The following is a 72,089-nucleotide window of genomic DNA, read 5'->3' as shown; positions in this document are numbered from 1 at the left end:
CTCCCCCGTGCGAGTCGTCTATGCTTCCAAAAGTATTAAAAACGTGTGTTGAATTGAATAAGTATTCTGAAAACTGTTCTCAGAAGATTTTAGAAAACTGTTAAAAAAAAAAGTTCTTCAAATTGTCCTAAAAGGGGAATACGTGTCCAATGTCCATGTTCAAAAACTTCTGAGATTCCCAGTGAGTTTTATAAATTTCGTTAAAGCTAATCTCTAAGAGTTAATAACATTTGAGCAATGATTAATCATTGCTCAAATGTTTTTTCAAAATTTTAGTTACTAAAATTTCAAAAATGCTCTAAATTGCTTACGTGTGACGAAACTCATTTCCAATTTATACATTTTACTAATTCCTTGCACTGCTGCTCCTAATCAAAAGTACTCTTTTGTTCAATTTATCATTTTCTTAAAGTTAATGTTTATAACGCACGGATTCGCAAAAACGGAAGTGTAGAATACTTATCAGAGAAACGGAAAAGCTAAGAATTTTCCTGCATTTAGCATATTTTGATAAATAACTTAGGTATTGAAACTTCCGCATTTCGTTTTCAAATGCCAATGGGATGCAAATTTACATATTTCGGCAACAGCTTCTGCCTATCGTACGGCAAGTAAACAATGAAGGCACTTCATGCATAAAAGATTTTTTCATTTTATTTTGAAAATGTATTTCCAGGGAATAAATAGCTTGTTGAAGTTGAAGAATATATCCAGCTTTACTTAATATCGTTTCGATTCAGCGAGTAACGGTTTTAAACAAAAGATGTAAAAATAAGTTTCAAATTTGTATCAAAAATGCATTTAAAGAGTGTAGAAGGGTGGAGCAGTAGAAATTGTTATGTCAACGATTCGGGAAAATGAAACAAATGATACGAATTAAATTTCGCCAATAAGTAAACTTATCATGCAAGTGTAAGGAATTAATAAGACGTTTAAAACCACTAAAGTATTACATGCAATATAAAGACACCCCGGTTACCCCACCAAGAGACTTCGCGAACCATTTTTCTTCTATATTAGACATTTTCTTTCTTTAATTTTAAAAACCAAACACCAGTCAAGTTATTATTATTCTCTTTATTACCGTAAGATAGTCCAACTATGGGCCATTTTTCGATGTTTTCAATGAAAATTCCGTGTACATCTTTGATTTAGAATTTTGAGGACTTTAGCAATGGTAGCTACACGTCTCGTCTTTCAAATGAAATGTTTAAAAAAAATCTAAGTTGAAGAGAAGAGGAAGGGGAACCTTCCCCCCCCCCGTGACCTATAGTTGTACTTTTACGGGGTACAACTATGGGATACCTCATTTTAACCTAGAAAACACATTGAAAACTTTATCTGAACTATTATCGGAGGCTACAAGTTGCAGTTTGCTTGAAACTTTATAAAGTTTTCTTTTAGTCCACATTTAACCTTCTAAAAAAATATTTTAAGGTTTAATCATCACTTGTCGTCTGGAGTGATTAATAAAATTCATAATGGTAAATGCGGGTAACGTTCTTTTCTTATCTGCCTAGGTTTACCATAGAAACATTTGAAAACCAAAAAAATCTCCCCAACTAAAGGCTAGGTACATATACTTAGATCTCAGAAAATACGTAGATCTAGCAAGTTTTAAACAAAATCTTAAAAAAATTTTGAAAACTGAAATGTCAAATCACATTTTACATTCCAAATCTCATCAAAATAAATAATTTTAAAAAATAATCGCAATTTATATTTGGTTCGGATTTCAGTCAGCACCTTCTGCAAAATCTCATACGAATAGCGGCGATGGGGCGACCCGCAAGCTATCTTCTATCTTTTCTTGCCATTATTTGCAATAAATAGCACAAAATATGACGATAGCATCCCCACAGAGAATGAAATGAAGCTGCAAGCCACTAAAAACTCTGAAAAATAGGTGGCCCATTGTTGTACCCCAACAGTCCCATTTTCGATAAATGTTGAAAGCTTGTGAAAACTATGAAACATTTTAAGTCAGCAAGCTGCTTAATTCGTGACTGACAAAATAGTTAAGCACATAAGTCATAAAGTCAAGAAGAAAAACTAAAAGTCTAATAAGTTTTGGAACGAAGTTTTTCATGGAAAATATAGTTACAGAAATAAACCATGCAAAAAACCGACTAGAAATTTTCAGGAGCTTAAGTTTAATTTTTACATTCAAAGCAACCCCCCCCCCCCCCCACGTTTGAGGGGGTGGCTACGTTCCACATTATTACTTATAAGTTGAATTTTTTTAATGTTAAGATGAGAAATAAGTCCTTTTAGATGAAAAAAATGGAGATATAAAATTAATAAACATGAATTTTTTAACACTACTGTCATTACTGTAGGAATCCCTCAAGGTAGTGACCGAAGGTACAGGGCTTCGCAACATCATCGGACAGGAGCTTGGGTATGGCCGGCGGGAGGAAATTAGAAAGGTGGTGGACAGCGAAAGCCGTGGCGAGGTACGTTGTGTGTACGTGGTGTGGAATACGTTATAGTTTTCTTGTTTGATGTCAGTGTATTTTAAGTTTACTTGTGATTTTATGTGGTGGTTCGTTTGCAAATGTGAGATTGTGAGATGTTAAAAATTTTTCCCCATTAAAGAGTTTAAGCCATCAAGTTGTCATATCTTCAAGCATCAAATAACTTTACTATAACACTCTTGCAAGAAAACAAACAAACAAAAAAATGTAATATATAAAAATCTCCTGTCACGGTGTTAGTGTTTGAACTCCTCCGAAACGGATGGATCGATTTTCATGAAATTCTTTATGTGTATTTGGTAGGTATGAGAATAGGACATAAAGTATATTTCATATTGCTAGGTAATCTCTAGGTGACTCACTTGCAATACATTCGTTAATTTTTAACTAACAATCGAAATATTCTCTTGAAATAATTTATGTGGCAGAACATTGCCGGGTTAGCTAGTATATATATACATTGGTGTACATTTGCTAAGGACGGACTGCAACGGGCTATGTGGCACGTAAAAAGTAAGTGTAATTCGATGCCAAATGAAATACACTAATGCCAGAACTCTACAACATTGCAATGACAATAATTTGTAGTGCTCTGAAATCCAGAAGGCGTTGAAAAGCGTTCAAAGGACGAAACGGTCATTTTGGGCGGAATACGTAAAAGTGAATAAATGTAATTACCGCCGCCAGGCGTTTCAACGTAAGACGTCAGTATGCGATATGGCTACCAAGGAGAGCGATGCAGGCTTCCACACGTCATGTAATGCTTTACACAACATTATCCAGCAGCTGTTCGGGTAATTTATCCCATTCTTCTGTCAGTCACGGATTCTGACCCATTCTTCTGTCAGTACTTGTTTATTGGCAGGCATTGTCGACCAGCAAGACTGCTCCCTAAAGCATCCAAACATTTTCAATATGATTCAGATCCATAGAACATGTTGGCCATCGAATGGGTTGAATATTTGGAGTGAGCTAGACACTGCTGGTCGGTGAATGACATGTTACGTTGCCATCCATGAAAACGAATTTATCACCCACAGCACCACAGAAGACGTGAACATGACGCCGTAGAACAACATTAATGTACCACTAGCCGTCATAGTCTTGTTTGGAAACACCCAAGCGACATACGGCCATTGATCTTAATTCTACACATACCATGACACAACTTGTAGGATACTAGTCCATTTCTTCTATGTTTGCCAGCTTGTATGCTGTACCACTCTCATGCCAGGTTAGTTGTCGTTCAAAATTAGACGATAGACTGAACCTGCTTTCATCTGAGAATAGTACGCAAGCCCAGTAGACTTCTCTCCAAATGTGATGCTGAAGACATCATTACAAACATGCAAAACACTGACTTGTAGACAATGGGATGCACAAAACAAGCTGACGGACGTATAGTCTAACTGCGTGCAAACGTATGGCTACAGTATTTTTGGGATATTTGCTTGTTAGTAGCAGCAGGAAACTGTTTTGTTACCTCAGTAGCTGTGTCGCGCTGGTTCCTTTTCGTTCCTAGTTCTAAGTACCAATATTCTGCTGACGTCAAATTGTGCACACGACCTCCCTCGTGACAATTGCTACACATTCCATTTGTTTGAAATTATTTCCAAACTCGGAAACAACCTAGTGGCTGACGTCAAACACCTTGGCAACATCTAAATTTTTCTGCCCTTTTTCGATGTTGCCAACCACACAGCCACCCATAAAATCATCAAATGTATGTCAGGAAGATGTACCGAAAAATGCAAGTTCGTCAATTGATTCTTTCCCGTCAAACTTTGCTTTTGAACAACAATGGTCATCACGCGCCCAATCATTTATATCGCTTATCAACGCTCAAGCGACCAGCAACGTCGTGAGTCTAAAATGTGCATACTCAAAACACGTCTTACTGTATCCCGAAGTTATGCTAATTTTCATATTTCCTTGCTTTCCATTTTGTGGTTGCTAACGCTGCTATTACCATCCGTCCTTAGCAATTGTCTACCAGTATATATATATATATATATATATATATATATATATATATATAAATGTGCCTTAAGTAACAACCTTATTCCTCATTTCACGCTTCAATCATTAAACATTATCAAATAATAATGGAATTTCCTAATTTCGTCTTTGAGGTTCAACGAAAGACGGTTATGCTCTCTATGTATGCTTGCTAATCAAATTATTATTACGAAAAGCTTGCAAGATGAAACTTAATTATTTCTTTGTGGATTAAAAGCTAATACAGCACGGATGTAAGCCATTTAATTCCTTTTTACTTAATTAATGCATCTGTTACCGAAAGTATATTTGATAAATAATTTAATTATTCAAAGATTAATTTTTGTCTTGTTTCCTGCTTTTAGAACTTTTCATACCAACGTATTCTTATTGTTATTTAATGAATATATTCTGTATAAGCTTTTACTTGAAGTGAAAATTTCAAAGACTTTATTGACATAGGTTTCCCCGTTTTAATATTAGTATAAACGAAAATGTCTGAAAAGCCATCGGGAATGCTTTAATGTTATTTGATTTGAAAACTTAGTCAATAGCTCGTAATTAATTTAAGGGGAAATGCTATTTAACTTCAAACTTAGTATCTTAATTTGTTAAATTTAGTGGAATATTTATTGTCACTTTGAGTGGAATTTGTTTTGAAATTTCCTCCAATTAATTATCCAATGCAATCAATAATTAGTTCAATACGCCGCGTTTTCACACGGATATAGGAAAATAGAAAATATGCCATTGGGTTAAAAAAAAGACACACACACACACACACACACACACACACACACACACACACACATATATATATATATATATATATATATATATATATATATATATATATATATATATATATATATATCTGCCGGGAAACTACAGGGTGTCCAGGAAAGGACTCTTGATTTCAAAATTAAATATCTCGAAAACAAAGGCCGATATTGGAAAAAAAAAAACGGTATGTTTATTGTGAAACCCATAAAAATCATGTACAGAAAATTGGAAATTAGTAACAAAAACTGCCAACAGGGGATGCTGCACGCTGCAACTGTAATAAAGGTCCCCATAAATAGTGCTGCGAAGGGGTTGGACGATTATTTCTAGCGTAAATGAAAGTATGGTAGACCGGGGCACGTTTACGCGGATTTTTTTTAATGGTTTTTCAAATTTTCATGTTTTAACTTAGGAAATTTTAGACATTGCGGTTTTATGTAGTTGTTAATGGAGTCAAAATTGGTATATTCAGTTATTGCTCAGTTTGTTTTTAACCGTTAGAAAAATTATTTTTGAGTCCAAGTCAATTGCGTAATTTTTCCCCGGACACGGGACACGTTTACGCATATTTATTTTGACATCTAACGTGGTTCTGTTAGTGTTTTGAACGTAATGTCTTACCATCTTTAAAATGAAGAAAATTTATTACAGACTGAATAGTGTATAAAGTTAAAGCTGAACAGGCATGAAGATAGCACTATATGAGTGTAAGCTATATGATACGATTGTGTAACTTAATTAAAAATTAAGTGGTAATTTTCAAAACTAAATAACCGGAAAATACAAAAGAGGTTCGACAAAGTTTTGAATGAAAAAAGCGTCAGGGCAATGTTTAAGTAACACACAGTAAGAACGTGCGCAAGGTGCTCCGACGTCAACGCGTAAACTTCTCCCGTAACTAAGTTTGAATTTCTTTTCAACGTGCAAAAAAGTTTAATAACATTTCAGTTCATACAAGTACAATTTTCGAAAAAAGGATAAAATTCTGCTAATTTTTTTATATTTATTTTTTCTTAACTAAGCATTATTTATTCACAATAAGCTTCAAAACGTTCGACATAAAATTTACTCAACTTGGTAAAAAACAGATTATCCTTTCTGCATGCTAGACCGAAGCTCGACTGATGCTAAAAAAACTTTTGAGAATATTTACTAGGGAACAGCATCAATCTGCTATGGCTGTTGGCTCTCCAGTTATAATTCGTTTCAAAAAAAAAAAGGGGGGGGGACTGCGTAAACGTGCCCCGGTCTACTCCAAATCTGAGAGGCAAAACTACAGCTGAAGTGCCTAACCGCAGCACTATTTATGGGGATTTCTATTACAATTACAGCGTGCACACCCCCTGTTGGCAATTTTCGTTACTAATTTCCGAGTTTCTGAACATGATTTTTATGGGTTTCCCAATAAACATACCGTTTATTTTATTCCAATATCGGCCTTTGTTTTCGAGATATTTAATTTGAAATCGGAAAGTCCTTTCCTGGACACAATGTATTAAGCTTTAAATATTTTAATTATTGTATGAGAGTATGATAGGAGCAACGTTTTCTCTGAAAACAAGGATAACGTTTTTATACGCGCTGCAAATCTTTAAGAGTCATGTTTTTTTTTTTTTTTTTTTTTAAAGTAGGACAAAGTAAATGGGAGCTCGATAGTTGACTCCTTCAATTTTCCTGAAACTTTTAGGATACTTTACTAGTATTGTGATAAGAAAAAGTGAAGCTTCCTCTCGAATTTGATTTGTTGGCCCTCCAGTAGAGGTCAAAGTTTAAGGTCGTGAAAAAAAAACGAGCTAAATATATGATTAATGAAATACACCGCCAGCTCAGACATTCCAGCCGAGGACTGCAGTTTCGTGCTTATTAGCACTCATCGTTCCGGCATAGTAAGTGACTGAGCTGGAAGTGAAAAACTTCTTATGGAAGCTAATGTATTTCTGCCTTAGCCCTGGCTATAGGGCGGTAACTTACTAAAAATAAATATGTGGTTGCTTTGCGTCAAAAGCAGTGAGTGATCCAAGCCAATTCATTTAAATTTGGATACTATTTGATACTAGGTACATTTTAGCATAAATATTTGAACAACACTATCACTATTTTTTTTTAAATTTTAAAGTTTTGAATTTTTTAAAAATGTTTTTACCCAAAATATTTTATTTGCTCATTATCTTAAATGCATTTATAATTTTCTTTAAAATGAGCTTTAATACAACTCTGTAGCTCACATACATTTTGATTTATAACACTGCCCTGCTTGGAGCATTGCCGGCCAAATAAACAATACTTTTTAACTAATATCAAACATTAATTACTTATCAGTTCTGAATGATAGATTTTCATCAATCTATATCTTATATGTATATAAGATGTTAAAGAGTACGATTTCTGACAATTTCATGAAATTCAAAGATGATCAGGAAGAGTGTCTAGCTGATTGACATGAAATGACCCAGAAGTTTTACTTGTAACCTTGTAAATACTACATGAACTACTTTTCACTAAAACCGCTTGAATGGAGATTTAAAAAAAAAATCTATTTTCATTGCCGTTCCACCATGGACATGTAATTCATGCGAACCAAGATATGTAAAAAAAAAAAAAAAATATGTTACTGCGGAGCGAAGGAAAAAATCCTCGATTTTTAAACATTCAAGCGAAGACGTGTCACTGGTATGCAGTTTCAGTCAAACTTGATATCAAAATTATTCTCAATAGATAATTTTACGTATATAAGCTATACATAATTTCTCACCAACGATTTTTTTTTTTTTTTTGACTAAATTTCTGTTTAATATTTTCTACGGAGAAAAACTTTTTGGAGAGGCATCATATTCCATCGACTATAAATGCATTATTTATCCCAAGAGTTTGAGAGAAAAAAATTTAAAAAGAAATACTGAACTTTTTTTTTTTTTTTGGATACTGTCGAAGCGTTTTTAAACAACACTTTCAAATGTATAAAACTAAAAAATAGTTTCTTAAACTAATCCAGAGTAAAAAAAAAATCCCTCGCTTAATCTCCTTAATTTTCGCAAAATAAACAGCAACGAAAAAGCACGAAAGGATTTGGAGTCTCCAATGAAGAAAATAAATGAGCTTCTCCTCATTTTATATAACGCAGTCTTTTTAAAGTAATGAATACAAAATACGTCGACAAGAAAATGATAGATATAAAAAACCACAAAAATAAAACTCTCGCAGTTCATTTTTTACAATGTGTGTATGGGTCATTCCCCAGAAAACGTTACTTTTGAACACAAATTATTTTTCAATTTCGAAACCTTTTGTTTTCTTACTTTTTCATTCTTACATGAAAATGTTACTGCCTACTAGAAGTAACCATAAACAATGGCCCAGCTTAGTTTCAATTATTTTACTCAGAAAAAAAAAACTCTTAATGTTTAAAAACTCTTAATGCTTAAAAATGGAGAGCAATTTAATATCAAAGTAGAAATTTCACTAATTGTGCAAACAATGAGCTATTTTAATGATTAGTGGGAATTTAATATGAAGCTCTCTTAATTAAAGTACGGCTTAATTCTTAGATATCCTTTTAGTTCAAATCTGTGTTAAAAATAGTATTTAGTAAATTTCAGAATATTCTGGCAATAATTGATAGAATGCCTAATATTGATATACTTCCCCGCCATCATTTATTTTCACCTCAGAAATAATGACATTGATAAGGTCTGTCGCGGAGGTGAGGAATTTTCCGTTATTATAGGCCTCCTATGGATACATTTTTCAGGAAAATATTTTTTTCTTCGCCTTACAACCTGCACATGTTAAACTTATGAAAACATGTTCACTTCTTTTTTACATTAATTTACATCCCTGAAATTAAAGTTCGCGGAGGTGAGAGTTCACAATAACCACACTAAGTTTTTCAAACAAAATCTATCTTCTTATTTTTTGACAAATCTCACCATTTCTTTATAGCTGAAAATAAACAAGAAGGCTCACTCGTATCATGGAAAATAAAATTGGATATCATTACTGCTGCGTGTGAATGAGAAGTGGCGTTTTGTGTTTAGGTAACGGAGGTGAGAATTTGTGCGACATGATTCCTTATCTTACTAAAACGAACTAAAACACAATATTAAACAATTAAATATACTTAAATAACTAGTATTTGAGACGCTTATGAAAGAAATAATAAATATATAAGTATATACAGTGGCTCCCAAAAGTGTTCGTACACCTTGAAATTTTGTAGTAAAACCAAAATAACGCAAAACTGAATTCGAATATGAATTCCAATTTTTTTTCACACCATTCCTATGCCATTCTGAATAAAACCCAGTAGTTTTTTTTCAAAATATTGCCAAATTTTATTTTTGAAATTTGTCAAAAAACGACGAGACAGAGAAAAAATATGCCACAAAAGTCATCGTACACTGAAATATTTTCGAATAAATTCATGATTAAAATTATCATATGTGGTTTTTTTATTATTTTTGCATTGTAATGACACTGTAAAGTCATTTGCCTTTAATTTTTTGTTTATTTATTCTTTAATATTCTGCTTATTATTTTTAAATGGCAGGCATGCGTAGAAAATAACAAACACGATTCGAAATTTGATTTTTTTTCCCTCACAGTAGACATAAATTGGTTTGAAATGTCTCCAAATTAGTTAATTTATACCATTCTGTAGTGAAGTGCTTGATAAAATGCTTTAAAGACAAGAATCGGATCGAAAACAAGGTAAGAAAAGGTCAACTGACAAAGTTAACAAAGCGTAATCGGTGGTTTACAGTTAAAAAAAATTATGAAAAATACACATTTGAGGGCTGAAAAAGTTTCTGCAGAATTGAATGAAGCATTTTACGCTTAATTTTCACCTAAAATTGTTCACCAAGTTCTCTGATTAGCTGGATTAAAGGGGACCTTTCCCGCAGAAATTTTCTTGTTCGTACGAAAAACAGTAAACTTACGCTTTCCGTCGTAAAATCAATGATAAATAAGCTCAAAACGTTTTGGAACAACGTCTTACTTATAGATGAAAATAAATTCAACATTTTGAATTAAAGTTTTGTATAATTGTAAATGGAAGAAAAAAATAGGAATTTGCTCTGAAGAACTTAGTTGGATCAGTTAATCAGAACGGTAAAGGTGTTTTAGTGTGAGGGTGCATTACAGCGTCAGGACTTGGAAATTTGGAACTTTTTGATGAAATAATTAATCATGCTGTTTATTTAAATATTTTAAAAAGCAATTTCAAACTGTTAGCCCAAAATTTGGTAATCGGAAAAAACTTTGTTTTTTATCGAGATAACGATAAGAAGCACACGTTTGCGTTTAATGCCTCAAAAATTGTCCTTAAATTTAGAAATATCTCCTCAATCGCCAGATTTAAACTTAATGGAACATATTTGAAGATATCTGGTAGCTACATTACGAAAATACACTATTGAAACGAAAAGCGAACTAGAAACAGTAAGACTCGAAGTGCTGCTGAACACTTACTCAGAAATTGCACAAAAAAAGAAAGAAAAAACAATGAAATCTATTCCCAGACGTATAAAAGCTGTTGTTGATACTGCATGATATTCTACTAAATAATAACTTTGTAAAAAGGTAGATTATTTACTAATTTTTTGACATTTTTTCAAAGTGTACAAAGACTTTTGTGAGATAAAATTTCCGGCAATATTTGGTTTTTGATTTTTTTAAAATTATGTTTTAATGTTCTATTAAAAATTTTCATGTAGTTTTGTTAAAAACAGATCATAGATCTTGTAATAAAATACTTATTCCGAAATATTAACTCTAACCAATAGATAATGCCTATTTCATTGAAAGTCGTAGGTGTACGAACACTTTTGGGATCCACTGTAGTTTTAGTTAAACAAGTCATTAAGCAACATACAGTCACACCAGTTGTGTGACATGCCACGGAGGTGAGAATTCACATATTATGAACCAAAAATGTATTAAAAATTATTACTAAAAAAATGTTAGTATGTTGAAATACATATATTTCTGATGAAATTAAAATGCATTGTTAAATGAATTGTTGCTTAAAGTATTTACAGTAATAGGCGTGTGACAGAAAAGTTACACTTTTTGAAGAAACAATTCGAAGAACCTATATGCAACAAAAAACTTCTGATTCCAGGTTTTCTTTTTTTACGCAAATGCTAACAAATGACGAGCAATCTTGTGATTTATTAAATGAAAATGGGAGAAATGAAGGGAAGAAAAATGTGTTTAAATTTTCACAGTATATCAATTTTCATTTTGGCTTTCCGTAGAGAAATAATAAAGAAAAATCCTTTTGAGAAACTAATTTATATCATAAAATGATAAAATTGGTTTCTATCAACTGTATGCAGACCTTTTAAATTATTAATTTGAAAACAAAATACTTTTTTCCTGTTTAGCATTGAAAGAGGAAAGGAAAAGTATGCCACAATTAATATTTCAATTGGATAAAGTTTTAATTAGCTTTACAGGCTTTCATTGTATGAGTCAGGGAATCCCAAAGAGTGTGCTACGGTTCCATAGGCTGCCAAAGGTAGAGAAAAAGGTTGCCCCGAAGGGTCAACAGTATCTGATCTTTGTTATTAACAAAACACCAAATGGTTTAATGGTTATTCAGTTCAAATACCACCCGGTTTACAATATTTTACTTCTAAAAAAAGTAACAAATAAATTGGCTTTTTTACTCTATAATAAGGAGTTTAAAAAAGGTTTAATGAGATTAACAAATAATTAATGAAAGTCCTGTTTCTTGTTACAAATATGATGATCATTTGTCTATCTATATCTGTCTATCTATCCCTATACAGAGAGATAAATGACTAATGTGCAGTGAAAAAATACTAAACATTCAAAGGGTACCAAGTCTTGGAAAAGTTTGAAAACCCCTGGTATACTAGAATACAATTCGTCGCCAAATAGACGAATGGGCGTACCTCGTTTTTAAGCATTTTGCAGAAAACCGATTTAAAGATTTCCAGTTTACTATATCGCTTGAGAACCGCCACCAGTGTGAGGGACTGTAACTTTTTACTTCCTTTTATAAAAAAGGAAATATTGTATTCTCGAAAAAAAATTCACTCGAAAATCAACCTCAATTTCCATTTTACTCACCCCCCGAAAGAATATTGATTTTTTTTTCGACTCGACCACACGTGGATAAGTGCCTAAGAACGTATAGACACGCGAAATATCCATAATGATGATTCCTGAGTTAATTATAACGAATTTTCTCGCGACGTCTGTATGTGCGGATGTGCGTATATATGTCGCATAACTCAAGAACGGTATGTCCTAGAAAGTTGAAATTTGGTACGTAGACTCCTAGTGAGGTCTAGTTGTGCACCTCCCCTTTTGGTTGCCTTCGGGTGTTTCTAAAGGGGTCTTTTGCCCCTTTTTTTGGGGGAGTGGGGAATCATTGTTAATTTCGATGTAAACTCAAGTGGTGTCATAATTTGGCGGACATTTGGCAATATATCGCCAGTATTTTGGTCGCCAAGTTTTACAAATTTGGCGATTTTTGTTTAAAATCTCTTTTTAATTTAGCCACTGTTGGTGATATTTAGAGAGTAAACTACTGAATCATATTAAAAATGCCAATAATAGGGGTATGACATTAAATTGGAGTAAAAGGAAGTCATGTGATGCACACATCAGCTCGTTTACTATATATTGTAGAGATACGCCCATTGGTCGCATTATAAAATCGACTTCGGACATTTCTGTCTGGATCATAACTCATTTTTCAATTTGTTTGAGATACGCCCATTCTTCTTTTTAGCGACGAATTGAAGACCTCGGTGCAAACCGGGAACAAATCCACTTCTTGCATACGAAGGAGTTCCAATACCGAACAATTAAATGTACACCAGGTAACATTATAGATTTTAAAATTTCACTAACATTGGTTTCATTGAGAAAAATTCTAATCTAATGTTAGATAAGACAGACTTTTTTTAAGTTTTTAAATATTTTATTTATATTTTTTAAGTTATTTATTTTATTTTCATTTAGTTAGTTATTTATTTAGTTTTATTTATTTATTTATTTATTTGTTAATTTTATTTATGTATTTATTTATTCATTTTTCTTTATTCTTTTTTTTTTCTTTTTAAATCCTGAAAGTTTTTGAAGTGGAACTTCCCATCTTGTGCTGAAGTTTCAATTGAACACATCAAACAGTATCAATTATAGTGCATGTATTTTGTAAATATCAGAGTTGATTTTCAAAATACATTCTTATTAAAAAGTTCACTTTTTTTTCTTCTTTAAATTTTAATTACATTCTAACAAATTACTTCATGCTGCACGCAACTTCTTTATTTTTCATTATTTGAATTCCTAGAAGAAGACTTAAATATACATTAATAACGTGCAATGTATTTTTTACTACCTTTCGTAATCATAATAAAAGTAATTGAATAAAAGAAAGAAATGATAACCGAAGCATCAATTTCGGCTGCATGGTTTTTTAGGATAATTAAAATATTTTCATTAGAGCGTGAACATTTATTATTAATGCGAAGGAAACATCAATTTCAATGTGAAATTGAAAAGTTAATTTATATATGTCTCTGAATTTCAAGGAATATGATGAATGTATCTTATTCTTTATTAATTAAGTTTTAAGACATAGCGAAACAATATGCTTGGTGAGAAGAAACAGTTGGATAGTTTTCTTTATTAAACTAAAATTACGATTCATTTTTATTGCTATAGTCTTCAGGGAAAAAAGCTTTTGCGTACTTTAAGAAAACTGTAACAAAAAAAAAAACAGTTTTTTCAAAAAAATAATACTTTAATATTAATTAATCAACCAATTTCATATCTAATGAGAATTGAAAAGAAAATTTTTATTTTAGTTATTAGTAAAATCTTATCATTTCTATTACAAAATCCCAAAAGTGTGTATGACGATAATTTTATGGGCGAAAAAAATAGTTTTCAGTAATATCTATTTAAAAATTTAAATTAATAGAAAAAGCTATGACACTTTTTTCCCTTCAACCAGCACTGTTCACATTTTTTTCCTTCTTACAATTTCTTTTTCAACTCAAGAAATTTCTTAACCACGTTTGTTTAGTATGTAATCATTTGACGCAATTTCTAATGATATCAATGAATTTTGCATATTCATTTCTTCTACTTAATAATTATTATGGGAAGAAAATACCCCAACACTAAATTTGTCAACCTGCTGTATCTCTATCTTTAATAATAATAAATAAGAAAGTTTGTTCATATCTATTTTTGTCTGTCTGTGTTTCACATAGGACCAGGTCTCTTCGATCGTTTTCATGAAATTTAACACAAAGTTAGTTGGGAAAAATGAGGATTGACTAAGTCTTTAATATTTCTCTATGTTTCTTGAAGTAGATTCTAACATGTTTCCCTCGCCACTCTCATCCATTTCTCTCTGCCTCTCTCTTTTTGGAAGTATTCCCGTCGTCCGAAACGATCTTACGGAAAGCACTTAAGTGCTTCTAAGTCCTAGAATAAATAGCTCCAGTTGTTAATTCTCTGGAGAGAAAAAGTGCAGCAAATTACCAGGGCTATAAAGCACTACGGATATCGAATACTCCTGTTAAGGAAAGATTTTGGCAAATAAAAGAGCTAAAAAGGAAAGAATTTTTTTCTTTTAAATACTTGTCTTGAATGTATTTTTCAAGATACAAAATGAAGTTTCTTTATTTAAGTAAAATTATTGTTATAGGTGAAAAGTGTGAGGAATTTCGGACTTCATATATTTACTGTCACACTTTTCGCATTTTCAGAAAAATTTCACTCACATAGAGACTCTAATAGATATTCAGAAATTAATAAATGTAACGCAAAAATATTTTTACATGGAACTTTAAGAGAAAGTGGGATGAGGTATAGATATATAGGTGATACTGAGAAGTAACAACTACAACTATTCAAAGCATTTTAATTCTCAAATATCAAAGGGCTGTTACTTCGTTTAAATATTGCGTCATACTATTTGCGAAAATTTGGAACTGTAAAGCAAATGAGGCAATGAGAAGCAAAGGGATATAAGTGGATAGTTTCAAGTTTTGAGTAAAACGCCTTTAAAGATAAGGTGCTAGGAAAGGCTTCCATTTGAAAGTTTTTCTAAATCATACTATATAATAGAACCTACCAGGGCCACTAGTACAATCTCTTGCCCCAGAAACACAGGAGAGGTTCACCTACACTGTTAAAAATTCAAGAAGATTTTCTGGTAATTGTTACTGTAAAATGACGGACTTACAGCATCGCTGATTTTTACGGTAATTTATACCGGAGAAATAAGCGATCCCTGCTCCAATTGGTTGCTGTGGCCTACCGAGGAAAAATTTTACAGTAAAATTTGATCTTTACGGTAATAGTTACTGGCAGCATGGATGCCAGTAACAATTGCAGTAAATTTTCCGGAAAATTTTTAACAGTGTACCATCTGTACCTGTTATCTTCAAATTTTTAATTTTTTCACTTACATCCTTTTGCTTCTCACTGCAACAAATACAATTTGCAACCGCAGATACGTAAGTCTACATTATCGTAAATGCGTAATCTTATACTTAACTTACAAACAATAACCGGAGACGTTTTGAGTACACTGGGGAAAAGTTGCAGTACTGCAGAAACTCTCTAGGAAACTAGGATTCCATAACCTTATCTAGTAACCGAAACACTTTCTGAGGAAAAACGTTACTACCTTAAACTTAGTAAAGAACGCAGACACTTTCTTAGTAAACATATTGAAAAACTATTAATAGCATTACATGTAATTTCTTTCTATGTTTACAAAGAAATTGTTAGCAGAAGTATTCTCGTTATTTGAAATGATGTCTCACATCCAGAAACTGCGCGTCGTAATCAATCGCAATTTGCGAAAGCTCTAGGCGTTCTCAGTGCAATATATGTTCCTAAATGGAGAACTCTCCACCCCTACCCCTTTAGAAAGGCAGTTCCGGAGTCAAGTAAGTACGATCACTACAAGCTTTCAACTGGGACTCTAAAGACTGGTAATCTAAAATATGTAAAAACTGTCCTTTAACAAACAGAGTTGTCATCATTTTTAATCAGAAAGACGTCAAAAATGAAATGAACTAAACCAATTAAGCAATCGTGATGGATAAAATAACGAATTGCCAAATCAAGTCTGTACCAATTTTCAGCTTTATGCGAGTTTTTCCGAACTTGAATATCTGTCTATTTTGAGCGAACTACAAGAGAAAGAAACTACGTGTAGAAATTTATCCATTTTTCCCCAATTATAGCTCCATTTTTGAGCTCATGAGAAAGGTTCATAGCAATATGCAGAAATAAGTTAATTTCGTCACGTCTCCCCATTTGAAAATTCTTTGAAAAGATTACAAGCGTATCCTAGAAGCGATATTTGCATTTTTCTTGCAAGTTTTATTATTATTTTGTCTCGAGAGCAATTCAATTGCAATGTTTTAAATAAACACTTATCATTAAAATTTTCCGAAACTAAATAAACCGGAACTCTAGGCACACTGAAAGCATCAAATATGTTTCCAAACTTGTGTCAAACAATTGCTTTCTAAGCCAAACGCTGAAATGCAAACAGTTTGGCATTTACATGATGCCGATTGTGACATATAGTAATTACCCTCATCCATAAGTTATTATGCATACCCAGTGCATTAGCTTTTGCAGTATTAAGCACTAGAGGACGCAGAGAACATGTGAATAATGTTCTAATCAATTGATTTAACTCTAACATATCTCCAAGAGCGTAAAATTTATACTATTTTAATTGTAAAGTAGCAGTATTTTTAAAAATATTGTAAAAACTAGTTGAATTTCATCTTTACTTAACACACAACGGCTATGGAAACCAGAGTTAATAAGTCATTACGTAAATTATGGCAATGTATCTTTGATTTATAGAAGTAATTTTTTTAAATAAATTCAAAAACAATGACAAAGAAGATTTTAAAGAAAATAATTTACCTTACAATAGAAAAAACAGGATTAAATCAAATTAATATTGTTTAAAAAGTCAGAAAAAAATTTGTACCTAACGTTATTGCAACTTTTACTGCGCTTTTTCTGAATTTTTTCAATGACAAATATGTAAAATTGCAACTGTTAAATTCAGAAACCTTATACAACTTACGTGATTTCTATATAACAGCTGTTTTCTTACCTGCCAGAAATAATAAGATATTATTTTAAGGAAACAGTAAAAGCACTTTAACTTTCATTTCTGTAAAGGATTTCAGAATTGCCTTCGCATACGAAAAAAAAAGTACTCGTAAAATATCGTGTATCAGTTTTCTCTGTCTGGTTTAATGCTTAAAAAGGGTGTTATAGATAAAGAAGTTATTTTTTGGACCGTATTAAATTGCTTCCATTGAAAGAGGAATTGCTCGAGAGAACCTCTTTCAGGTAAAAAATGCGTTTACTGCTTGTACAATTATAAGAGAGTGCTGAGATGACACATAAAAGTTTTTTCAGTTTTTCTAAAAAACCTGTCGTTTATCCTTATATATATATATATATATATATATATATATATATATATATATATATATATATATATATATATATATATATATATATATATATATATATATATATATATATATATATATATATATATATATAATAGCGAATGTAAAGAGTAAAGCTCCTGACGTCACCAACAATGAAACTCGCTCCACGGCAAGATAATTTGATAATACGTTTAGCAATGCTTGACATGGCAGGGATATGCTTTATCGTGACAAGGCTGAATTGGATCCGGTAACTTAACTGCTTTACAGGTAATACTAATTTTAGGAGAGTGAAGAAACGAAAAGGTAGTCAAGAATGAATGCTATGTACTGGAGTTTAGGATTAAAACAATGTAGTTACGGTTAAAATTTCAACTATCAAAATATCAGGCAATTACTTCGTTTAAATGTAAAAGCAATTTTCACCCGTCATATCTTGACGAGCGATTTTCTACTCTATCAAATAACAATTTCCTAATAGCGATGCCTGGAATCATAAACATATTTTTTACTTTTTTTTTTTTGAGCAATCACGATTGCTTATTGTTCTCATTTGACTGTCCTTGACGTAACGCTGATTTTATTCCCCCCCCCGCCTCCCTCTGCAGCACTCCCGCCCGCATATAAGCTACCTTTACTCCTGTTCGGTCATAGGAAAATTTCAGGCCCTCTCATTGGTTTATTCGAGTGTAAATCAAAGCTTCAAAGTTTCTTTAAGAAAGCTTTTTCTTAATCATTTCTTTAAGAATAGCTGTTAGAATTGCATTAAATATCATTAAGAATATGAAAAATTGCGGAATTCGCTTTTCCATCAACAAAATAATTTACCGTGAGTATTATTTTAAAAATAACCTCAATTTAAATTAAAACGATGTCGTAAAACATACATTTTTTGCATAAAGATGGCGCCACCTATTTTTATTTCGAAACATAGCTTCTCAATAAAAGCTTTCATTTGTTTTGCAAAGGATGAAATTGATTGGAAATAATAATGCTGCTTTTGTCAGCAACATTCTATTCTATTCTATTCAAGAGTCACAACTGACTTCAACTGTATTTATGTCGAGGACTGCATACTAAGTGCCTTGCCTCCATTATTTTATATACCGATAGATGGCAGCACCATCACCGGATCGAACAGTTAGTGAGAATTTTGAACTAGTCCAGGAGCTAATAGCTACCTAGTACTAGCACCCCCAGAGATATCGTTTCACTTGGAGGACATTGAGACCACGAGCATATTTAACGTCGCCCAGTCCCCTTTAATGACGACGGTGGGTCTTCGACCAGCGAGGATCGAACCCGAGGCCCTCCGGTCCCGAGTCCAATGCCTTACCGATCAGGCTACCACGGCCCTCAGCAACATTCAATTAAAGATCTCATTTGCAAATGCTTATTCGTATTTAGCAGATTACAAACATGAAACACTGCGAGAGAGGACTAGCAACATTGCAGTACGTCACAGCTTCGATGCTTTGATTGACACTCGAATAAGCCAATGAGAGGGCCTGAAATTTTCCTATGACCGAACAGGAGTAAAGGTAGCTTATATGCCTCCCGCCCACCGTCCGCTGCAGGCGCGGCTCCTCCGGTCCTGAGCAATGTCCCCCGAAGTCCGCTTCTCCTGGTCGGTGGCGTTCATGTCCTACACACACACACGCCTACGTGCATACACATAGGATTACACACACACACACACTCAACTATACACAAGTAACCGCCCAGGAGGATGGAGCAGGTTTTGGGGGACAGAAGTCGTTTCTAGAAACAATAACTTCAATGAGTAGGGTCCTGTCGCAACTTGGGATTGCGAACCTTCCTGCTTGGGAACCGTCCTGAAATGAACCAGGAATCTTTCTGAAGAATTCAGAAACTTTCCCAATTCAATCAATTTATATTTCACGGAAGAAATCAGGTACCTTTAGAGAAATCACAGATATGTTTATAGTCACAGCTTGGCACCTTAATGGTAAACCCGGAAGATCCTGAAGAAAATATGGCTAAATATACGAGAAAACTACGTATTTAAATAATAAGTATTTTAGGCGGGTAAAATGGGTGTTGCGGCGACCCATGAATACGGTGTAACCATCTAGTGTTATCACAGTGAATTTTATGCGCCAGTTGGTATTTACTAGGCAATGGTGGAAGGTTATGAACAGCCACCACGAGGTCTGCCGGTGTTTTAGTTCATTTGAATTTAATAAGGTTTTAGATCTAAAAATAAAAAATAAAAAACTTTTGCAAATTTTGAAGAAAAAAGAGGAATTCTGTCCATTACCACATATTACTTCCTATCTGTTACTGGGTATCATCAGAATTATCGGTGTCTGTTACTGGGGGGGTCGGACCTGTTTTCGAAATTGAGAAAATAAAAATGGAATTAACTAATTCAGTGGATCCAGAAGCAGCCAAACGTTAGATGAGATGTAGTTGCATGAGAGAGAAATAATTTAAAAAGTCTAAATACGTTAAAAGGCTCAGAAAATTGAGTTAACGGTTACTCCACCGAACAGCTTATTTTCTTGCAATCCTTCCAAAGCTAAAATATCCAAAATGCATTTTCCCTTATTTGGGGCTCAATCAGAGAGCCGTAAGTGAGCTGAGGACAAAACATCTAATACAGAAACTGATGAAATTTTCACATTGGGAGCTAAAAAAATTTTTCACAACAACGTGATATCTGCTTTTGTGAAACTGGTAGGATTTCAGGAAAATTTTTCTCAAAAATGCTTCTTTTCAGTGGCGTTGCTACAGGAGGGAGCGAGAGGGGGCGGTGTCACCCGTCAGGGGGTGACACCAACGTGGAATTGCAAGTTTTTGAAAAATATACAACTGAAATGCCTTTTTAAGACTACAAATTTGGAAATTTTCCGGGGTTGCGGGTGAAACCACAAATTACTGCCCTTGGTGTCACCCACGCTAGGTACGCCACTGCTTCCTTTTATCCATGAAAATACATCAAATCGTGGAACGTTTCCTTGAAATAATCAGCGATGATTCAGAGTTTTCTTGCCACAGAGCAACATTCGAAGAATTATTGAAAACATTAATATATTTTAACATTTTTACGAAAAGCAAGTACGACTGATTTATGAAGCTCGAGCGCATGTAATATGTAGCTTAGCTGATACATTGAATATTTCATGCCGAACAGCACAGCTTACCAAATTTGTGTATGATAACATGGTTTCTGCATGCTTCAATTAATTTATTAATATAATTCCGATCACTAGAGTTATAACTCAAATCCTGATGATAAATATTAATAAAACTTGCTAACATGCTTTCGAAGCGATTAAATGCAGCATATGTTTCAATCAACAACGGAAATTTCCATTAAATTAAATGATCAATGCTTGCTAGTTAAAACAAACATCAGAGAAATAACTTCATTCGCATTTGTATTTTATCGTCAATTTACTCTATGTGTACAAAATGTTCCTTGTAAAGGCATTCACAGCAAATTATATTGGAATTATTTAATGAAATATTAAATATGCTTACAAATAATGCTGTTTTTTAAAAATTTGAGAGTGCTCACTTTTCTCGTAATACCGCTTGTGATATTTATTGTGCTTATGCTTTTAATATATAGTTTAGACAAATATTTACACACAGTTTGGAAACGGTAGAAGAAAATATATTTACAGAAGTACAGTAGAAATTCTTTTATCTGGATCTTTAGATTATCCAGATTTTTTTTTTTTTTTTTTAACTAGGATGGCAAGAACGTAACTATAACTGCGCCGAATACTCATTTTTTATTCTAATTAAATAGTGTGCTCTCACATAGATTGTACAAAAATTCTGTACCTCAGAACCAGACGGACGTAAGTTACACTGGTAATTTTGCAGGAGAGAGGAAAAACTTTTTTCTGGCGCATGAAAAGAATGGAAAGCTAGATCTATTTACCCTGATAAAAAAAAAATCGTAAAGCATTTTTTTATAAACGGAAAATCGAAATTTTTGGACTTACGTCAGTCTTGCTCTGAGGTAGAGAAATGTGGTAATCTAATAAACACCACTGTAGCTGAACAATAATGGTAAGACATTAGACTGTCCGTGCTTTATTCAAGCATTGTTATAAAAAAATATGTCAACTTTTTTTTATGTTTTTTATATCTTTTACAAAATTTTATGTTATTTTGCTTATAGAAATTTTATTTTATTTATTTATTTATTTTTTGTCATGAACGATAAAAGTCTGCTTATTTAAGCATTTGTTTTGCTTATTATTGATACTACTCGAATTTTCCGGATTTTCGCTCATCCGGATTACGTTTAGTCTCAGTAAACCCAGATATACTAAGAATATTAAGTAAATTTTTCTATTACGAAACCGTGTGTGGGTGTTTTATCGTAATAAACTTTTTCGAGTTCGTTTGCTGCGGTTGAGACATTTATGCACATTTGCTATTTAATCCAGGTGTTTTATAATTTTGCTTTTACTTTCTTTTAGTTGTTTAATTTTTTTCAAGTTAATTTTAAGCAAACAATTTTGTAACTTAAAACGAGCTGATGTGTTCATAACATGACTTCCTTTTATTTCAATTTAAAGACAACAGTGCCTTAGAGTAAGTAAAGAAACACTAAATATTTTCACCCTAAGTTTATTGCGAACCAAAGCAAAGAAAACGTTTTATATCGATAATTTTTCCCAATTTCGGCAATTTTAATGTGATTCAATGGCTAACTCTCTAAATATGGCCTAATTGAAACCATATTAAATAATAATAATAATAATGATTTGGATTCTGAAATTTTGAATTAAAATTATGTTCTTCTCAATCACGAGTTGCGACAGGACGTTATTGAAGTTATTGTTTCTAGAAACGGCTCATTCCCCCCCCCCTCTCAAGTCTGTCCCTCCTCTTAGGCGGTTGCCTGTGTATAGTGTATGTGTAGGCTTGTGTGTGTGCGTAGACCTGTGTGTATGCATGTTGGAGTGTGTGTAAGTGTGTAAAGGCACGTGTGTGTGTGTGTATGTATGTGTATGAGAGTGCGTGTGTGTAGGACATGGACGCTACCAACCAGGAGACGCGAATTCGGAGGGACAGTGCTCAGGATCAGAGGAGTCGCAGTCGCGCTTGCAGAGGACGGTGGGGTTGAAAACGGAACCAAAGATCACGGACGGTCAAGTAAAAACAATAAGCAATCGTGATTGCTCAAAAAAACCAGCCAAATTTGTCGTCAAGTTGACGACAAAACTTGGCGACCAAAGCTTAGCGATATATCGCCAAGTGTTTGCCAAATTATAGCATCACTTGAGTTTGCATTGAAATTAACAATTATTTCCCCCAAAAAATATGTAAAAAACACCCTTTGGAACATTTGAATGCAACCAAAAGGGAAGGTGCACAACTAGACCCTCCTAGAAGTCTACGTAAGAAATTTCAACTTTCAAGGACATACCGTTTTTGAATTATGGGAAACACATACGCACATACATACGTACATACAAACATCACGAGAAAAATCTTTGTAATTAACTCGGAGATCGTCAAAATGGATATTTCGAGTGTGTATACGTTCTTAGGCATATATCCACTTGTGGTCTGGTTGAAAAAAAACTCAACATTTATTTGGGGGTAAGCAAAATGGAAATTAAGGCCGATTTTTGAGTGAAAATCTTTTCGCAAAGGCAATACTTCCTTTACTATGTAAAAGGAAATAATAAAGAGTCAACATTTTTAAATAATTTCTTTGTAATTAAATAATAAAATTTTGCTTTGTGTTTCACATTAGATACGCATTTCAGACCTCACTAAAAACCTCGTTATAAATAACTTAGTGGTGGTTAAAATGGATATTTTCCTTTCCTACACGTTTGGACGTACCAGAAAAAAAGATTGGACGTACTGCACGAAATTTTATCTCGAACACTATCCAAAGGGTCGGTAAGAAGTTACAGTTAAAGCATTGAGAAATCTGTTTCTATTACTTCGACGAACCCTTTTCTTACACCTAAAATGTAACGAACTACCGGGATTAAGAATTTTCTAAAGTGAAAAAAATCTTTTCTTTTCACATTTTCCAATAAGATTTTTTTTTTTTTTTTTTTTTTTTTGTGTTAGGTTGTAACGCAATGTTTAACCCTTCAAGAACCGTGGCATATATGTGCTCCCTAAATTCAAAATTTAGTTTATAAGATATCGATTGCAAATAACATGAATTTTTTTTTAATTATATTTTTTCCATGTTACCGAAATACCAGAATACTGGCAAAAAATATTAATAATTGTTGCTCAAAAACTACACTACAATTTTATTTTTTAAACATCCCCACTACTGCTTTTTTCTGGGATATTCGTCTAATGCAGTGATTCCCAACCTGGGGGCGATCGCCCCCAAAGGGGCGATCGAACTCTTCTAGGGGGCGATAAATTTCTGGGGGGCGATAGGGGGGCGACCGGTATTCGGATACCTGGTAATGGAAAATTCTTGACCTTTCAAGAACTATATTTATTAAAACAAATCGGTGCACAATTCAGAAATATCTTTCAAGGTACCTATGTTACGTAATACCGAACCAGGCATATGGCACGGCAAATCAAAAAAAGTCGTTCCCAGAAAATAAGGCATGTATGATTTACAGCTCAATCAAATCTGTTCGGATAAAAAAAATCCCAAAAGCGAAAAATAATATCTTTTATTTTATTGCCGTTTTCACGAGGAAGAAAAAAAATCTTGTAAGCACTGTCTGACCGTTGGCGCCAGCATATATTTAACGCCTGAAAAGTGGATGGATGTGTGTAGAAATGGATTTTTGCATTTACTTATCAGTTGTCATTCAGAATCTTGCAATCAGCACATAAACCTCCATACGTATTTTCTATTGTTCAATTTAATTTAGTGAATTTCTGTTTAATTGTGCATATTTCGGCCGTAAAGAATTTATCCTGTTTCCGACTCTAAAAAAAGTTTAATCGTTGATGATGAACTTCCTGAAGAAAAAAATTTAATTTTTATTGATCTCCTTGAGCAGTTAAAAAAGAACAATGAATCAAGGTTTGCAGATTTGATTGACAAATTTCTGACTGGATTTTAGACCCATTTAGTTTTGAAGATGTGGATGAACTGGAAAACTCTTTGCAGACAGAGTTTATGGATTTGAAATTTGATTGTGAATCAAAAATTACTTTCAAGCAATACGGTTACGAACTTGCCTGGGTGAAGCTTATGGGTACTTACCCACAACTTTAAAAAAAAGTTGAACAGCTCCTCATCTCATTCCCCTCAACATATTTAGTTGAAAGAGGATTTAACTCTGTAGTAGGGTGGGCCGAAATAAGCCGAAAAAAAATTTTTTTCGAAATCAATTTTCGGATAGCTCGCAAAAGTTGCGTAGTGAGCTAGTTAGCACTCACAGAAAATTTCTTGGATATTAAAAAATATCTAGCCGGCGCTATTTGACACTGAAAAACCGAAAAAAAAGAGAAAAATGAATTTTTGTCGAAATTTTTTTTAAAAAACTAAATTCCAAATATTTTGCTGGAATGCACCGAAAATGTTATATAATGAGCCAGTTCGAGCCCATAAAATGTTTCATTGATTTTAATGAGCATTTAACCGTTCCTTTCCGACATCAAAAATTGGAGAAAAATGAAAAAAATATTGAATTTCTTTAAAAACCATTGTGAAAATTATTTTTCAAAATTAAATCATAGACTGTTGCAGATTGAACTTTAAAACCGTGAGGGGGCGCTTCTGTGCTGAACCGGTAGAAGCGAGTTCCGATGTGGAGACAGATGAGTGTGAAGGAAAATATGTAACGAGTTGTTCTATGTGTGCTTACGTTCTGTATTGTTTTCCGTGTTGTCAAGTGTTCGTGAGTGTAATTAAAGTTTTTTGGTATCTTTAAGTGGTGACCTTTTGATTTAGAAGGCGAAAGAAAAGAATCAGGTAAGAAAGTTCTGATTTCAATAAATTGCTGAATTATTACATGGTGCCGAAACCCGGGAAAGAAATATCGGAGTTCTGTGAACAAAGAAATATACCGATGGCTGATATATCTGGTTCTGAAAATTCGAAAGTATCATTATTAATTGGTTCAGATTATCATTGGAATATTGTCACAGGGAAAATAAAACGCTTACCAGGATCTTTAGTAGGAATAGAAACGAAGTTGGGATATGTGTTTAATGGGTCAGAATTTTTAGGAAATACTCTTACAAAAGAAATAAAAATAATGAAGGCTATCGTTAGAAATGTTGACTCAGAAGAAAGGGATATATTACAGAAAATATTTGATTTAGAAAGTTTGGGAATCGCAGCGAATGATAATTTAATTTCTGAACAGGATGAAGTACTGAAGCAGTTCGAAAATTCTATAAAGATGATTGACGGACGCTATCAAGTAAACCTTCCTTGGAATGAAAATGCCATTTTAATGCCCGATAACTATGTCAATGCTGAAGGACGTTTCCGAACACTAGTTAGGAAATTTAGGAAAAATGCTGAATTTCTTGATCAGTATAAAGGCATTATAACGAAGCATATTACGGAAGGAATTGCTGAAAAGGTGGAGGGTAACATAAATGATCATGTTTCGAAGACTTTCTACATGCCTCATCAAGCAGTCATCCGCGAAGATAAATTGACAACTAAAATGAGAATAGTTTTCGATGCGTCGTCTTGTGCTCCTGGTTCTCTCTCTCTCAATGACTGTTTACATCCTGGTCCAAACCTTACTCCAGATTTGTTAGCATTGCTTTTGCAGTTTAGGTTAAATAGAATCGCCTTAACAGCAGATATCGAGGGAGCCTTTCTGCAAATTGCATTGGCTCCAGAAGATAGAGACGCGCTCCGATTTTTATGGTTAAAGGAAGATTTAAATATGGAATCGCAAATTTTAAGAATGACGCGTGTCAGTTTTGGCACAAGTTCCTCTCCGTTTTTGCTTAGTGCTACAATAAAACATCACATAAAGAAATATAAAGAAGATTATCCAGATGCATTTTACATCTTGAACAATAAGTTATATGTTGACGATCTCATCCATAGTCTAGAAGACGAAGAAACTGCATTGAAAGCTCATCTAGAAGTAAAAAGTATTTTGAGAGAAGCTGGATTCAACATGAGAAAATGGAGAACGAATTCTGAAGCACTGGAAGTTAAATTGCGCGAAGAATCCATCAACGACTCTGCCTCTTGCAAAATTCTAGGCTACTGCTGGAACTCAAAGCAAGACCTTCTGAGCATCGAAAATGAAAAGCTGCTCAGTGAGAAAAGTGCACACGATTTGAAAGCAACCAAGAGGGGTGTTATAAGAACTGCAGGAAAAGTATTTGATCCTATCGGACTGATTTCACCATTTACAGTACGAGGAAAGATTCTTTTGCAAGAAATTTGGAAGAGAAAATTAAATTGGGATGATCCGCTTCCACCGGACTTGAAGGACACCTTTCAAAATTGGTGCGAAGAGCTATATTACTTAAATGAAATTCGAGTACCGAGGCATTTAACTTCGATGAACAAAATGGAAGAATTGTCTGATTGGACACTTCACTGTTTTGTAGATGCTAGTAAAAAGGCCTATGGGGCTGTAATTTATGTAGGTTTCAGAGATTCAAGTGGGAATTATAATACAACGTTAGTAGCCTCAAAATCAAGAGTCGCACCGATACATGACATTACTCTTCCAAGATTGGAGCTTCTTTCAGCGCTCATAGGAGCAAGATTGTTTCAGTATATTCGAAATAGTCTGACTCTTCCAGAAAACGTTGGATTTTACTTCTGGTCAGATTCCATCATAACATTACACTGGATTAAGGGAAGCACAAGAAAACTTAAAATGTTTGTAAGAAATAGAGTCGAAGAAATCAAAAGGATTTGCCTTCCTGAGTGGTGGCATCATTGTCCTGGAACTGAAAACCCCGCGGACTTACTATCAAGAGGAGAAAACATAATTACCTTGAAGGATAAAGAACTGTGGTGGCAAGGACCACCATGGATAAGGAAAAACTCTGATCAATTGCTAGAAAGAATCAATGAAGAGTCTCATGAAGTTGATTTTGAATCTGAATTTCAGGAAGCAACTAATCTACATGTAAGTACGGAATTCGGAGCTCTTTTTGATCTACACAAATTCAGTAAATTCAATAAGGTACTGAGAATAACATCGTGGATTAAAAGATTCGTCTTCAACACGAAAAATCCTCGCAGTAAGAGAACTGAAGCGTTAACTTCGGAAGAACTTCAATCAGCTGAGGAGTACTGGATAAAATTTACTCAGATGGAAAACTTTCCTGAAGAATATTTGGCTTTGAGAGAAGGTAAACCATTATCAACAACATCTCCCATCAAGTCCTTTAATCCATTTTTAAATGAGAAAGGAATCATTTTAATTGGCGGACGTTTGCAACATGCCAGTATGTCCTACCAAGAAGCGCATCCCATCTTGTTGCCTAGTAAGAGTCCTCTATCGAATCTCATAATTATGGATTGTCACGAAAGAGTAAAACACGGAGGTGTGTCAGAAACCTTAACTCAGCTAAGAGGAAAGACCTGGATCTTAAGAGCCCGACAGAGAATAAAAAGTATTATTTACAGATGCAATTTGTGTCAAAAATTGCGGGCGAAGCCAGCAACTCAGATTCCGGCACCTCTTCCAGCCGATAGGATATCCGAAGCATATCCATTTCAGGTTACTGGCGTGGATTACATGGGACCCTTGTATATTAAAGATCAGAACGTATCAAAAAAATCCTATGTACTGATATTCACCTGTGCTGTAACAAGGGCAGTGCACTTAGAATTGACAACAGACTTAACTACGAAGACATTCTTACAGGCCTTTCGAAAGTTTATTGGAAGACGAGGAATTTGTAAAACCATATACAGCGACAACGCCAAGACATTCCATAAAGCAAAACAAGAACTAAATCTGCTGTGGAAGATAATGAAAGATGGAGAAACTCGAAATTTATTTAGCAACTTGGCTATTCGGTGGAAATTTATTGTCGAAAGAGCAGCCTGGTGGGGTGGTTTTTGGGAACGCTTAGTAAGATCTGTCAAGATGTCACTGAAAAGAGTATTAGGGAAAACTTCAGTTTCGTTTCAGGAAATGGAAGTAATTTTGATCGAGGTTGAAGCCATTATCAATTCAAGACCCCTAACATACGTTTTTAGTGATCCCCATGAGCCAGAACCACTTACACCAGGGCATTTTCTTATAGGAAGAAGATTGTTGACAATTCCTCAGGCTGGTAAAGAAATCAGCTCCTCTCTTTCCCAGCTGCTTAAATTACGGAAGTACCAAGAAGATCTCCTGAACCGCTTATGGAATAGATGGAAATCCTCGTATCTTCTTGAACTAAGGTCTGCTCATCAATCTAAGTCAGTGAGTGGCTGTGTGAATATCGAAAAAAGCACAGTGGTTTTGATACGAGACGGTAACACCTCCAGACTTTTTTGGAAGATGGCCGTTGTGACAGAAATGCATCCTGGACGAGATGGACGGGTCCGGGCCTGCACATTGAGACTCTCCAATGGAACTTTCATCAGGAGACCAGTGCAACTATTATGTCCCTTAGAACTGTCTGCTTCGCCATGAGACATTTTTCGTCAACTGACGAACTTTCTGGCCCCGGAGGATGTTGCAGATTGAACTTTAAAACCGTGAGGGGGCGCTTCTGTGCTGAACCGGTAGAAGCGAGTTCCGATGTGGAGACAGATGAGTGTGAAGGAAAATATGTAACGAGTTGTTCTATGTGTGCTTACGTTCTGTATTGTTTTCCGTGTTGTCAAGTGTTCGTGAGTGTAATTAAAGTTTTTTGGTATCTTTAAGTGGTGACCTTTTGATTTAGAAGGCGAAAGAAAAGAATCAGGTAAGAAAGTTCTGATTTCAATAAATTGCTGAATTATTACATAGACTAACTAATTAAATAGCACTATTAATCATAGTAATTATTATCACGCAATAGTATCATACATTTTCTAGAATTACATATAAGGATAATAAAATTTTGAAAAAGAAATCTTCAAATTTGATTTATAATACCTCATGCATAATGAATATTATTTTTTGGAACAATATTGTCCCTAGTTATCAAGTGATGGAAGTTCTTTCCTAGCTTGAAATTTGGCACGAATGTATCCATCTTGTGCAGTTTCACCACGAACTATTATTGCAGTTTCGGTTATTAGTTTCACACAACGTTCCACAGCTTCCGTGTGACAGGGAAATTTCTCGAAAGTGAACTCTGTAGGCTGTTCTTTGCACATTTCTTTCAATTGTTGGTCTTTTAGATGCATTGTAAGAGGTGACTCTTTTACAATACAGTTTGCCTAATTAACTAAATCAACACAATCAACGACTTCAAAATTGAGTTTAGAACGTTAAAAAAATCTTATACCATCCGAGCTCTTCGTCTTCTTATTTCTAGAGTTCAGAATGCGCCTAACAGCTAATTCCCGAATGTATTTTCTTGAGTCAAACAACATTGTCAACAGTAGCTGTTCAGGATGAGCGAAATATGCATTACTTGAGAGAACTTTAAAAATTATCTCCTTAACGTTGTCTAGAAACTGCCTTGCAAGAGAAATCATTTTCCAAAAATGTTGGGCGCGGTACTGGCAGTTCGGTTTCATTTTTATTTCAAACCACATTGGAGCATAAACTAAAATTACATACTTTACAAGCATTGTAAGGGTTTCTGATGGGTTGGAGTGCCTATATACAAGCGTAACAAACGGTTTGCAGTTGTCAGTCATCGCGCATGACTGACTGAGTTTGCCTGGGCTACTATCAGCCACGCTTGAAGGACAACTACCATCTTTTACGCCAAGACAGATTCTATACAAATATTGTTGATCAGTACTTAAATTTTTTATATCTTCCATGTCCAAAACCAGAAGATTGCAGTCAATTTTATCAAATTTGACCACCGGATTTTTTTCAATCTCTAAGAAGTTGTTCGATAGCTCCAGAATATGAATATGGCCACTTTGTGCAACCGTCCAATTCCAGTATAAGATGCCTCAGTGGCAACTCATTGTGGACATTGGGTACACGAGAGGACCCATTTAATTGCTTAATTCCCAGCTGTGAAGGTGTACAATTACAGCATTTCTTGTCGGGGGGTTTTGTCTCTTAAGTGGGTCATAAAGTCGAGAGGAAGAAATGGCTTGAGAAAAAGAAGAATACTTGCGTTCAATTCATTAATCAGTTTAAAGGACTTCAGAGGATTCACATTTTTTTAATACTCAAGGGCTCTATTTGTCAAATATATATATAAAATAGTTATAAAATAATCTTAGGAATAATAGAAGTAGTTGAGCGCCGTTTATTATCCAGGAGAAACAATTGGAACCGAAGATTAAAAAATTAGCATCTTATGTAACTATTTTTTATTTGAGTGTGTGCATTTTTTAAAATTGGCGTACAAAAGTCGCATAAAATTGATTGAATTTTCACTGTTTTTTTCTAAGTAACGTATTGCGTAACATTTCTGTACTTAATTATTTCGAAACTACTTTTAATTTTTTTTTTTTCATTTTTCCAATGTTTCAGTCTTAAAGGAGCGTAGCTAAATATTCTACGAAATGTATAAAAGTATTTGAGGATTTCAACTAATTCACTGACAGATACTTCTAATGTTTGCTGAAAATAGCTTCAAACTTTTATTTTCGACCCCCACCCTGTTTTTTTTTTTTTTTTTTTTTTTTTTTTTCGAAAAAAGTGCATTTTTGCCCTTTTTTTCAGTTTTTCGAGGTCAAATAGCGCCGGCTAAATATTAAACAAATTTAGCGAATTTTTTTATGGGTAATAACCGGCCCATATAGCAACTTTTCCGCACTATCCAAAAACATATTTCCAAAAAAAGTTTTTTCGGCCCACCCTACACTAAAAAAAATCCGGAAACGTTTCTGAGTATATCGTGCAGCTGTGGTTCATGAAAGTTTCAAAAACGTTTCTGAGTATTTCGGAATCCTCTTTCTGTAATGTCCAGAAACGTGTCTGAGTATTTCGGAATCCTCTTTCTGTAATTTTCGGAAACGTTTCTGAGTATTTCGGAATCCTCTTTCTGTAATGTCCAGAACGTGTCTGAGTATTTTGGAATCCTCTTTCTGTAATTTTCAGAAACGTTTCTGAGTATTTTGGAATCCTCTTTCCGTAATTTCCAGAAATGTTTCTGAGTATTCTGTGCAGCTGTGGTTCATGAAAGTTTCGAAAACGTTTCCGAGTATTTCGGAATTCTCCAAACAATTTTCAAAAACGTTTCCGAGAATTTCGGAATCCTTTTTCCGTTATTTTTTCTAAAATATAATTCTTTATTATAGTATTGCATACCATATCAGTTTCAATTCTTTCATATCTAAGAGCAATAATACAAGCAATTTTAGAATCATTCGTGGATTTTTTTTTTTTTTTTTTTTTGGAATTTCTAATGACAAATAGCATGGTTAACAGCATAACATATGCACAGTTATAAATTTTTGAAAAATTATGAAATAATCTAGTAGTTTTATTCCTAATCACAAAATCGTCGGGGAATTGGAGTGGGGGTACCTTCTGAAAAGTGGGGATTGTTTGTTAAACAATCTTAAACTTCAGTTTTTCTCTCAATATTTTCAAGACAAAACTATCAACATATTGTATTTTTAATGCAAAACTTAAAAACATATCTTGTATCAAACTTGATAGCTTTTATCTTCGGATAAAATTTGACAGGGCTTACCTACCCTTCGCGTTCCTAAATTCGTTCACCTCAAGTCGATTTCTCTGACGAACAAAGTGTACCGAAAAGTACCAACAGAGAAATTGATGAATTTAAATATGACACCAAGTCCCCCTGCTGGAACCATTCGGGTTGATTCTTCTGTTCTTGCCCTTTTCCATCTCATCACAAATATAAATACTTATTCAAAATAGGTTACTGATTTTATTTTTACAGTGTGCGCAAAATGCATTATATATTTTATTTATTAAAACATTGAACTCTATTACATGATTATTCCATTTCATATATACCCAAGAATACCTCCCCCCCCCCACCATAAGAGTGATGGTGCACCCATAAAATGCTATGAAGCGCCCACCCCCCCTTGAAAAAGCAACATCATATACATTATAAATCAAAGTATCATATACATTATAAATCAAAGTATCATATAAATTATAAGTCAAATACTTTAATATGGTGTAAAAATACAAAATTATTTTATTAAGTCTTTTTTTTTTCTTTTTTTTTGCTTTTGGTAAAATTGAGGCTCGTAAAACGAAAAAAATGAAGACACTTTTAAATACATATATGTATCTATTTGTTAAATAAATTAATACATATTTAACTAATTTAAAGCGTTTCGCTAATGCAAATATTTAAAGAGATATCGTCATTTAGATAATACTGAAGCACTATGTTCCTAATTACAAGAGATAGTTTTTTTTTTTACTTCATGGGGCATTCCAAGGTATTTTTGACATTTATATAGAGTCCGTAACGTGACCTTTTTTGCCATAACTTTTTAATTTACTGTTTGATTAGCATAATATTTTATTTTGATCTTTTCCTACCAACACACCAGCTCAAATTAAAATAATTTGCAAATCTAACGGTAAATTAAAAAGTTATGGCAAAAAAAGGTCACGTTACGGACTCTACATAATGTCCAAAATACCGTGGAATGCCCCTCATACAATCTAGCTACACTGTTTACAAGAGAATGAAAACATGCAACCTTAAAGGCGAACTATCAAACCTGACAATTTGCATATTATAACATTTAATTCATAATGCTTGATACATAAATGTTCAGCCAAATATTAACTGAGATTGACACATAAAAACAAAGTACACAATAACACTTATTTAAATTTTTTTATAATCTTTAATTCATAAATTTTACAGAATAAAACTAGACACACTTGCACTTTAAATATGTGTTCTATATAATGTAAAATATTTTCAAATTGCAATAGTTCACAACAAAAAAATAACACTGAAGAAAATAGTTTTTTTTTTAACGAGATTTATATGAACTAAATCTCTTTAAAGTAATAGAGTTGCAAAGCGACTTACCTATTCGTCGGTGGTGGTCTTTTGCAGGCTTTGGTCACCAAAAAGGTGATTTTTATGACAGAATAAAATTCTGCCAACAAAAATTACCCATTTGGTGTAGAAAGAAGAAAAGTATCCAAGAAAAAAGTGAATTACCTACACAAGTTATGCGACGCAATGAATTTAGATGGCGTCCTCTCGGCAATTATTTGGTTTTTAATTTCAGTTTGTATTCCTTCCGCGAGCATGCGTCGAGAATTTGCACTTCGTACTTAAAAATCAGTGACATAGCTTCAAATTCAATCTCATGACGATACATATGCAAGAAAATATAAGACTTTAAAATTATCTTCAGTGAATTCATGCGAGGAACAAAACTTCTACTAATCCCCTTGATGAGTGTTACTTCGCATACATGAGTCAGCACTTGTTTTCATTGCGTGCTTTCGAAAGTTTCAGTTTAGTTTTGCTGCTGGACTATAAAATTGCCGTGAGAGCTGCGCATGCGTCGACTCTTACTTTCTTGCTAAACGGGAAACGTTTTTGATTATAGCAGAAAACTGCGGAGGGCGTACGAATCTGTGTATTACGGAAAACTTTTTTGTATATTCAGAGAGTTTTCCGAGATTTTTTACAGTGTACTCTGTAGTGCAGCTTCTCACTAAACAAAGAAATAGATTGGACATCTGCCTCAAAGGAGACCTCAGATTAAATCTCACTAATATAAAGCCATACATCAAAGTTTAACGGAGTTCCATCAAGCACAAGGCAGCCATTAAAAAGGTAAAAAGAACAAATCTTAACAGTTAAAATTTTCAATTTTTTCCGGAATTCAATTTAAAAAAAAAAGCATGCTGCTGAAAAATGTAGTATTTTAATTTTTGTTAAGTATAAAAATGACTATGGTTAATTAAAGCACTTCAAATTACGTTTTTTCTTTTTTTGGGGGGGGGGAGGGGAAGGGGTTAAGAATACAAAATTCAGTTTTAAAGCTAATTATTGGTTTATCATGCACTTTAAGGAGCTTTAAACTAAAATTAGGCGTTCAATAACATTAATCTTCACTAAAATCAGCGCCATCTAATTTGTGTTTTTAAGGGAAGAACGTGGGGGGCGATAGGTGTAATTTAACTTCCGAAAGGGGCGATGGGCCAAAAAAGGTTGGGAACCACTGGTCTAATGCATGTAAGTAAATGTCATCAATTGCCCTCATATTTATGAGTTGAGTAATAAATAAAATAAATTTTGGAAAATTTTAGCAGTTCTGCATCTCTTAAAAACTGTGTACGGTATAATATCTTAGGCGCCATTTTGACATGTCCAATTAATTCACACAAAATCTACTGAAATTTTTTTCACACAATTTTACATACATTTTTTTTTACATCGCCATTTAATAGGTTTTTTTTCTTAAAAATGTTCGTTTTCACCATAAAGCTTATGTTTCTTAAGAAGTTGAAACTCCTGGTGAAAAAACTTCCAAACAATTTTTTTCCTAAAAAGAGACGATTTTTCTGTTTGATCAGTTGAATTTTATAAATTGCATAGATCTTCTATTTTGCTTTTAACTGTATCCTATTTCAAGTTTTTTTTTTTTTTTTTTTTGTCAAACAATCATTAAGATTAACAATATTTAATATTAAACACAGTTTCAAAATGTAAACCTGGAAACGAGAACTACTCCTCCTTTAAGAGTGAAATTCTTGCATACAATCGCAACCTATAAAAATAATAATTTCAAATTCAGCCATTTGCTCTTTAGATACATGTTTCACACTGCATTACCGCTGTTTTGCGTCAAAAGCAAAATAAATCTACTTTCGGTGGCGGTTATTACATTTAAAAGTGCAAAAAAATATATTTTTGTCTTTTGCAATACGGTTTACAGCTTTCCATGAATTTGTGTCATTTACACGTGAACAAACTTTGTCTGAGATTGTTTCATTAATTTCAAACAGCCTTCTTACCCAATGTGAAATTTTCCTGCTCCTGAATTTGTCATTTTATTACTTGCTGTAATTGCTTCTAACATTTTCTAATGAAGCATTTCGAAATCAGAGGAACATGTCAAAAGCAGCTGTTAGCCAGTTAATTTTTTGTTAATGAAAATCTTTCTTTGAAATATTCAATAATCCTCGCTTCTCCAAACATGAAACAACAGATGAAAGTCGTTTCTTAAACAAAGGTAGATTTCAAGATATATCTTTAGAAGCATTTAAATTAATATTACAAGCTGAAATAGCATTTTTTTGAGTAAGTATTATTTTAATAAGTAACGAATGACCATCTGTGCCCAAAAAACTTCGTATTTTTGTCATTTGAACAAAAAAAAAAACAACAGGAAAATTAAGAAATTAATTCAAAGAAGTGAATCAAAAATTAACCAAAGTTATGATACTTAAACTTTGTTAAAGAATCCTACTGGGAACTACTAAATTTTTAAAACATTCTAAAATTTATATTTAACATGCTTTTTTCTTTGTTTAAAAAATGTCCTTTTCTTTTTAAATCTACAATGTGACAAATTAAATGTGTATATTTTTTAAGCACTTTTATTGTACTTGGCCTGATTGTCACGGAGTAATCTGAGGCTTGGTTTTGCTTATATTTCAGCAACTAAATCAATTAGAGACTTCTGGATTTTACTAAAAGATTTGTTTAATCTTAAGGTACAACTTAACCCCGAAAAATAAAAATTCTGAAATAAAATTATTATTTCGGTTAGGATGGAAAATAGCAAATTTTATGTAATTTTCCCATTAAATCTTAATATATAAAAATCTTCTGTGCGGACGTTTGTCACAATAAGGCTTTTAAACGGCAGGGCCGATTTTGATCAAATTTTTTATGTGTAATTAAGGGTTGGCAAGCATGGTTTTGAAGCGCGATGGATCGAATCGAAAACGTTTTTGTTAATTAATTAATTAATTTAAACATTGGATGGTTATATCTCCCAAATAATTAATATTTATTCTAACCTACTGTTGAGCGAGAATTGAAATAAATATTTAATCCGTTGCCAAACGACAATAAGAAAGCCAGCTCTGCTTTTTGTTATGAAATTTCCTAATGTCAATTGAGAATAGATAAAACGTAGAGAGAGAGAGAGAGCGAGTGAAGCCTTTATTTCTTCAAAGCAACGATTTTAGGTCCTGTGATATATTTTAAAGTTAAGTACTGGAAGGTTCACGCAAAACGTGTGTTCTGTCGTCGTAGTTGTACCATGTGACCGGATCGGTGCTTCAGGTTCTCCTAAGCAAATGATCAGAAAGTACCGTTCCCAGCAACATTTGTTTCTTGGCTCAAATCCATCTGAATTTTGGCAACAATGTCAAGAATACTTTAAGGAGTATCAAACTAATCAGTACATTATTAAAGGAAAAGATGATCTAATTTAAAGACGAAACAAATTTTATTTTTGTCCAGATAAATTACAACAGGGTAGTTCAGTACACAAAAGGTAAGTGCAGTGGAAGATCTTTATCTTTGCTGGAAATAACATAATAGGCAAGAAATGAAGTTTTAAAAGCTTTCGTTCAAAAGATCGGACCGCTAATCGGCCAGAGTTAGCTTCGCTCACTGATCGGCTGGATTACAGTAACGTGGTGGATTGGCGACTTTGGCTACAAACAATAGAGTTGCGCGATCATTTGTTTACATTTTAAAGCTACTGTCAATGTAATTTATTGTATTTTTTGTTTATTTGGAGAAATATTTCGAATTGCAAAGAATTGCTTTTCGTTTTTAAAGAGTTCTTAGTCATTTTACATCGGGAGGGGGGGATGTGCAATTTTCGCTTATTCAGAGAACTGTTTTTACCTTTATCATTTTTCTAAACGATATCCTTTTGATTGTTTTATTCTTTTTCATATGGGGATGTTGCAGCGTGATTTCCCGTTTGCTCTAGATGGGTAGTTAGATTTTTACACTTAATATCTGAGAGCGTTTTTTATCCTTTGAGTATGGCTGAAGGAACAAACCATCAAGTACGGGAGAAAAAATAGTTAATAAAACAACTGCTCAGTGGGCATTAGATAAATCAAGTTGCAATAAATATATGGTATAACTTTGATATACACCCCCAAAAATTACGTGCCAAATCTGGCATTTCCTACGGACTTTTTAGGGTTGCTGTTTCTTATTTTGGTGTTGCCAATTTAGGTTTTTTCTGCTTTTAGGTTTTTGCTGTTGCCAAATTTAGTATTTTCTTATATTTTTGAGTTTTTTTTTAAAGTTTTGTGATAACAATTTTTGTGGCAACAAAGTTTTATGTCAACAAAAACAAAAAAAGTCGCCAAATTTCCGATTTGGGGGGGGGGGGGTATATCAAAGTAGTCCCAAATATACCTATCCTGACACCATAGCAGCTTAAAACATTTTTTTTTTTACTCATTTTTTTAAACAGAACGGTTCAAACACTTATAGTTTATTAAAAATTTTTAGCTTTTAAATTTACAAAGTTTGAACAGAACAACGTCTGTTGGGTCCTCAAGTCGTTAAATATAAAACAAATTGTTACAAATTTTGTTGCCTTGCAACAGTAATGTTAAAAGCAATCATAATGAAATTTTTGAATCAAGGCTTCTCTGAAGCGAGGATGAAATTAGCAAGCATAAATCCTAAAGAGGAACAAGGATTAAATTTTAGTGCCAACTGCTTTAAGTTTTAGACACGTATATAGTTTTTTCCCCTTTATGTACAAAGCATTTATATGAAAAAATAAGGTGAAGTTTCGTAATGGTAAAGTTATTCTATTTCTGAAATACATTTACATTAAAAAGAATAAAATAACAGAATTAAAAAAAAAAAAAAAAATACTAAGCACTTTTCATAACGCACTTAAAAGGATAAAATAACCTTTCTGCGTCAAAAAGGACAATTTAAGCATTCCAGTAGTTTTCAAAAATTCCAAGAAAATGACACCACAAACGAAGAAAGGTGCGTTTCTAGTCATTTCAAACCAAACTTTACCCTTAAGAAAAAAATGCTTGTTTGAACACTCAAATTTATGATTGAAAGCTAGGTAATGATAAGAAATTCTCTTCATGACTTGAGCCGCACTTTTCTTCGCTTGTGGTGCCATTTTCTTGGAATTTTCGAAAACTATAGGAATGCTTAAATTGTCCTTTCTGACCCAGAAACTTTATTTTGTCCTTTTGAGTGCGTTATGAAAAGTGCTTAGTATTTTTTTTTTAAATTCAATTATTCATGTTAAAACTATTATAATGTTCTTTTTTTTCTGAAACAAAACAGAAAATATTGTATTCGGGAGAAAAAATCAGTTTTTTAACCTCTGACGTATTTAATTTGACTTTTTATGTATTATAGCTTTGCGAGGTGCCAGCATTTCGCCCATTTTAGAAAAAATATTTGTACGACTGTGGGTTTGTGTGTAGTGGAAATATAATTTGTTGGAGCTCCAAATGCAAACGTGATGCAAAGGAGCAAATGAAATTTGGTTCACACATACTATAGTGATCAAATTAATTGGGACAAAGTAATTATTTCGCGGACTTTCAAGTTGATTGATTGCCAGCGAGCTAAAGCAGGTTCCACTAAGCTGTTCTATCTGTCTTAATGCGGTCTGAATGTCAGTTTTGATTGCTTAGATCTTTATTAGTTGAGAAATTTTGAATATTGAAAAATTCTTCAGATTGTTTTTGTGAAAAGAAGAAGTTGAATTTTGCATTCGTTCATTTTAGTACACTGAAAATGTATATGACTCTTAAAACGTTAGCGAAGACAATCGTACTTAACAGTCACGCATCTATAGCTGCAAAAAATACTACTTGTACGATTGGGATTAGAAAATCAAGCTTCTCCCGGGCGCCTGAAGAAATGCGTTTAACTGAATCATTTCCTCCTCGAAGCAGGGGTTTCCATCTTAAGGTATACTCTATACACATGCCGTATACTCTCAAATATTTCAAAACACATTATGTATATAATCGCATACACGTATTGTTCATAATGGAATACTGGGAGTATACCCTCAGAAAAAATATGTAGAATATCACTGCCTCAAACAAAGGGCAATGAGGACAATGTGAAGGAGAAAAGAAAATACTCTAAAATAGGTTCAGTCAGCATCATTAGACCTACACGAACTAGCCAATACATTATGAAGTGCTTATTGCCTATTGTATTGATAGTTATATTTATTATTTGAAAATGCACCAGAGACCTCTCACTGTTGGTCACAAGACAATCTGTCAAAAGTTCGATTTCCTAATACCAATCACAGGAAATATTTTTTTAACCCTCATGGATTTATGTCTGTTATGTTCGATTATCTTTGGCGTTGTCTCCCTCTAGCTGTCTTGGCGTCGTATCACTATTTCGTACACTATAATGAAAGAATGGAAAATTTTACTTTCTCCTCTCGCAAAAACAAACTAAAGAATTTTTCAATATTCCCATTTAAACTAATTTTAAGCAGTCAAAACTGACATCCAGATGACATTAAGAAAGACAGAATTGCTTAGAGGAACTCATTGGAGCTAGCTGGCAACCAAGTTGAAAGTCTCCGAAAAAACTCTTTGCCCCAGTTAATTCTAACACTAAGTATTTACCGCATGTCAGTTAAAGCTGAATAGTTTTTGGAGACAATCTCTTGAGATAGAGTGGTAAAAACACGTATTTTTTCTTCTTAGCTTGGCAGTGATACCTGATGAAATAATGCAAGGAGTTGCATTCAAATTGTAACGTATGTACTCCGAAGGGAACTAGCTCTGACTTACTTTTAGCGCGCCAATTTTGTTGCCACATTGCGGACAAATTATAGATTTCGGCAAGACAACATATTCCGGCCGATCTGTTTCTCATAAAAATGTTTACTGCCGTCAAGAAGCTGTTAGTTGATGGTTATGATATTAAATAAGTACTGAGCATTTTTATATGAAATATGTGTTAAAAAAATCCGCGATGGCCACAACATACTAATTTATTTATTTATCTATATTTTTTTTTCACATTTTTTCTGTGTTAGATTAATTTACTTGTTCTTAGTAATTTTCCTCAGAATTTATTTCATCCTATAAAATTAAATCCAAGTTATTTGTGCCACTTTTTTTCGAGTCTTATATAAATTATCATATGCATTTTGAACGCTACCTTCAAACTATCTTCAACAGCTCCAACACTGGAAAAATAAATGAAAAGAATATTTAATGACGATTCCACTGCTCTCATGTCTTGCAATAAAGATATGCGGCTTATTAATTTAAAACTCCACTACGATTTTTGGGCTTTTATTAGAAAATACATTGTAAAAAAAGAAATATTTCATTTCACAGATGGCTTCCTGTTTGCTTTTCTGATTCCAGTAATCTGTTAGAAATGCACGAGACCATGCAGGTAAATCCATTTTGAGTTAGGTACTTTTCCAGAATGAGTCGTTTCCATAGCAACATATCCCTTGAGGATAGGAAAAGATAATGAAAATCTCAATTGCGGATGTGATTTGTCCCTCAATTCCCATTTCTCAAAACTTTTAGTTAGGTGAAAAAATGCATTTCATTAGCTTGTATACAATTTAGTGCGCAATTGCGAATATATATGTGATTTAACTTTTTCTTGTTAATTTTCCAAGGTAGTAATTACATGTCGTAATGCATTTTTGTATTTTATTGGGTTTTTTATCAGCCATAGGCATTAAAATAGTATAGCTCTCTTTTCTTAACTTTTAATCATGTTAGTAATAATCGCAAGCGAGAATTAACTGAGTAGGGGAGACCGGGGTTAGTTGTTACACTTTTTTCCGATATTTGTTTTACGCTAAACTATTTCAAGTATTTTCATGTGTGAAACTTTAAATTGCATCTAGATTGTTTAACATTTATAACATATTTTTCCAAAAAATATTAGAAATCACTACTCCAAAATATTTTAAGTCTTTTGAACAACTGTACATTGTAACAACTTACCCCACCACGAGGCATGTTGCTACACTATATGAGGTACGAAACAGGGAACCCCGCTCTGCTATGCCATCTGGGGCTTCCAGAGAACGGACCTTTCGGCCGGGGCCCCCTTACCCGTAAGGGAACGAGATCTAAACCACTTACGACTCTAGACACCGTGGACCCAGGTACGGACCTGACTCCGGTGGTGCCCATTGCCTACTCACTGTTCCACTCGATAGCCATTGGGCAGATACAAATCTGCTCAAACGCAAGTAAAGAGTGGTCGTTTTACATACGTGGATGCTACACCATCGTAAAACCCTCCCCATTTACCCGGGCTTGGGACCGGCATAGGGACTAGTTGTTACAGGTGATATATAAAAGTAATAAAATGAATCTTGCACATTTTGTGGTTTACTCTGTTACAATTATAAAAATTCGTAACCGCTTTAAAAATCAAAAACGTTTTGGCTTCACGGATTGTTTTCATTAATGACTTATTCCGATAAACTATCATCATCATAATTATTGTCCGAATTACAATTTTTACAAGCATATTATTTATGAAACTGAGCACAACAGTTATGGGCCCATTCGTCACAATTACGACATTGAAGCCATTTAGTTAGTTGTTTGAATTCTGAGTGCGGTTTAGTGCGGTTCTATGCAGAAACAGTCTTTATCATCTTCATTCGAAGAGCGCACTGTTTGGACGCACCTTTTTGCACTTTTTTTTGTCTTTGTGTCTGATGATTTCTTCTCTGTTACAGACAGTTTCCCTTTCACAGATTTGTTTTTCATTTTAGTCGTCGTTTTTCGTCATTTTAGTACGTCATTTGTTTGCGCCAGAAGGGTTCATACAGTTTTATTCCACAAGGAGTACAGTCAAATTTTCTTCGTTTATTTTTTAGCAAATATTCTATCAGGACCGCATAATTTAGGGGTTTTATCATCCATAGATTACAGGAAAATTTTTTTTTTTCCATAAACTTAGTATTAAATCTTATATAGTAAAATCGCGTTTTCTCAAGAACAGAAAAATTGACTTAACGCCTTTTGGAAATAAATTTCTTATTCCCCAGTCATTCCTTTCGGACACATAATAGGTTCAACCTTTGTTTTTTCAAGTTAAAAAATATTTGTATATAGATAACACCTAACGCTTTTGTAACGGATAAATAAAAAAAATCACATACATTTATAAATTCGAATACAAACATTCAAAACTGAATTCAGATTTTTGCTGATATCTTTTTACATTTGTCTCTTTTTTCCCCCTCTTTGTTATAAAAAAAATTGATTTTTTTCCCAATTCGAAGAATATCTTTTATGCTTCCCAGTCTTCCAAAATACCTTTTGTTCGCGAATAAATAGTTCGTCGAACAATGACAAGATTTTCTAAAGCTAATAATAAATGAGCTTACTATGAATAAGATCAAGATTACGCTTCAAAAGTTCTCCACACTCGGACGCCGACGCAGATATTCTAATAACAGGATTTGGAACTAGTCTCTGCTACAATAATAAGGCGAATAGAGTATTAGATGCGATTATATTTCTCATGAAAGTTTGTATTATTTTTGGTGAGAAACTAATAGTATGAGAATAGCTGATGCAGCAAAACACTGAAACGATCTGAATTCCTAAGAAGTTTTATCTCATTCAATTACATATTTTTTATTTTATTTTATTTATTTATTTATTTTTTATTTTTATTATTATTATTATTATTATTTTTTTTTTTTGAAAATAATAGTTACTTTTTACTCAGGACTATGTACAGTCTGAGTAAAAACTTTAAGGCCAGTAAATTTTTTTGAGAAATTGGCCATTTCTTTAACTGAGGATTAAATCATAATTTGAGTGAAAATCATTAACCTTAAATACAAGCAAAAAACGACAAAGCAATCATTTGTAATTATTTTATCATCAAAAAAAAAAAAACTGATCACTATTTGAGCCTGAAGGAGCTGAGTAAAATCTTTAAGGCCAACATAGAAAAAAGCATAGGTAGAAAGAAATAGAAGCATTTAGAATCTTGTGCAGGAGCCATTTCTGCGAATTACTTCAAATATTCTTGTTTGCATAAATAAAACTAGTTTTTGACAAAGTTCGGGATCTGTTTTATACCATTCATCTTCGATACTAGATTTCAGCTCTATTGATGATGTAAAACGTCTCCCATTTGAATAAACTCTTCTTGCTGAGTCACCAATTAAGTACTCGATTGGGTTGAGATCTGGAGACTTAGCTGGCCATTTCAAAGTTTCAACATTGTTGACTTTTAACCAATTATGTGTACTTTTACTCGAATGGGTAGGTGCATTGTCTTGCTGATATTTCTAATTTTCTCCAGCAATAAATTCAGCATTTAGTAAAAGATGACTTGGGAGGACATTTTGATATGCTTGTGAATTCATTTTACCCGAAACAAACGCAATTGAGTCCATACAATTGTAAAAAAAGCACCCCCAAGTCATGAGAGAGCCTCCAACCAATTGGCGCTTTGAGAATATTTATTTTTCCTTTCGTAAATCATGCCAATAATGCTTCCATCCGTCTGGTCCATCCAAGTTCCACTTCTTTTCATCAGAAAAAATATTTGTATCCATTGGTTATCCCAGGTCATGACTTTTTGGCTTTAGTTCAAACGCTCTATTTTATGCCTTTTCAGTAAATGTGACTTAGCCAATTTTGCCACGTAAACAAAACTTTCACACCTTCTAAATGTGTTATATATCTTTTTTTTTTTTTTTGACAAACATTTAAGCCTGTCGCCTGAATAAGTTTCCTGGTTGAGTACTTCCCAGTTGATGTAAGTTTGCAAACACGTCTTTCATCACGTGAGGACAAAGCTCTATGTCTTCCACCGGAGTTTTTTTACCATAATTGTCTTTCAATCTCAATAAATTATTCACCACAGTCTTTAATCTTTCTATTTTTTTCGCAATAGTATGGCTACTCATATTCATCCCCGTTGGAGAAAAAGCTTCAATCTGTCCTCTTCCACGATCAGTTAACTTCTTACCTTTCGACATCTTCACAAAGAGCACCAAAACTTCGAAGAAATTAATGAAAAACTACAAGTTGAAGGGTTTCCACAATCTCATTAACTTCTGTGATATTTATTCCAGTAAATCTACATTTAGTATTTAAGAAATACTGGTGGCCTTAAAGTTGTTACTCATTCTGAAATACTAACTTTGAATATACTACTACTTTTCTGGTAAAAGCATACTTTAAAAAACTTAAATATTGCGTTATTTCTTTCAAATGAACATTAATGATTACTAGTTCAACAATATTAAAATCCCTTTACCTTCCTTTTCCCGTATTCTCTAATTTTTTTACTGGCCTTAAAGTTTTTACTCGGGCTGTATATATTAGAAAAATGATACACTTTTTTTCACATTTGTCTGAACTTGAAACTAACTGTCATACGTTAAAATAAATATAAAATGTTTTGCCACTGTTCCTCAGCAAAATAAAATCAAGTGGAACTAGTTATTGTTTTTCTTTTGTGTTGTATATCCTTCACAAAAATTGTGTTTTCTGTTAAATTGCTTGATACGCAATTGGAAATTGGCTCTCTCCTTCACTACATACCAATTACATCATTATATTGCCGTGAGAAGGTAAAAGGCCGTATCTTTTTTTCTTTTTTTTTTTTTGTCACCTATTGCACATTAGCGCTATTGCACAAGTTTGCTTATTTGGTTTTTACTGAAAATAAAGCACGCAAGAAACGTCAATATGATATGTTTAAAATAACAATATATTATAGTCAATAATATTTTTTTTACCTTGCTATAATCTTGCTAGAATGTCCCAATAATTGCTTGAAATTTGGCGATTGTGCACAATTTTTAGTATCGAAATGTTCTCCCCTCCCCCCTTAACTAAAACGATTTTCCTGAATTATTTCAGCAAAAATGTCATGTAAATTTAATTTGTTGATCCAGTATTATTTTAATCTTTAAAAAAACTATTGCATTTGATCTATTTCAGTCCTTGCTTGAAATTTATAGTGTCGATTATGCAATTAAGCTCGACTTTTCTAAGATCTTTAAAGATTTCATCGACTGCTATGACGCCATTATTAAGTTTCAATCAATAATATACCTTTGTAGTGACATGTTCCATATCTGACAAAAAAATTTCAGTTTCCTTTGACCTTCAAAAGGTCTAGTTGTTACATCTCACGTATGAATACAAGTTGCTAAATCTATTCCATTTCTATGCAGTAAACGAAAACTTTTGGGGGTTGCCCCTGGCTCCATGTCTGAATGAAAACAATTGAGGTGCAAAGGTAAAATATCAAAGTGAACAAGCTCCGAGTGGTGGTACCGATGCCTTTTGCTCCAATGATCAAGACTTCTTATCCTGTGATGGACAGCGAAAGCTGTATGATCAATAACATTAGAATACGATATTTGGTATGGTAATTCTACGCGTCGTGCTAGCAGATAGGGAATGGTAGCTGCGTACTATACTCGACAACTGCAGTGATAGTAATAGTAACTGAACTTATTCCGAGCGAATTACCCGTTGCTTTTACTCTAATTAATCGATACTTCCTATCCCAAGCTATACAACGACAGCATATGGCCAAACAAATTAGAATAAGATCTATGATACGGTAATTCTACGGCGCTATGCTATCGGATTGGGAACTGTGCATAAAAGTACTGCCTTGATTCAAGAATGTAAGAGCTAATCGTAAAATAAATCCTAGTTACTTTCGGAGTGATCCTGATGGGAGATCTACTTTTAAATGAACCCTAGTTAAGGCAGTCGATCTAAAGAACACTTTATGACACGAAAACCAAAAAGGTGGCTTACAACCGAGACCAAGATGGACGCTTTACGCCAGATCTACCAATCACAGAGGCAATAAACAGCACATTTGAAACGAAAACGGACGGGCTTGTGACAAATTAGAATATTTGTCATTTTCAATTGTGTAAACATTTAAAAAAAAAAACTGTTTAGCTCTACGTTCCAGAAGACGAACATCGACGGTACCGATGCAAGGTCGATTCCAGTGTTTGGCTTTAGAGGGGAGTCATTATTAAAATACGACCAAAGAAATAGTTACGGAGCGGTCATAAGTATAATATCCGGACACAAACTAGAACTCAGAGGTTTTCCTTTAGTAATTTCTAAATCCAAAGTCTACTAAATGTATCCAGAGTACAAGATCAAAACCTAATATAAAGTTCTTTGGTAACTTTCATGGAAGGCCGTGATCATCCTTCAATCCGTGCTCAAAGGCATGGTTAAATCAATGATTTGATCATTTTTGAATATTTACTGAACGGTTATAAATACTGAACTCCAATAACTATATTTCAAAAATTTGAATTAAAATACAATTCTTAAACCCGAATATTTTTTTTTTTTTAGTATGAATAAGCATTAATTATTTTGCATCAAAATAATTTTAAAAAATACATTACCTACAGGAGCTCAATCTTGATCAGGAAACGTATTCAAAAATTTAGCTTTCTTCGTTAATGCAATTACTTTGGGGATATTTCGATAATTGGGAATCTGGCGATCTTTCTTCATTGGCGCCAATTTTTGGCTCCAGCGCGAGAGGTATTTTTTGTTGCAAAGCTAAACAAAGAGAACGGAAACATCTATTTACATAGGGTTGCTATAAATCAGCAGGGTTACCAAAATATAACTATTAACGCCAAGAATGAGACGACCACGCCAGACTCCCAATTATCGAAATATCCCCATTACTTTTAACAATTTGTTTTACATTTGTGCACGTACATAGGTCATTGAAAATTCTATTCTGCATTCACGTCCTTAACTTATGGTAAAATTATGACAAAAGAAAATGAATAACATTAAAAAAATACCAGATGGATTTCATTCTATGAAACTACTTCCAAATCAATTATTTCAGCTCATTTTAAAAAAATCAAAAAGCATTTTCTAAGAAATAAGCTTGAGCCCAAGAAAACTTTTGCAAATGTAATTATGGAAACTAGTAATCTGATGATATGAAGTTGGACAATCTATAAAATAAGTTCAAGTGAATTATAATAATTCTTAGAAACTTCCCCCTTTACTTTAAGAGTTGAGAAAAGGGAAAGCATTAAGGGAAAGAGTAAATCAATCATTTTGACTAGAGAATTAATAAATCTAGTTTCTCGGCTTTCCTTTTCACGTCAGAGAAAGGAAATACTTACCACAAACGCCATCTAATGCTGTTATCAGTGATAAATGAGCCAAACTGAGAGAGAAAATCAGTTGAAACTTTCATTCTTTTACCATTTCGTCGAAGCAAAGTTAACGAACAACTATCTGATGCAGTTTGAAGAAAGGTACTTTTATCATCAAAAACAGATCCAAACTTTTTTTTCTTTCCGAGAAAGTACTTTTCATCTGAATTGAATTATGCAAACTAAGTTTGACAGATAACTTGCAGTTCAAGTCAGAGATATTTCGTGTAGCAGTACGTTATGGGATTTGTGGCTGAATGTTGGTACTAGGCTTGGAACAATCATCATATGTATAATAGCCGATAATCGAGTAACCCGCGTGTTTCAGCAATGAAACTCGTGCCACGGCATGATAATTTGATAATGTGTGTTGGTAATGTTTAAAATGCAGGGAAAGGCTTTATTGTGACAAGGCTGAACTACATCCGGTCACTTAATAGTCTGTTGACTAGTTTGCAGTATGGTTTCAGGAAAGGTAAATCCTGTACTACTAATTTATTGCATTTCTACGACAAGGTTACATCAGCTTTAGATAACAAAAAATGTGTGGATGTTGTTCATATTGATTTTCAAAAAGCTTTTGACAAGGTACCGCATGTTGCTCTTCTCAGAAAGTTAGCTGACATAGGAATAGGAGGAAAAACTTTACTTTGGGTTAGAAATTGGCTCACTGGTAGGAAGCAAAGAGTAGTTGTGAGAGGAAATCATTCTTGGAGTGATGTTTTAAGTGGGGTTCCTCAGGGACCGGTTTTAGGGCCTCTTTTGTTTATTATATTTTTGAATGACATCAATGAAAATATTTCTGGAAGCATGAATTGTTTTGCTGATGATGTAAAAGTTATGGGGATTGTCGAAAATGAAGAACAAGTAAAACAGCTTCAATAGGATTTAGATCATATTACTAAGTGGGCAGATAAATGGGGTATGGCAGTTAATGTAGGGAAATGTCAAGTGCTACACTTAGGTCATGGAAATAAGCGTATGAGATATCGTTTACAGGGTTCAGTCATAAATCAGGCAGAAAATGTTATGGATCTGGGTATCTTAATAAATCAGGACTCCAAGTTTAGTCAACAGTTTAGTTTTGCTAGTAACAAAGCCAACAAAATGCTTGGATTTATCAATTGATCTATTTCAAACAAATCTAAGAAGGTTCTTCTGCATTTATATAGGAGTTTAGTAAGACCTCATTTGGAGTACGCTGTTCAGTTTTGGTCGCCTTATCTGAAGAAAAATATTTTTTTATTGGAAAGGGTTCAAAGAAGGGTAACTAAATTAGTAAGATGACTCTCAGATTTAGATTATGATACCAGACTTAATAGGCTTAACATGTATAGCCTGGAGCAAAGGAGAGTCAGAGGGGACATGATTCAGTTATTTAAATTTTATCAAAATGAAAGATGTAAATGGATTAAATTTTTGCGGGAAAAGCAGGACAAGGGGTCATTGTTTTAAGCTATTAAAATCTCAGGCTAACTTGGAAATTAGGAAAAACTACTACATTAACAAGGTCGTGGGCACTTGGAATAGCTTACCTGGAAGAAGCGGTAATGAGCAAGGGGGTGGATAGTTTTAAGAGGGCCATTGATCTTCATTGGGGACTAGTTAATTGACTAGGACCAGCCTAGCTGGGCCCAGAGCCTATTGCTGGTCGTCACATTTGTATTTGTATTTAATTGTTTTACTGGTCAGACTGGTCGGTTTCATCCACTGGAGTTAGAGTTACCATTTCAACTATCAAAATATCACCAAACAGGTAATGACTTCGTTCGAATGTAGAAGCAATTTTCACCCGTCATACCTTGACGGGCGACTTTCTAGTATGAATAATAATGAAGGCTTTGACACTGACGCGAATCAGAGATAAATTCAAAGCGCAAAGGTTTTTACTAGGGCTGTGGAGTCGGGGGGGGGGAGGAGGGAATAATGACCAACTCCCGTCTAATAGATTTTTAGTGCCTTCGTCTCTGACACCAAATCCTAAATCCAAAAATTTGCATTGACTCCGACTCAGATTTGGCAAAAAAATAGATTCGGAGGAAAAATGACTGACTCTTACTCATGTAATCCAAAATCTATCCAACTCCAACTCCACTACTCCTACTCCGACTCCACAGCAATTGCTTTTACTATACAGGATTAGCATAAAATACTAGCCCGGTTTTAAAAATTTATATTTCATAAACTGTATTACACTTACCACTATAAATGATACATAAAAATAAAGATAAACTATCCAAGATTTATTTGAATTTAAGTAACTACTTTAAAGTGCACGTCCTTGCACATGTATTAACTATTGTATTAGGATTGGCAACAATGTTAAAACCAATACCTTTGCGGGGAGCTGTGATTTTACCTCCCTCCCCCCTCCCCCCGCTTCGCTGCGCCATTAACGTTCCGCAACGCTGGATTGGCCCTGCAGGTAATAATGGTTTACCCTTTATGCGTTGGCCCATCAAATCCCAAAACCTAACTCAATAAGTTTTTTTTTTTAAATTTTTTATGAGGTTTCGTCCAAGACTGTTTATATACCACCATTGCCTATAACGTTGCAAGAACTGAATTTATTGCTTATGTGTAGCATTACGAAAAATTGACAGTGTAACACTCTAACATGTATGTTATAGATCTGTGTCACTTTACGATAGGCGCACACATAGAACATATGTGAGTGAAAAAAAAAATCACAGTTTATTTTTTGTTGAATGTAATCGCTTCCTCCATTGGTTTAAAAAAAAGAACTGTGCTTATATCTTATTGGAAGAGACATTTGCAGCTTTCCACGGAGTTCGCAAAATCTCTTCTTTAATCCACCATCGGACTTTGGAGAAAGCTTATTGCTATTTGAGAAACATCATTGGATACTGAAAATCTGCCCTCTATTCTATTTAAAGAGCCGCAGTCTGTTTATCAGAGCTTCACTACTTTTCTACATGTCTTGCTGTATGTGTGTCCCCATGTTTCGTATTAAACGTATTTGTTTATGTTCAGCTCTCTGAATCTCTGCTTTACACAACCTTTCAACAGCAGAGCGTGGTTAGTTCTAAGTTTTACCCAGCTACTAAATCACTGCAGTAGCGGAGTAACATGGGGGACAAGATAAAATATTCCGTTGAGCCTTTTGACGGAAGGAATTTCTCTCTGTGGTGCAGGAGAATGGAAGCGGTTTTCGCAGCAAAGAATTTAGAGGTGTATTTGGAACGTGAAGCGGATTCTTCGAAAGCTAATGAACTTTTAGCGAGTAAGAAGGCCTATGCCTTGATGTTATCATTTCTTAGTGATAAAGTTTTAGTATCGCTTTCGGAAGAAAAGACTTGTGCTGAAGTAATTGCAAAATTGAAATCGATCTATGTTCGAGAAGGAGCGGTCAGTCAGATATTGGTTAGAAAGAGACTTTGAAAATGAAAAAGGACTCATCCATGCAGGAGCATATTGATGAAGTGAACAGGCTCGTTACCCAACTAAAATCGTGTGGCGTGAAAGTGAGTGACATGGACAGTATTGTCTATCTTTTGATGTCTCTTCCAGCAGAGTATGACGCATCGAAATCTGCAATAGAAAATCAGCCTTCGGAGAACTTGACTTTACAGTTTGTTTGCGGTCGTCTTCTGGATGCTGAAGCGCTGATGAGAGATCGTCGAGTCTCGGAGCCCAAATCTTGGAAAACAGAGTCATCAAATGGTGCAGCCTTTTCTGCAAATCATCGGGTAGTGTGTAACAAGTGCGGAAGAAAAGGACATTTTAAGAGGAATTGCACAGTCCAGACGGGAAAGAATACTTCATCAAAGGATGGAGCAGTTGCAGTGACTTTCGTTGTTGGCGAAGTAGAACATCGATCATTTATAGTGGATAACGACTCTACAGCTCATATGTGTGCACATCGGGAATGGTTTGAGGAGTTAAAACCATCCTCAGGAACTGTGTCATGCGCTGCAAAAACCAGTAAACTGGAAGTGAAAGGAATAGGAACTATTCGCGGTGTATTAGGTGACGGTGTGCAGGAGATCCTACTGAAAGATGTGTTATATGTTCCAGAACTCAATGGAAACCTCATTTCAGTGAAACAGATACAAAAAGCTGGATACACTGTGAGCTTCAAAAATGACGAAGCAGTCATTGAAAAGGGAAGTACAAACTTCGTTTTGTGCAAGCTGAATTCAAAAGGTCAATATGCAAGTGATTTTGTTCCCTTCATTTCAAACTCCTTTGTTGCTGAAACAGATGGAGGTGAACTGTGGAATCGCAGGTTAGGACACTCCGGCAACCATGTTCTGAGCAAACTAGGATTACCAACAAGCGAAAAATTTTGTGAAACCTGTGTGTTAGCGAAGCAGTCCGCGAACCCTATAGGAATAGGAAACCGAAGAAGAGAAAAAGCTCCCATGATGACAATCCATTCTGACCTATGCGGTCCGGTCAACCCACCAACTCAAGCGGGTGAAAGGTATGTGTTAATATTAGTTGATGATTATTCTCGTTTTTGTGAAGTTCGTCTTCTTAAAAGGAAAAGTGATGTTCCCGAGGAAATCAAAAAGTTTCTCAAATTGAATGAAAGCGTTCGAAAAAATCGTTGTGATAATGCCCAGGAATATGTTTCAGGTGAACTTAAAGTGATAGCAGATAAACTTGGAGTTACGATAGATCCCTGCTCCCCTTATACTCACGAATTGAACGGAATTTCAGAGCGGATGAACAGATCACTTTTTGATAAAGTCCGTTCACTTTTATATGATGCAAATTTACCTAAGAACTGTTGGAGATATGCTATTCAAGTTGCAGCATATATTCATAACAGAATCCCTAGTTCAAGCATAAATGAAATGTCACCCTTTGAACTAAAATATTCCCAGAAACCGGATTTAAATCAAATAAAATTATTTGGTTGTGATGCTTATGCCAAAATTCCTGATACTCGCAGACAAAAATTAGATCCGAAATCTAAACGAATGATCTTCATTGGATATTCTAGCATGGGATATCGATTAATGGATCCTGATACGCACAGAGTTATTGTGTCACGTAATGTTCGCTTCAATGAAAATAAAGTATATGTGCAAGATAGAAGTAATTCACCAGACGCGCTCCCGAAAAGAGAAGAAAAATACGAGGAAAAACACGACAGAAATGTAAATAAAGAGTTAGGAGAAAACGAAACCAATGTAAAGCAAGAAGTTCCGGCAGATACACCCCGACGATCAGAAAGAAAAAGTAAAACGCCAGAACGATTTGAAGCAATGTACACGTCAGAAGAGACGTTGACCTTTTATGACATCTCAAAACTACCGGAAGAACAACAAGCCCAGTGGAAAGTCGCGATGGGGGAAGAATTGCGCTCCACCAGATAAACAAAACTTGGGAACTGGTAGATCTCCCTGATAACGCGACCCCCATAAAGTGTATGTGAGTGTTTAGGAAGAAAAGAGACGGAACTCTCAAAGCCGCAAGGGGAGACCAGCAGAAGGAATACGTACAAACTTATTCGCCAGTCATTGGGATGCCTTGTTTACGATTAGTTCTTGTTTCGATTCTTCAAGAGGATTTAAAGGCTTATGTGATGGATGTGAAAACAGCTTTTCTGAATGGTGAGTTGCAAGAAATTGTTTTTATGGAACAACCGCAAGGATTCAACGATTCATCTGGCAGAGTATGCAAATTAAATGAAAGTATATACGGTTTAAAACAAGCTCCTAGACAATGAATGGTTCTTCAGATTTTCGCAATTTATGTTAAAAATTAATTTTAAGCAGTTAAACTCGGAACCGTGTATTTTCATCAGAATTGTGAATGGAAGAAAAATAATAATTTGTTTATATGTTGATGATATTCTTATCGCTGGATCAGATGTTTCAGAAATAATGATTGTGATTAAACTTCTTCAAAATGAATTTCAGATGTCCAAACTCGAACCAGCTTCTGAATTTTTAGGAATTCGTATGGAATTTACTTCTACTAAATTAGTGCTAGATTAAAAGGAGTATATTCTTAAACTGTTGAAGAGATTTAACATGAGTGAGTGCAAGCCGAGTGCAACACCTTTAGAAGCAAGGTGTTGCACTCACCTTGCAAGCCTTGTGTTGTTCCTTCCTCAAAGTCAACTCCAGTTGACTTTGAGGAAGGAACTATCTTCAAAGGACCTTGCCGTGAACTAGTTGGATCTTTATTGTATCTTGCGATGACAACACGACCCGATATACTGTTCGCTGTGAACTGTTTCAGTCAACTGCAGGAGAATCCTACAGAATCGGCTTGGAATGGACTTAAAAGAACTTTACGATATTTAAAAGGTACATCGGATTATAAAATTGTGTATAGTAAGTGTTGTGACTCTAATGTTGATTTATCTATGTATGTTGATTCAGATTGGGCATCAGATCCGCGTGATCGCAAATCAGTTTCAGGTTACGTTATTTTTTATAAAAAGTGTCCAATTTTATGGAGCGTGAAGAAACAAAGTTCAATAGCTGTTTCTTCTACTGAAGCTGAGGTACTTGCAGTTGGTAAGTCTTTATTAGATCTAGTGTATTATAAAAATATTGCATGTGAATTTCTTACTGTAAATAACATTGTCATATATGAAGATAATCAGTCTGCAATCAAATGTATAACTAATGAAAATAGTTCTGGTAGATTGAAACATATTGATGTTAAGTTAAAGTTTATTAGAAATATTTTAAATGTTGAAAATATATATATTGAATATGTTTCTACTGGTAAACAAATTGCTGATATGTTTACTAAGTCTCTTCCTAAATTTAAATTGCATGAACTTATGTCATTGTGTTGTTTAGTAATAAGCGATTAAGGGAGGGTGTTGAATGTAATCGCTTCCTCCATTGGTTTAAAAGAAAGAACTGTGCTTATATCTTATTGGAAGAGACATTTGCAGCTTTCCACGGAGTTCGCAAAATCTCTTCTTTAATCCACCATCGGACTTTGGAGAAAGCTTATTACTATTTGAGAAACATCATTGGATACTGAAAATCTGCCCTCTATTCTATTTAAAGAGCCGCAGTCTGTTTATCAGAGCTTCACTACTTTTCTACATGTCTTGCTGTATGTGTGTCCCCATGTTTCGTATTAAACGTATTTGTTTATGTTCAGCTGTCTGAATCTCTGCTTTACACAACCTTTCAACATTTTTATGTATCATTTATTGTGCTAAGTGTAATAGATTATGAAATATAAAATTTTTAAACCGGGACATTATTTTATGCTAACCCTGTATTGAAATGAATGCGAAAACCAGTTGAGACGGAACAACTCAACATGTTTTGAGTAGTGATTCAAAATGACCGGATCTTGTAATACGTGTTTCATTCTGTTCATGTTGAAAACGCAATAAAATGTATTAATACTTATCATTTGTGAGTAAATGCCACGGCGACTATGAAAAAAAATATATGAAACTTTTCTCAAACACAGTGTGAAAATTTTCAGAACTTACAAATATGAAACGACAAAGATTTGAGCTGGTGCAAACTAATATCACTCCTAAATTTCGAACAAGTTTTGTTCCCAAAAAAATATAGTTCATGTACCAAAACTTTAACAAAGCACCTCGACCACCTACAATATTTTTTCTTCAAGATCTTTACTTTTGAATAGTTTCGTGGTATCCTTATAATTTTGTCCAATAAATTCCTTGCTTCAAAACAGATTTCAGAAACATATGGCATATCTCATTACGTTTTACAGTTTATCTGGTGACAAGCGATTACTGCTTCAATAATACACATAATAAATACACCAAAAAAATTTTTGAACTAATCTACATTTTTTTGATCATGATGTTATTGTTGGCCTTATATTTTTTTGCAGGGCTGCATTAGTTTAATGCGCAAAAAATTAAAAAAAAAAAAGTTTTCACCCTGCATAGAATGTTATATTACAGAATATTCAACCGTTAATACTTATTATTTCTTCAATTTCATTGCAGTAAATGAACATTTATAATATTGAAAACAGCACGTTTTAACTAACAGCTGTTTAATAAAGAAACATATTATATTGCTTCATATGCAATATTTTCTGCCATGGACAATTTGCGAAAAATTACATGTTGCCAAGCATTTCACAGAATATTCATATCCAGACACCTTATATTAAATGTTTTCATGGCTGCGAAAATGCTTTCGTAAATTTGAGTACTTTTGTGGAAAAAATTTTTTTTTTCTCGCTGATCCTCTGAGAACAAATTTCGCCGAAGTTAATTGGATTGCGACAAGCGACGCACTCACCAAAAAAGACAAAAATTCCACACAGTCTTTCTGATGCAAGCGTGGCATCTTTGAAGGATCATTAAAAACTTCAATTAGCGAAAGAACTCAATTAGCAGAGGGCATTACCCAACGTGTTTCCTGTAATTAGAAAACTTATACCGAAAGTGCTAAGTGCTCATCGAAGCTCTATTCATATGTAAAATGAAGTTCTAAACTCTGAGCAGAGCAAGAGAAATTTCGACCTTCCTTGAAAGGGTATTTTGATGTCAAAACCTTTCAACAAATTACTTAAGTTAGGCGAACACTCTAATTTTTGTAAAAAAAAATCGATTTTTGCGAAAATTTAGAGAACTCCAGTGTTCTTTATAAATCCACATTTTTTTTTTTTTCAATCGATGAATTATTGAGAAAACTAGAAGAAATTTACTAAACTCAAATGCACTGCTTATAACTAAAATTTACTTTTTCTTTCTTGATTTTTTCATAACCACGTTTACAAAATTTTTATTTACGCCAGCAGCTCTAGCAAAAAAGTATTAACTCTATGCATTCGAAACTTTACAAAACTGGTCATTGAACATATTACTGTGATATAAACCTCGAAAAGTAAATGTGCATGCAACATGTGGTTTTGAAATAATGTTCAATTAAACTTAGGGGGCAAAAAGCACGTTTTTCATGGTAATTTTTCAAACATTTACCCACACAACCTGTTTTTGGTTAATTGTTTCCTAACTGGAAGGTCATATCACTCTCTGGTATCTAACAAAGAAATTGACACAAAAAGTTTTAAAAATTATGGAAAAGTGAATGCACTGGAAGCTCTAAGAAAATGGTAGTCTTTTGTTAAAAATATATCCTTTTTATTAAAAAACACCTACAGAAATTTTTTTCTCAACAAATAAGTAGTCAAAAAGTGTTATTTCTGTTATATTTAATAATCGTTTTAAGTTTAAGAAAGTTGCAATGAATCTTGAAGAAAAAATATATAGGTTATTTTCCTCCCTTAAAAGATTTTTTTTTAATGTAACACATTCTAAATATTTCTTATGGTTCTTATTTCTCACTGACGTCATGTGTGTAGCAGCAGAGATTCCCGCCGTAGAAAAGCATGTAAAAGTGCAACAGGGGAATGATTTTTACTTCCTCCTCCCTCCAAACCCTTGGCATAGCGTTAAGTAGTTATTCTAATTACATACAGTGATAATTCGATAAGTCGAAGTTGCAGGGAAAGCGAAAAAAATTCGATTTCGGTTTTTATAAATAACTTATAAATTAGAAAAAATAAAATAAAAAACTGTTAGCATTTCCCCGAATTTTTTGATGTGAAAATCTTATTAGTGTAACTAGTTTCTAAGATAAAAATATATTAGGATCTCTCATGGGTTTGTTAATCGTTCAGAATTTATTTCACTTAATTTTAATCAATCAGTCTCTTGATTCCAGCAATGTGAAGTCTACGGAAAAACGCATTTCGGTTTTTATGAATAACTTTTCATTCCTAGGAATAAAAAAATAAACAGGGTAATATCGGGTGAAATGGACTACCGTGCGGGATAGACCAGTCAAAAGTTTCGTTATTGCACATGAAATCACTACAGAAACGATGTATATATAGTATTCACAAAACTAAATTGCATAAAATTCTTGCGTTGAAATGTTGCCAAGGTATGACGGGTGAAAATTGCTTCTACATTTGAACGAGGCCATTGCCTGCTTGGTGATGTTTTTATACTTGAAAATGTAACCCTAACTCCAATGGATTAACCCTAAACTCCAGTAGATAGCGTTCGTTGTTGACCATTCTTTCGTTTCTTCATTCCCCTGAAATGACACTGTCTTACCAGTAGAACAGTTAAGGGACCCGATACAGTTCAGCCTTGTCACAATAAAGCCTTTCCCTGCATGTTAAACATTGCCGAAGCATATTATCAAATTATCACGCCGTGGCACGAGTTTCAGTGTTGAAGCTCGTGGGTTACTCGATCATCGGCAATTATATATATGAGAATGCCAATAATCGATATCGAGACTAGGTAAAGAGATACAGGATTGCATTTCCACTAACTTGTATGTTGTGAAAGAAAAATTAGTTTGGGAAACCGTTCATATTTATATGGTTCTAATTAAATTTGCTCACAACTAAATCCCAGAGAGGAGCAATGAGGAATTTTTAGTGGCTTCCGCTTAAAGTTTTAGGCGTGTACTGTCTGACCACGGATTGTATGGAAAGACAAACATCCGTTTTACAGCCGGAAATGGACGAATCTATTATTTTTTTAGCGATCCCAGCTTTTGCAGAAGCAGAGTCTCATTCAAATGAGCGGAATACCGGCATCAAATTTTTACTTTTCCCCCTCATTCAGATAGATCATCTTATCTGGATGTTCGAAAATTCCATACAATCCGTGGTTGGACAGTATATAGGTTTTCGTTTTCTTTGTTTAGTATGGAGCAATTTTATGAAAAAATAAAGTGAAGTTTCGTGGTGGTAATTTCATTCTATTTCTGAAATACATTTACACTAAAAGGAATGAAAAGGAAAAAAAAAACATTTTGTAAAAAAAAAAAAAACACTTTCAAACTTCAGATTAAAATAAATCTAAGAAGTAAAAAAAAAAAATTTTATTCTTTGAACACCATCGATCTTATTCTTAAACATAATTTTTGAAGTTGGTGCAAAAACGATAGATAAAATTATTCACAGCCATGATTGAACTACAACTGTAAATTTCAACGGACCCAACTGTTGCTTCAGTACCAAACTCCAAAAATTATGTTTAAAAGCATTATTGATTGTGCTCCCCCCCCCCACAGCCGAAAGAATAAAATGATTTTTAACTTTATAGAACTACAGGTAGTTATCAAAATAATGGAAACACTCTGTGACAACTGTGTTGGGAATCGCTACTCTGCCGTAAATGCTCTGTTAATAAAGGTGCTTCTGACTGTTGTCACTCACACTGGTGAATCCAGATGGTGATTGAGTTCTGTGGACACTTTTGCGGCTGTTGTTCACTTTTTGAACCTTACAATCCGCTTCAATATCCGTTGGTCTTTTTCACTGAGCTTCTCTTTCCGCCTACTATTTTGCTTTGCCGAGCTTGTCTTACCGCGCTCTGCGTATGCTGTCATGTATTTAGATACTGTACCTCTAGAAACGCCAAAAAGTTGAGATGTTTCTGTTACACTTGCTCTAGCTAGTCGCACTCCTGCAATTTGGCCTCTTTTAAAATTTGAGAGGTCCGACATTTCAAAAATTCCAAATTTTCCAGAACTTCAATTAAGCCACCGTATACTACCAGAATATGTACATTGCTATTTATTAAAAAAAAGGCGTCTAGTTTTATTCTTTATTACTTACGAAGCACACTCGAAAACGTCACTTTTATTTACAGGTGTTTCCATTATTTTGATCTGTAATTTTGAAGTCGGTTCTATTTTTCTCTCTTTTTTTTTTTTTTTTTGATTCAATAATAAAATCTTATTGGTGCTACTGGTTCCTCAGCTAGAAATATATTAATTTCTTCCGTAGGTAATAATGTTAAAACTTATTGAAGTTTTCAAAAATGTACTTGAAATCTTGATGAAAAAATATCTTTTTGCATACTTTCTATGACAAATTATCTTTCCAATAAAGTTTGCTCAAAATAAGTCAACCTTCTGAATCAGAAATGAAATTTTTTTAAAAATTTCTCCTTAGGCACTTAAGTTTTTTGAATTATTAAATCCCGAACAAAAAAGTTTTAAAAAATAAATCTCAAAAACCAGAAGAAGGAATTGTCTTGGTCATGATCTACTAATGAAAATGTTTTGTTCAAGCAAGGTCATTCCTTCAAACGTTACATGAGAAGAATGAAGGCACATTTTGTTATCCTATAGTCAAATTTGAATTTTTTGGGGGGTGTTATGTAGTGAGCCTCCTCGTGCTGCACCCTGGTTAACACTAAATCCACTACAGCGGCAAAACATTACATGGAGAGAGATTATTTGCGTGTGATGCATTGGAATGCAGGTGGCCAAGCAAAGAGAGGATCAGTCGGCTGGAAATTGATGTTTTATCAATTGGCAGATAATAGAAGACCAGAGAAAAACTACAGGAAATACAGGCTGATTGACCCTATTAACGTCTTACTTGTATTACATTTTATCCTTTTGGATTGTTACAGTTTATATTTGAACATTTTATCCCTTTTTTTTCTATTTTTGCAATTTTTCAGTTTTAGATGTTGCATTTTATATTTGTACACTTTCTCCTTTTAAATTTTATATTTTTACAATTTTTCAATTTTACATTTTACTTTTGTAGATTCCCCCTTTTCATTTTTTACTTGTTACATTTTATATTTTTATAGTTTATTTTGTTGCATTTTAATATTTTACTCTCTTTATGTGTGCTGAGTGCACTATCTATGTGCACTCTAGTCAAAGAATTTATATGTTCAATTGCTACCGCTAAAAACAAAAACAAAAAAAAAAAATAATAATAATAATTTTTTAAATGTTTGTTAAATTGTTTTTTTTTAATACATATTTTTATTTTTAGATGCATTTTTTTACGAGTGATCTTCTACTTTTTTACTAATTGTGCTGTGTTTTATTTATTGTTGTTTATAGAACCTCATTTATCTGGACTAACTGGAACAAATGGCAATCCGGATAGTCAAAAATACGGATAATTCGCGTAGTATGGGCAAAGCAAATCCTTGAATGAGTGGACTCACCGCTAATTACTACAAAAAAAAATTTAAAAAAAAACACATTTTGCGATAAAATTACACAGAATTGTTTTTAGAGATATTAAAAAATATCAGAAAAAAAGTTTACAACAATAAATTTCAAAAACCAGAAGAAGGTGTTGTCTTGGTCATGGTCTTCTAATAAAAATGTTTTCTTCAAACAAGGTCATTCCTTCAAACGTTACACGGGAGAAATAAAGGCACATTTTTTATTTTATTTTTAAATTTCAATTTTAAATGTTTGTTGATTTTTTTTTTACATATTTTTGTTTCTGATGCATTATTCACGAGTGATATTGACTTTTTTTTACTAACTGTGCTGTTATTTATTTATTTATATGATAGATCCTCATTTATCTGGACTAACTGGAACAAATAGCGATCTGGTTAGTCAAAAATCCGGATAATCTGTTTAGTATGGGCGAAACAAATACCTAAATAAGTGGACTTACCGCTTATTACTTTAAAAAAAACACATTTCGCGACAAAATTATGTAGAATTGTTTATCAGACATTAAAAAATATCAAAACGACTTTTCAAGTAATTTCTTAAGGTGGATACTAAAAATGATGAAAATTGAGCAAAAAATGTTCAGTCCTTTTTTATACTATATTAGCTGCTGTATTTAAGGCAGCAACATTTTTTTCATTTCCTGCATTCTTTAAATAATTATGGGTTTGTTTTGTTTTGCGCATCCGTGATCATTCCCCTCATTTTACGTTTTGCAGCACGTATACACTGCTGTCACTATTTACATAAAAACATAAAAAGTGTTTCATGCACCATAATATTTATCAAATTATAATGAAACTTTGGAACAACATTCAGATAATATCTAGTTATAGTTGTGCGCATGAATTTCAGTAATGACGGTTATTTAAAATTAGAAATTAAACTCTTTTTTTTGTTAAAATCACCGTATTTGCTGAAAATTTCACATAAATTCTCCTTTTCGGCCATTTTTTATAAACTGTCTCATAAAACATTACATGTAACGCGTACATTAATGTAATTTTGCCTAATGATCAAAAAACAAGTGGGAATTCAAAGTTTGAAAAAAAAATTGGGGTACATGGAGCAAATTGAAATTTATGAATTTTTCGTTTAAATTTTTCTTAAATTTTAAATTTCTGAAAAAAATTTCTTTTTTTTGCACCAATTTTTTTTATTGTTTTAGATGTAATAAATACACTAGCGATCAAAATTTTAGGCATCTAGATCAATTATTGAAGAAAAAAATTTTGTGTTCACTGTAGGTTTAACAAAGAAATTTGTTCATGGTCTTCTGGTTCAAACATCTCTTACGCTTGAATAAAGCACGGTCAAGAAAGCGCTTTATCTTTAACACATTTGTCATAATTTAGAGTTAACATAATGTTAATACAGCATTTTTTAATGACTACAGGTTTTATCTAAATAATTCAGAGATACGGATAAGCGAGGACCGGATAAGCGAGGTTTGACTGTATTTTCTTTTTGTTTTTATTTATTTTTCTTATTTAAAGTAAGCAAAAAAGTACTTCGCAAATATTGCATTTCCTGTTGTGTGTGTTTGTGTTTTTATCAAAGTCATTCAGAAAAATATTAAACCATTATTTCTCCAGAGTTGAATCAATACCTTTGTACTTGAAAAGTAAAAAAGAAAGAGCAACGTTAAATTGCACAAATTGTCATCTGCAAATCTAATTTTTAATCTACATTTTGTGCAATTTAACGTTGTTATTTCTTTTTTACTTTTTCGCTATTTCTCTCTTTTAAGCGGCTTTGCACTCACACTTCATTCGTTTTGCTCCATTTTATGTATAAAACAGAAGAAACATTCATAACGTATTTCATGGTTATGAAAAATGAAGAAAGAATTATTATTGGCCTATTTGAAATGAGGGTTTTGCATGAGTAAGGTTTATCCTGCCGCTCAGGGTCAGTTGGTGGTACTTTAGAGCAAAAGGTGATGCAGCAGATGTAGTTAAAATAAAATTTTGCAATGTTTAAAAACTGGTTCTTTTTAGTTCACAAAATCAGACAATTTCAAGGATTTATGTATTTGCAGTGATTGCAGGAAGAGAATTTTCGACAGCTTCCAAAATAAAACCAACCAATCACTTCAAGATCATTGAATGATACAATAAGTTGCAAACAATACTCTACCACAATTTTAGTTTTATTTTTCGCTTTTATTTATTTATTGTTTTTTCTAATGGAAAATAAAGAATGGAAAACGTATTTCATAACCTTACCGGCATAATGCAGCACTGAGCCATCTATTTTTTCCCCCTTTCTTTCCTTAAGTGTTTTTCTCTACTGAAAAATTTGAAGGGACGAAAAGTCAACAGGCACAGCTGAGAGTTACCCTAAGTACTCTTAATGACCTGATTGACCTTTAGCTAATCAGACGTGTTTTTTTTTTTTTTTTAAATTCATTTTCTTTTTTTTTTCTTCTTATCTTCTGCAATTTTTTGGAGACTTGGGTTTCAGCACACAGCTATTAAGTGGACAAACCGGAGGGATGTGAAATAGTTTTTACTCGTTTCAGCACTATTTTTTCCACGGAAAGTTTTAAATAAAAGCTGGGTGGCTCGGCATCTGCTCGCTTCGCTCGCCAACTCCCGTTGGCCACCTACAGTGACTCAATACCGCCTACGGCTGGTGACAATTGAGGCAGTGAGAATCAAAATAATGTGGACAATTTCAAATCTGAATAAAACGACTTTAAAAATAACGTCCTTGGTAGGCTTTTATTAATTTTTTTCTAAATCATGCTGTACAGCAGCACCTGCCAATGTTACTAGTACTATCTTCTGCCCCGAGCCAGAGAAGGGGTTCACTTACCATTTGTACTGGTTATCTCCAAATTTTTAATTTTGCCACTAAAATCCCTCTCTTCTCACTACCTCAATTGATGACATTATTGCTTATTAGTGTGACAGGACATGCTTAGGACTGGATGTGCGGCCTATTATCGTCTGCTACTTAAGGTTTAGAGGAGTGAGACGGAGCGAAATCGCTTCCTTTGGATGTCTTGAATCCAACGGTACGATTACGATTCCGAGTCACAACTGACTACAACTGTATTTATGTCGAGGACTGCATATTAAATGCCTTGCCTCCATTATTTTTTATACCGATAGATGGCAGCACCATCACCGGATCAAACAGTTAATGAGAATTTAGAACTAGACCAGGAGCTAATAGCTACCTAGTGCTAGCACCCCCAGAGGTATCGTTTCACTTGGAGGACATTGAGACCACGAGCATATTTAACGTCGCCCAGTCCCCCTTAATGACGACGGTGGGTCTTCGACCATCGAGGTTCGAACTCAGGACCCTCCGGCCCCGAATCCGACACTCTACCGATCGGGCTACCACGGCCCCTGAATCCAACGGTACCAGTACTATCCTGATAGACATTGTCAGTCCGGAGGAGATAGGGTTACAGACACACAGACAGACGCGCGTTGGTTTTAATAGTATAGATAACTAGACCAAAGGCAGGCGGCTGGAAAATTTTAGTTAAAAACATTTTTAAAAAGAAGAGAGAGAAAGTGAAAATGTTGGACAAACAACGAAGCAAAGAAACAACTCAAAACAACAACATGATTGATCAATTTTAATTCTACTTATTTGAATGAAACATTTGGACCAGTTCATGTGAACAACGCTATTAATCAAAAAAGGAAGTAAAATATAATCAAAAATTTCAATACTGATCCAATATTAGTAAAAATAATCTTCCCTCATATGTTACATTAATTTAAAAAGTCTTTGGGTGGCACCCGCTTATTCATCCATACCTCCATAGTCTGGTCCAACAGATAATACGGGGAGTTGTACCAGACTACGAAGAAGTACGCAGGGTTTACTCGGAGGTCATCTTGAACTGCCTTCGCCAGAAGATGGGCTTGTTCCAACCAGCCCTCTTCTGTGGGTCGGCCCTTCATTTTGCTAAAAAATAAAATGAATCGGTTTATAATACATATTTACCGGTTACACAAGTAAAAAGTACCAAAGTACAATGGTATCTTTACATTCATTCCTTATTTATATAAAATATAAGCAACTGCTGGTAAATTATTTATAACATCATCATATTGTATTTCTTGGTTGCTGCTTATTACGTTAAACGGGTTTGTTAAAGCACCAGCGAAAAAAATTTCACTATTATTAGAAACAACTGCAAACAGTAGAGACCAATCCCCGAAATTTAAAAACCTCTGCCCAGATATCCCAGCTCATTTCTGGGCACTCGTAAAGAAAAAAAATACACAATATATGACACATGGACCAATGACACATGGTTAGTTTATTATGATACTATCATTATGATTTTCTTTTAACAATTAATGATTCCAATTTATGCATGTCTCTAAATAATATGAAATAAAGTCATTAAAAAGCGTCTGTTTGTGTGGATGCGCAAAACTCGAGAACTACTCGGTCCAGATCCAATTTCGCTGAAAATATTTCAGTTTTGATTTTCTTACCTCTGAAAAGATGTGGGGTCCAGGGCGAAGAAAGTTAGAAATGTTGTTCATTCTTTTGTTCCAACTTGAGACAATTTTTACATAAAGTCTCAACTATGGGGTGGGGATTATTTGTACATACTAATATTTTATATCTTTTAAAAGAACATTATTTTCTGAGTACGATGTAATTTTTCCAATTATCTACCTTAACTCTTGCGAGAGTTATTTGCGTTTTTAACTGGATTTTTTCAAGGCTTTACTATATAATTGAAGAAACTAATTTATTAAAACCGTCAATAAAAAGTGAGCATAGTTTTCTTTTTTACACATTCAAATGGGCAACTTTTTTTTTTAACCTCAGACCTAATGGAACCTGCGGTTGAAAATCAAAGGTTCTAACTCAATTAGAAAAAAGTTTTAAGCGTTTCAACTCAACTTCGAAAACTTTTCTTCCATTAAGCTGTTCACGTTTAATTTGGTTGTCATGGTCACGTCTTTAACTCTTTCCTTATTTCCTTATTTTTATGTCTCAAAAATATTTTATTTTATGGCGATCCACCCGCTCTATGTTGGTTTTAACAGGGAAAGTTAAACCTTAAAGTTGAGGGCAATTCCAAGAATGACAAAAAAAAGAATTTTTAATTTAAAAAAAAATAAATAAGTGTTTTCAGGGAAATTATTTCCAGCAAAACAGACTTTCTCCTCTAAATTTTATACTTAAAATTATAAATATGAAAAGTAAAAATATTGTTTTGTTTTGTTTTATTAATGTTTACATTATTTCTTGCTTCTTGACAAAATGAAGTTTTTGTAAACCGAGATTTTGGGTTTCTTAGTACAAAATGGAATTTCTGTGAATTATGTATTTCTTCAATATTTTTACTGAACAATTTTTTCAAAACAGGGAAATTAACAATAAGAAGCTAAATTCTAAATTTTCATGCATTGGATTAAAATAATTAATTTCTATGTGTTGTGACGGAAAGACAAGCTTTTTTTATTTCTATTTATTACAACAAAAATAAAACCTTACAAAATTAAAATTTAACAAAATATTACATTTGGCTCATATAACATTACTGACTAAGGCATAATGGTATATATATATTTTTTCTATTCAGGAAATACAGAATGCCAAAATTTCCAAATGCAAATTTAGGAAGGATACAAAATGAAATACGTGAATTTGGGACTAATACGTAGTCATAGGAAAGACCAGCCCCTTAATTCTCAAGGCCTTTTCTATTTAGCAGAAGTTACGGTCTCCCTCCCCCTTCCTAACATAGGATAGGTAACATCTTTTTGGGACCTTCCCTCCTGCTAAATAGAAAAGATTTTATGATTTAAGGGGCTGTTCTTCCCACTGACGACGTATTAGTCCCTAATTCACGCATTTCATTTTGTATCCTTCCTAAATTTGTGCGTTGAAATTGTGGCATTCTCTATTTCTTGTTTTCCCTGACTGTGTTTGTACTGTTTTTGTTTCTAGCACTTTTGCTAGACTTAAAGTATATTTTCGGTTACATTCTTTCGATTTTTTGAACTTTTATTTGAATTTGTATTTAAAATGTATTTTATGTACTACATTTATTCACAAAAGTTGTCATTTTCGTAAAATTGGCAACTGAGCAGAAGCCTGAACTCGATTCAAGTCTATCTAACTTTCATATTAATAATTATGAAAACCATATAGATTTTAAGATAAAACCGTTGTGATCAAAATTACAATAAGAAAAAGCAAAGTCAAAAAGCACAAACTGCAGATTACTCAACTAGTCTGCAATTTGTGATTTGGGAATTGTTATTTCTTCTTCTACATATCCATTTTATTATCAAAATTATATACCAATCGATTGTCCCTACTTCTTAAACTATTTGCAACAGTGTATAAACAATACATTGCAACGACGACGATAATAATTGAAGCACTTAAAAATTGTAGCGTAGTTTCAAGACAAAAAAAAAAAGGATTGGTAACGCAAAAAATACCTCACTGCTTGACTAACGCAAGTAAATATTGAACAAATAATAATAAGCAATTTAAAATGCAATGTCAAAGTTAAGAAGCAAAATTTTGAACGGGCAATTACCATGTACAACCCTTTCTTACCCTTTTTTCCTAAAATCAGTCTACAAATTGCCAAAATCTTAAAAAAGTTTCATTTTTCCGTCACTTTTTCTCCTGTTAATAAATTAAAATTTTCACAGCTTAAACACCCTGTTCAGAACCTTGACAAATGGGGCATTTATAGTGTTTCCTGCCAGTGCAAATTGGCCTACATTGGGCAGACTCGAAGATCCCTCAAATTCCGGATAAAATAACACGAAAATTACGTCAAAAAACAGGATCTCAAACGCTCCTTTATTGCTCAACATTGTTGGTCTTGTGGCCATAATTTTATTTTTTCTTCCGCCAAATTTATTCACGAGTGTTCGTCCATTCATGATTTAGATTTTTGGGAGTCATATTATATATGGAAAAATGTTAATTTAATCGTCAATGATTTGTCTAGCACTCCCCCTTTTCCTAATATTTGGAAATCTGTTATTTGATTTATTTTTTGTCCGTGACGTTTTCTCCTGAGTGCAACTATCCTCTGTAGTTCTGACGTAAACTTGACGTCATCGTTTCCGGTACTGCTCTCATATCTTTTACAACTCGTCTCTCATTCCAATGTTCGCCTCGACTGTGTTTTAGTCGGGTTGAACCTGTCTTCGTTTTTAATTGCACTGATGATGGCACTTGTATTTTAGAGTGCCGAAACAGCTGTTTGCTGGTTTTTTAACCTTTTTTCATTTTGAATTTGTACTTTATATACGTTGTCATATTTTATTCACTATGCAGTACAAAGTTTTCGACTACTTTTTATGTAATTACCATGTACGTTCTCATTCTAAGTTCAAAAAAAGGAGATTAACAATTGATTCTTCGCAAGGGGTACCCCATTTATCTCAAGTTAACTTTTTTTTCTTTGTAAGCTTGTTATTCCAATAGGAATACGTAGGAGTTAGTCTTGAAATGATAAAGAAAATGTATTTAAAAAAAAAAAAACTACATTAGACTTTTACAGAACTCTCTTTTTTTTTATCTTCTTTATTCTACCCCCCACCCCCCACCCCCATTTGCACAAAACTAGATAAAGGCATGTACGTGGCACTAGCATCAAAATCTGAAAACGGCGTTACCAACAGAAAAAAGAAAACTTTTTTTATCGTTTTTTTCTTCCATTCATGAGGAGGGGGTGGGGGACAACTCATCAGAACCTTCTGTATTTACCACATATTATGACCAACATGATCGTTATCAAAAACGTCTCAATAGGGTTCTTATGAACGGCGATAGTAATCGTGTCATTTATTTAAATCGAAAATAATTGGTTTATGAAATGCAACTAGATGTTTTCTAGTTACCAACAGAAAAAAGAAAACTTTTTTTATCGTTTTTTTCTTCCATTCATGAGGAGGGGGTGGGGGACAACTCATCAGAACCTTCTGTATTTACCACATATTATGACCAACATGATCGTTATCAAAAACGTCTCAATAGGGTTCTTATGAACGGCGATAGTAATCGTGTCATTTATTTAAATCGAAAATAATTGGTTTATGAAATGCAACTAGATGTTTTCTAGTGTTATTTTTGCTGTAATTGATAATAAGAGACATTCAGTGTAAGTCAACCTTTGGTCAACCTTTGAACATTTTGAAATTTAAGTATCATATATTTTGTTTTAAGCCTTTAAGCTCAAACAATATTGATCCCAGATTTCTGGCCTGTTATTAATACTTTTTTCAAATCTTGTTTGTTGTAAGTGACGAAAAAAAAGAAGGTATTTCATATATAGGGCTTTTACATAATTTTGCATTTACTTTTGAGTTCAAATGCCAAATTTCTGCTTTAAACGTATTTGTTAGTTTATAGTTTTTAGCTTTCTCACCGACTTGATATTTTTGACTTTCTGCCTGAATGCCGAAGTCAACGAAAAATCAAGTTAAAAAAATAAAATTATAGGTGGAAGTGGACACTCTGTTATAGTTTACAGGGGTTTGTTCGTTACAGAAGCAAGTTTTTGCCTATTTATTATTTAGGAATAATTTTGTAAAAATCACAACTTCTTCACGGCAATAACTTTTTTAACCCAAAACAACATGCGATCTATGGTCTACAAAAGTTAATTGATTCTTTTTTGGCATAATTTTTAGCCTAGCGTTTTGTTTTTACATTTCCGGTTGAAATTAAACATTTTATTTTCTTTTTGTTTTTTCCCAGAGAAACTGTTTTTGCTTCCCCTCATTTTCAACTTAGGGAATGTAATAAATTAAAAAGACCTTAGTGACATTGTTGTACTTTCTTACCTGACTGCAAAACAACGAGCTCTATCTTTCTCTATAAAGACATTTTTATCAAGAGGGGCCGGGATGTTTTCTGAAAGAGCAGCTGGGATGAGGAAGGATAACTTTGCAGTTGGAGCACAAGTGGCTTCTTGGCATGGTACCACCATCATGCGAACGGGCATAGTATGGTTGATGTGCATGCCTGTAACAGATTTTGAAAAAGAAAATAAATTATGTGATGCTTCAAGTTTCATGAAATTTTAACATTGATACAAATAAGGGAGATATAGGGTGTCCTGAAATAGACTGACTGATTTCAAAAATTTATAACAGGAAAACGGTGAATGATAAAAAAAAAATAATAATAAGTCCCGCAGAAAATTAATATGGCGGGCAATTTTTTTTCCCCAGAGTTGCAAATTTTAGCTCAAAATTTTCCAACAGATGGCGATGCAGATAGTAAGCCTTTCAATCGAAGAAAGATAGAAAATAATATCAAACTTTTTCGAAAAGATTTTTAATGAACGAAATTGCATAACAATATTTTGAAAATAACTACGGTCGGCTACAATGACATGTTGTAATCGGAGAAAAAAAATTGGTGAATTTCAGTTCTTCCTTTTTTTATTTAAGCGCTTACTATCTGAAGCGCCATCTGTTGAAAACATTTTGAACTAAAATTTCCAAATAATGAGGGAAGACATTTACGGCCCATCACATGAACTTTTTGCAAGAATTTGTTTTTTATCACTTAACAGTTTTCCTGTTATTAATTTTTGAAAACAGTCAGCCTATTTCAGGACATCCTGTAGCGTTTTGTAAAACTTGCGTCCACATCTAGAGCACATGAACATGGGCTGATTTAGGGAAGGGGGGATGGTAGGGCAATGCCCCCCCCCATCTACCAGTCTATTTGGGATGATTTTAAGTTTTAATAACATACCTTTCAAAACTTAAAATTGATCATGATTTTTTTTTATTTTTTGGAAACATCAGAAGAATTCTAGAAACTGCAGAGAATAAAAAAAAAAGTCCTTTTGCGATTGGGAAGAAAACACCATTCATTAAAACACAAATGGCAGGGGTCTTCCTCGTGACCAAGAAAAGTGTCTAAAATGACTTTTGAAGTGAAGGACAAGATGGCAACTATTTTAATTTAAATATAAAAGAAAACTTGTTCATTCAACTGCAATAACATAATTGACGACTATTTTAACAAACTAGAGCTAAAAAGTTTATTTATTTATTTATTCATTTATCATTATTATTATTATTACTATTATTTTGACTGTCAGAAAGATTTACTCGTCAAATTGGCGATTACAACTTGTACGGCAACTAATACTTGTGGCATTACTTATTCAACTCTGGAAAATTTTGTTAAATTTAATTGACGTTTATATGATTTTGCTTTCGTCTGGATATCCAACTCCGAGGGGTGATGTGGCGCTCGAGAGTCCCCGAACTCTTTACGGGATCTTTAAAGACAACTTCCAACTTATGGAGCTCAGCCACAGTGAGTTAATCTTTACTTATCAAAACTTACTTTACATATTTTTCTTCTAAATAAAAACTTCTTCTTTCAGAGGTGCCGAACTTATGACCCGCGGGCTGTATTTGGCTCACAAAGATCATCCATGCGGAGCCCATTGTTATGTTCAATCAGGCCCGTGTCCAGGATTTCAAAAAGGGAGGGGTTTAAAAATTTTCCCTTATAACTTAGATTGTCAAAGGTAAACTAACTAAACATGTTGAATAGATTTTAGTTCTATAACTAAGCTCCTTCTTTTTTTCTTTTTTTTTTTTTGTTAATGATATCTTTTTTATTATTTTTTTTTTCTAAACTCTTCAACAATTTGCAAAAGTGGAAAAAACTGAACACATAGTTCTTTTATGCCACCAAATGCTAGTTACTTTCTTTTCTTTTTCATCAAATAATATTAAACAGGAATTTAAAGAAAATATTAATTTTACACCAAACAATTGCTGTTTCGCACAGAAACATACTTCTAATACGTGAAACGACAAATTCACCCAACACCAAAGGCGTATCCAAGGGAAGGGATTTGGGGATACATTCTTTTCTTAAACTCATAGCCGGGGAGCTAAACGACAAAAATCAAAGGAAAACTGCAAATTATGATAAGAGGATGCCACTTGGTGGGAATTTTGTTTATGACTATAAAATGAAATTAAGACCCAGAGGCACTTTCAAAAATCGTTTAAAACCAAGATGGCGGCGTTTTTCAAAATGGCTACCCATATTAGAGTTTTTTTTAATATATGTCGTACAAAAGAGGTTTTTGTATCGAATTATTGGTTTTTAAGGTCAAAGATTTCATTTTCTATATTGAAAATAAGCTAAATGTTCATTTTGGTGCTTTTTTTAAACATAATTTTATTACTTACAAAAGAGATTACGTGCTTTT

General features: G+C 33.6%; 1 protein-coding gene across 1 annotated transcript; it reads left to right on the top strand.

The window, feature by feature from the left end:
* Nucleotides 1–26,613: 26,613 nt before the first annotated feature.
* Nucleotides 26,614–60,801, top strand: LOC129224862 (uncharacterized). Its single transcript, XM_054859408.1, has 2 exons — nucleotides 26,614–28,030; nucleotides 60,740–60,801. The coding sequence occupies exons 1-2, from the start codon at nucleotides 26,614–26,616 to the stop codon at nucleotides 60,799–60,801; spliced, it is 1,479 nt and encodes a 492-aa protein (XP_054715383.1).
* The last annotated feature ends 11,288 nt before the right edge of the window (nucleotides 60,802–72,089 follow it).

Source organism: Uloborus diversus, chromosome 6, assembly GCF_026930045.1.
Source record: "Uloborus diversus isolate 005 chromosome 6, Udiv.v.3.1, whole genome shotgun sequence".
Lineage (NCBI taxonomy): Eukaryota > Metazoa > Arthropoda > Arachnida > Araneae > Uloboridae > Uloborus > Uloborus diversus.
Note: the sequence above shows the minus strand (reverse complement) of the source record. Positions and strands in the feature narration are given on the sequence as shown.

What these genes read in the sequence shown, in the direction of transcription:
- LOC129224862 (XM_054859408.1), top strand. Translation starts at nt 26,614, where the DNA reads ATGACGCGTGTCAGTTTTGGCACAAGTTCCTCTCCGTTTTTGCTTAGT. An exon ending in ATATTTGGCTTTGAGAGAAG is followed by an intron (nt 28,031 to 60,739) that starts GTAAACCATTAT and finishes TGTTGTTTATAG; the next exon opens with AACCTCATTTATCTGGACTA.